The following is a 72,089-nucleotide window of genomic DNA, read 5'->3' as shown; positions in this document are numbered from 1 at the left end:
GTACTTTCACGGGGAGTCACACAAAGAGAAGCACCTGCCACATGGAAGATTTCTAATCTCGGCACTCACTCAAGGAGAAAAATTGCTTTCTTTCAATTCCCAATGGCATCTGATTTGGAAGCTGATCAGAAAGGAGCTCAAGCTCTGAGGATATATCACTGACCACCTTAGGGCAGGGGGAGAAACAGAGACCAACCTAAGCCCCTTTCTTGTTTTAAGCAAATGTTACATTAAAAACTAAGATACGGTGATTCTCTAACTTTAGACTTTCAGGATTTGGAAGGGCATTTGGGGAAATATTTTAGGACAGTGAAATGTAGGTCATAGCTTGTTGGCTTACCTACAGATGCACTTCCCTACTGCGTGGTTTTGCATTTCAATGTAAGCATTTACCAAAGGATTAAAGAATTTTATGAAACCATGAAAGAACTAGCAAAAGTATAAAGAAATACTTAAATAATCTTGGGGTGAAAAGATGTTTCTAAGCTTAACACTGAAAGTATACTAAAAGAAAAATTTTTTAACTCTTTCACTGAATAAAAATTTAAAATTTATATGACAGTAAAAAAATCATAAATTAAAATAGTTGCAGTACTTTGCTATGCATATGCTGTATATATGTTAACATATTATATATGTTTTATATGGAAGAACACTTAAACTAAAAAATAAAGACCTTAATAGAAAAAATCAAAGTGCAATATAAGGCAATTGATAATTTAAGTGACACTATAGATTTAATATATTAACTTGGAAAGATATGTTTCTAGCAGGTTTCTTGGGGTGGGTATATGTGTATGAATATATATGCATTTATAAATATATATGTAAATACATAAGAAATAAGTAGAGCCCATAAAAGTACAGACACATATTCATAGTGGGTATTGTTGGGGAGCAGAACTACATATACTTTTTATTTTGTTCTTTGTATTAAAGTTTCTTTTTGGTGAGTGGTGAATGCATGTTACTATAGCAATAAGAAAAAACTCACTTTTTTTAAAATTTTTATTTATTTATGATAGTCACACACACACAGAGAGAGAGAGAGGCAGAGACACAGGCAGAGGGAGAAGCAGGCTCCATGCACCGGGAGCCCGACGTGGGACTCGATCCTGGGTCTTCAGGACCGCGCCCTGGGCCAAAGGCTGGCGCCAAACCGCTGCGCCACCCAGGGATCCCGAAAAAACTCACTTTAAAGAGTTCAACTTACAAAATTAAACTTCAAAGGCAAACAGGATGTTCAGAAAACCCTGCGTCCTCTTAGCTGAGGCAGAGACAAAGTAATAATTCTTCTTCTGATAGGAATCTCATTTTCTGAATCTGTGAAAACTGAGACTTGGGAAAAAATATTTTATAAATTGTGAATTAATTTCTTCCTCTGTTAACTTTCTGGATTTAATTTGCTGGTATATGGTGAAGTTAAGAACACTAAACGTCTTAAAATTTCCCAACTTATAGCAAATAATATTAATGGATTAATATTTATATACTGTGTATAATGTATTTCCACTGTGGTAAGTTCCAAGGAAGTAAACAAAAGTATTTTTTATATGTTAAATATTCAATAATCCAAACTTTCTACCAAGTCAGTCTGGCATGACTCAAGAAACGATGATGATTTGGTAACTTCCCAAGTCAAGAATCTCAGCAACATAAACTCACTGTTTCATATTTTCATGTAACATGCCATCTTCAATAGATATAATACTATTGGCCCACCATCAACAAAGTGTGCACTTTTGCATAATGGTAAAAGATTCATTCTTCTCAGAAATTTGAAAACGCTGGTTACAATCAGAAATCACCAACAATGAGCTAACTTAAATCTATATAGGATTAAATCTGTTAATTGTCATTTAGTATTGATGACACTATATAACTAACATTTTTTCAGTGTTTAACACTTTCCAGGTAACAACCTAAGCACTTAATCATTATAATTATTTAACTTCTTGAAAAATTTAGGTTCGGAGATTATGCAACTTGCTCCAGGTCACATAGCTTGTATGGGGATTCCAACTCTGCTGTCTGGCTAGAAAGTGCCACATTGCATCTTCATTAAATATTTTATACATTTAGCTACTAAGCAATAATAGACTAATGAAAAAGAGCTAAGCACTAGTAAAATAGTTTAAAATCATATACTTATGAAAATATGTGAATACTTAAAAATCCACACTTGAAAACTATTCAGTGCAAAAATATACAGAAAATAGTCAACACATCAAGCCAAAGCATATGCAGATGGATAGGATGAAACCTAAAGGATCAAACTCATCTTTTTTCTGTTACTAGTTCTTCATATATGGCAAAACAAAAGTTCAACTGTTAGATCTAATAACTGATAAATTGTTAAACTTGTTAACTTTGGGGAACAAGAAAATAGTTACTTATTCTTAGGTACTTTTGTTAAGCTTGATCACTTAATCCATAACTAATCAGCAGTTTCAAGAGATAGGTATTCTTCCATTTAAAAAAAAGAAAGAAAGAGAATGGGGTTCAGAAAGTCTGAGCAACTCATATCTAACTGATAAACAACAAAGTTACTTGCTTCTAGGCCCAAATGACCCCAAAGTTGCACTAGGCATAGGCTAATGTCAATGTAGGAAAGCACAATTAGGAAAATAATGAACTGTACTTTATTTTTTTTTTAATTTTTATTTATTTATGATAGTCACACAGAGAGAGAGGGAGAGAGAGGCAGAGACACAGGCAGAGGGAGAAGCAGGCTCCATGCACCGGGAGCCCGACGTGGGATTCGATCCCGGGGCTCCAGGATCGCGCCCTGGGCCAAAGGCAGGCGCTAAACCGCTGCGCCACCCAGGGATCCCTGAACTGTACTTTAAAATAATGTTTATGTGTGCTAAAAAAATGTTTATGTGTGCTGACCACAGATTACTACACTTATCTAAGTTACAGAGGAAACTAGCTTTCTTGTATGAAATGCAAGATTTAGTCATGAAAACATTTGCAAAAGTGTAAAATCATTAACTTTAAAATCTCTATTTGGGGGATCCCTGGATGGCTCAGAGGTTTGGCGCCTGCCTTTGGCCCAGGGTGTGATCCTGGAGTCCTGGGATCGAGTCCCGCGTCAGGCTCCCGGCATGGAGCCTGCTTCTCCCTCTGCCTGTCTCTGCCTCTCTCTCTCTTTCTCTCTATCATGAATAAATACATAAATCTTTTTTAAAAAAATAAAATCTCTATTTGAAGATTTAAGAAAGAAATAACTCTTTGATCATAATATATGCACTAATTTTTCATGGCTAAAAATCTAGTAATAGAAGATAAATTCTGATTTTTCCAGAATTTTGGACTGAAAAGATTTTATAGGTTAAAAGGAAAAACATTACTTTTAAGATAAATATCTGAAAATAGACATTTTAGTTTCTACTTTTTTGCATCACAACATACAATACTCCAACAAAGCAACACTTCCAGGTTGTTAAAATCTTCTCTTGTAAATGTTTCTTTTAAAAAGTAGGAATTTAGAAAAGTATCACAGTGAACTATCATGGAAGATCCATAGCACCTAAAACCATTTCATATAAAATCAGAAGCAGAAGCATTTTTAATATACATTTGTGCTACTTTTCTGATACATACTACATTCTCATCATCCTTTAAAGTTCCTACTTCATAGAATCATATATTTTAAAGCTATTTAAAACCACCTAGTCCAATAACTTCATTTTTTAAAAGGAGGAAATTGAGATCCAGAGAAATCTGACTGATTTCTCCATGACTGTTTTCTGAATTAGTGCCTGGGCGGCAAATTAACCCCAGATTTTCTGATAAAGAGTCCAAAGCTTATTACCTTATACCACCATACTGCCTCTATTTCTATTTTGGATAGTCAAGTAGTAACTATAGCATGTTTAAATCCTTGAAGCAAACATTTCAGAAGTCCCTACTCTTCTGTTGAGGAAGTTAGACATATTTTTGGACTTAATATTTTAGTCTTAATATTTATCTTAAATATATACTGGTCAGAATGAGCAACCTCCTGATAAAAGGTGGCCCCACCTACAATGTAAAGTACCCTTAGGGAGTACTCAAAACAGTAATAACATAGTTGGATACTGATTTACATTTTACAATGTAATTTCACTTATTATATTAGCCAAAGACTCTCACCTAAGTTTGTTTTTAAAAATTTGCCTTATTGAAGTATAACTTAAATACCATAAACTAGAGCAAAACTCTTTTAAAATGCATGGTTTGAGGGTTTTTTTTCTGTGCTTTTTGGCTTAAGACAACAAGGATTTACTAGCAGTCTCTATGAATAGGAATTTGGGAGGGCTTAGTTGGATGCTTCTGGCTCCAACACTCTTGTAAAGTTGCAGTAAGCTGTGAACTATGGTATAGGGTAACCTGAATGTTTGAGTGGGGTTAGGGGATATGCTTCCAGGGCAGCTCACTCACTCGGCTCTTGGAAATAGGCCTTAGTTTCTCTAACCCTCAGACCTCTCCACTGGGCTGCTTGAATATCCTCACAAAATGTCAGGTGGATTCCCCAAGTTCAAGGAGTTCTGAAAAACATAATGCATCTGCACAATGTTACACTTACAATCAAGATACAGAACATTTCTTTCATCTAAACGGCTCTCAGGAACTCGTCGCCCTTCTGCCCCTAGAAGTATGTTTGGGTTTGTTTTGCATTACTTCATGAAATCCATTGCAGTCACAGACACAGCTACAAAAATATCCATATACTGGATTACTACATAAAATTATTTCTTGCTGTGCAATTCATATCTTTATTTATTTATTTGACAGAAAGAGAGAGAGAAAGAACAAGCAGGGGGAGTGGCTGGAGGAGGAGGAGAGGCTGGAGGAGGAGGAGAAGCGGGGTCCCTGGCAGCCTCCATCCTTAGACCCTGGAATCCTGACCTGAGCCAAAGGCAGACACTCAACCAACTGGGCCACCCAGGTGCCCTACGTAGTACATATTTGAATAACTGTACATCCAAGGCAGGAAAGAGGCTGGATGGAAGGTTAATCTTTCCAATAAACTTGATCTAATGTAACCTGCTTAGAAATGGTATCATTCTCCAGGTTTTTTTTAAGATTTTATTTATTTATTCATAGACACACACACACACACACACAGAGAGAGAGAGGCAGAGACAGAAGCAGGCTCCATGCAGGCAGCCCGACTTGGGACTCGATCCCGGGACTTCAGGATCACACCTCAGGCTGCAGGCGGCGCTAAACCGCTGCGCCACAGGGGCTGCCCTCATTCTCCAGTTTTAAAATTTTTCTTCATCACTTTGTTGACCTGGAGTTCCTGCTCCTGTTCAAGATGCTGCTATGGTTTGGCTTTCTTCTATTGCAAATGCATCAATTTTATGGAAAGCCCACTAGTGAGGAACTCTTCTTCCTTCTTGTGATCTACAACACGGTATCTTTCTCCTTCTGCAAAGGAGAAACCTGGCTTTCTATTACTGTGTATTGCTTTGTATTTTCTAGAACTTCATGTAAATGGAATCTCAGAGAATATAACTTTTGTGGAAGGCCTCTTTACTCAGCATGTTTTTGAGACTCAGTCCTGTTGTGTGTTTTGATAGATCATTCCTTTTTATCGCTGAATAGTGTTTTGTTATATGGAAATACCACAAAAAATAACTATTAGTATACTTGGAATTTCACTAATAAAACATTTTCATACATTTTTTGTCTTATGTAAACACCTATGTGATATCCTTATTGTACAAAGTCTAAAATATTTGCTACCAAGACCCTTAAAGAAAAAGTTTGCAGACTTCAAACTAGCTGAACCATTATGAGTGGAAAGCTTGCTAGAAATGCAGAATAACAAACAATACCCTATAACTATTGAATCAGAAATTGGATTTTACCAAAATCGCTAGATAATTCATATCAAAGCCTGAGAAACCCTGTTTTTTTCCTTTTCTTACAAAAAAAAGAGACATATCCATGCCTTTCAGAAAATTATTACTGGTATCTAAAACTCATAAAAACACAATATTGAGATATATGCAGGTTGAGAATTCTAAGTCTTATTTTAAAATTCTCTTTTAGATATAAAATGTTCATTATTTTACAATCTTAAGATATAAAATAATTTTAAAAAATTCCTTGTTAAAGCAATTTCCAAAAGAGCAAATGTAGCACAAATAAAAACCGTTCTGTCTTCTCTACAAGGATGTACCAGTGATTTTCTTCATGCATGTGATCAACAAGACCAAGAGGTCAACGGGGTTTTAGTTTACCGTACACTGCAAAATTCATGCTGCAAACCTACTTGGCATGTGCTTTCATTATACATACTTTTTAATCAACAAATTAGAAGTTAGAGAACAAATCATTCACTTACATTCCTATTAACATTTCTTCAATAAGTGCTAGAATATGAAGATTTTTCTCTTCTTTATACAAAATAGCATGGTAACGATATTTTCAAAACCAGAGAAAACTAATTTATATGTAATTGTTTTAAATTTGCTAGAAGCGGGATCCCTGGGTGGTGCAGTGGTTTAGCGCCTGCCTTTGGCCCAGGGCGCGATCCTGGAGACCCGGGATCGAATCCCACGTCGGGCTCCCGGTGCATGGAGCATGCTTCTCCCTCTGCCTATGTCTCTGCCCCCCCCTCTCTGTGTGTGTGACTATCATAAATAAATAAAAATTAAAAATAAATAAATAAATAAATTTGCTATAAGCCTTAACAAATGACATTTTATTACTAATCTCAGATGTTCAGTTTGTAATCATCTCATATAACAAACAGCTGTAACTTTTTGGGTTTCCTAGTCAATGAAACTATATATAACTACTTTTTCAGCTAAAGAGTTTCATACTTTCACTGATTTAATTCTATCAATTCTAAGTTACTATTTGAGACTCAATATAATTCTTCAAAATAAAGAAAACTTTTAAATTTCTTTATTTCATTAATGCTAACCAGGAAATAGCAATTTCTCCTTTTCAAACAATCTTTTCTAGAATTTCTTGATTCACTTTGTATCTTTTTGCCCACATGTTAGTTCTAAATATATATCTGAACTCTAAATGACTTCTGTTCATATTAATAGTCCATAACAAGCTATTAGATCTTCCTTACAACAAGCAACAATATGCCAAAACACTTGCTCTGTATTTTGGCACTTTCACAAAAGAACTTATGATTCCCCCCAAAAAGTAATTATAAAACCATTCCTTCATTAATATAGTGTTCTCTACCCATATAACAAAATTCAGCAATAGTCAGAAACTGTCAAAAGAATTATTCAAAGTCCAGGAGTTTGGGGGGTTTATTTAATCTCATTTGAAATTGTATGTGTATTATGTTTAAAACAAGATTTTTTGTCCCTTTAAGTCCTTTGGTTCTTTACTTTAATTAGTTCCACTTTGGAAAGTAAAAGCCCTTTCCATATTATTGTTAAAATCTTATCAGAAAACAAGTTAACATAAGAGTACACCTTTTTGTTTCTGTTTGGCATTCTGCTCATATTTATTTCTCATTCTTCAGATAAAGTTGAATTTGTGAAAAAAACATAAAATAGATAAATTATATACTATAATATCTAATTTAGATATAAGAACTTATCATTGATAAGAAGAATATAATAAAAAGGATTACATTTAAAACTGTGTGCTCCTCTGAGAAATAAAAAAATGAGAAAGATTATGAAAAGAGAAATATAAGCAAAAATATATAAAAGGATAACTAAGTTGAAATTCTAGGTTTAAATATAGGTGTTTGGAGAATACATAGGTTATAATGTAATAAGCCCTGATATTTAACAATCAAGTTTTTCATTCTGAAAGATACACTTTCATATTTGTAAGGTAATATATGGAGAAAAATAGAAATCATTAATGATGCATGAGTCAGAACATTAGAGTAAATGCCAATTACAATTATGGAATCTGCATCTGTTCATTATAACTTTGTCAATTTTCCAGAATATGAGGCTAGGCAGTTTTTATAAATGACATAAATGGAAATGTGTTTAGAAACGGCTAAAGAATTTGTGCAACATGCAAAAAATGTGATGTTACAGCTAAAAAGGAATTCACTTTTCTTCACATTACTATTTATATAGATGCCTCTTGGTTCTATATCTATGAAGTTTTTTCTTACTCTGTACAATTTTGCCGTTAAGAGACTGCCTCAACATGCCATGAATATTGAAAAATTTTACTACTTTTTCTACTAAAACACAAAACATCCCCAGCAAGGTGTATAGAATGGTTTACAAAGAATCTAAATGACTTTAAAATTATGCATTAAATTGTCTGATGAAAGTGTGACAAATGTTTAGATGAATAATCTTCCTAAAGTCATCTGTAATATGTGGGCTCAGCTTTTTGGAAAATCAGTGGACTTTGTAAGACATGTCATTTAGCTGAAAAGAGGCTGTCTGGATTAATAAGAAAGAAAAGTCACTTGGGGTGTATCAAGTAGACCAAAAATGATACTATGAAACAAACAAACAAAGAAAACAAAGGAATTAGCCTAAAGAAAGTTAAGCAGAACTTTAGAGATCAGATAAACATTTCCTGAAGTGTGTTCTATGACACTATCTATGGTCTCTAACAAACTGAGAAAATGGGTTTTATCATTAAATAAGCTTCAAAGATACTGAATATTCTCCTTCCTCTAAGAAATTTACAGTGTACAATAATAGTATATAAAAGTCTCTGTGAGCAAAGTGCTGGATAAAATATCAGCCTGACTTTTGTGCATGAAATTACCATCGCTTTTTGAAAATTGCAACACACATATTTTTCCACAGAGGACAATTTGAGAATGTTTTAATAGATAATTATAGATGTGTAGGCAGAAAATGTTAAAAGTAAAAGTGGCCCACATATGAAAAATTATTAAGTTAAATCATGATCTGAAGGAATTTAAGATAAAAAGACAAACAGTAGAGAGTTAAGTCCTTCTTTCAGTCATTATTCATTCATTCAACAAATATTTATTGATCACTAACTTAAGTGCCAAACATAATGCTTGGTACTGGGTATAGTTTTGGTTTTCTAAGAAATTGGTCTGACCTCACCTTCATATTTCCCCAAAAACACTAGGTATCTTTTTGAGAGATACCTGAATAAACTGCCAATTTCAACTCTAAAGTAATGATAACCCTGTTTCACAAGGACTTATATTAGTAAGGTGATAACCAAATCCTAGAAACAAATGCAAAAGTAAACAAGTGGGACTACTACAGACTAAAAAAGCTTCTGCACAACAAAAGAAACCATCAAAACAATGGGGGAAAACATTTTCTTTTTTTAAAAAAATTTATTTATTTATGATAGTCACACACACACACACAGAGAGAGAGAGAGAGAGAAAGAGGCAGAGACACAGGCAGAGGGAGAAGCAGGCTCCACGCAGGGAGCCCAACATGGGATTCGATCCCGAGTCTCCAGGATCGCGCCCTGGGCCAAAGGCAGTCGCTAAACCGCCGGGCCACCCAGGGATCCCCTGGGGGATAACATTTTCAAATCATATATCTGATAAAAGGTTAATATCCAAAATAAAGAACTTACATAACTCAGTGGCAAGAAACAATCCAATTAAAAAATGGACAGAGCATATGAATAGATATTTTTTCAAAGAAGACATGCAGATGCTCACATATACATGGAAAGATCCTCAACATCATTAGTCATCAGAGAAATGCAAATCAAAACCACAATGAGGTGTCACCTCACACCTGTTAGGACGGCTATTACCAAAAAGACAAGAAATAATGAGTATTGGAGACGATGTGGATAAAAGGGAACTTCTGTGCACTGTTGATGGGAATGTAAATTGGTACAATTTTTGAGTATGGAAAACAGTATGGAAACTCCTCAAAAAATTAAAATATAACTACCATGTGATCCAACAATTCTACTTCTGGGTATTTATCAAAGAAAATGAAAACACTAACTGGAAAAGATATGTTCACTACATCATTATTTACAATAGCCAAGGTATGGAAGCAACCTATGTATCTACTGATTCATGAATGGGTAAGGAAATCATTGTATGTATGTGTGCGTGTACATGTGTTTCTGTGTGTTTAGGTGTATGTGTACACACACACCAGAATATTATTCAGCCACGAAAGAGAATGAAATCTTGCCATTGGTGACAATACGGATGGACCTCAAGGGCATTATGCTAAGTGAAACAAGTCCAACAAAGACAAATACTAGATGACCTCTCCTGTATATGGCGTCCAATATACACAGAGAACAGACTGGTGGTGGTGGAGTCTGGGGGAGGGGTGGTGGGAGGAATGGGTGAATTGCCTTTTTTGCTTGAGTTTAAATAAATTGAATAATAATAATAAAAGTCCCAGGGCCAGGGCATTTCTTTTAAGCAAAATAATCTAAAGTTATATGACTTCTGCTCACATTCCATTGGTGAAATCTTTGTGTCACAGAACTATGACTTTGCTGCAAGGTCATAAGAACTATGACTTATCTCAGCTGTGGTTTTACTGTTATGGAAGAAGGGAGAATAAAATTTAGTGACTGTGCCTCCTCCAGGTCTATATATACCTACAAACAGACTGACAAATTATCTGTTCCCTCCCTACTCAATATCCAATGGTGACGTGCGAATAGGATAACTATAACTAAACTCCTATGTGGAAAAAAGAATTAGAAAACTAACAGTCACCAATCCATATTAGTTGTTAAGCCCACTTAGCAGGTAATCCCAAACCTCCTACCTCTGACAGTAGATTAAATTCCTTGAGTAGACTGACTGCCCAGATTTTGCCGATGAGGAGAATTCCCAAAACCACTATGCTCCAGCGGCGTGTCTTTGCTCTCTGGGAGTTTCTTCTATTGTTCCCCATGACCACAGATAAAGAGAAGTCAGGGAAATACTCTTCTTGGGAGCTATCCCAATTTCATAGCCTGGTTCTTGCTGCAGCAGGTTTTTCCAAACATTACTCTTTGTGTCACCTAGACAGTTTCTCATGCTGCTTTGGTTAATGCTCAACTATTGTTTCCGGGATTTCCCCAACCACTGACACCCACTATGCGAGTTCTGATGCTGGCACTTCTTAATCCTACCAGAGCTTAAACCTTCACTAATATCAAATTTATGTCTTGTTGCCCTGGACTTTTTGCAGATAATGGTGTGTATAACAGAATAATATCCAGTAATAAAAAAAGAGAAATCCTGCCATTTTTGATAACATGAGTGGAATTTGAGGGCATTATTTAAGGGAAATAAGTCAGAGAAAGACTAACACTGCATGATTTCACTTATGTAGAATCTAAACAAATAAAAGCCCCTCAAAACCCAAACTCAGGAGTTCAGATTTCTGGTTAGAAGGGTATGGAAGTAGGGGAATTAGATGCAGGTGGAAGTTAAAAGGTACAAACTTCCACTTATAAGATAAGTAAGTGGGATCCCTGGGTGGCGCAGTGGGTTGGCGCCTGCCTTTGGCCCAGGGCGCGATCCTGGAGACCCGGGATCGAATCCCACGTCGGGCTCCCGGTGCATGGAGCCTGCTTCTCCCTCTCCCTGTGTCTCTGCCTCTCTCTCTCTCTCTCTCTCTCTCTATCATAAAAATAAATAAAAATTAAAAAAAGATAAGTAAGTACTGGGGATGTACAACTTTAGTATAGTTACCACTGCTGCATGGCATATTTGAAAGGTGCTGAGAGTAGATTCCAAGAGTTCTCATTACAAGAAAATTTTTTTCTTTTCCTTTTTTTTGTATCTATATGAGATGATAGATGTTAACTAAACTTCTTGTGGTAATAATTTCACAATATGTAGAAGTCATTTTCCTGCACACCCTAAACAGTGCTGTATGTCAGTTCTATCTTAATAAAACTGAAAGAAAAAAAGAAATGTTAAAAAAGGAAATATATGAAAACTCTTCTCAAAACTGAAGAGTGAATAAATCAGTGAATATTTGCCCAAGTTAAACAGTAACAAAGGATCCTAGTGAAAACACCTTGCTCTCAATAATTAGTGTGAGATATAGGATAATCTAGATATGAGATACAGGCAACTATATGATGAATAATATTCGACTTTTAATAGTTTAATAAGTCAGATATTTTAAATAGGTTAAAGATATTCAGCAGATAAAGAATACCATAATCCATATGACTTTTATCAATGCTGCAAAACAATCCCCTTTTTATTAGGTGACATATTCAGTATAAATATAAACCAGGCTAAAGGGCTCTCTCTCACTTTTCAAACCCAGGATGATTTGAGCATCAAATAACTAATGATGGCAATGGAATTTTTTTTAAAATTTTTTTATTTATTTATGATAGTCACAGAGGGAGAGAGAGAGAGGCAGAGACACAGGCAGAGGGTGAAGCAGGCTCCATGCACCGGGAGCCCGACGTGGGACTCGATCCCGGGTCTCCAAGATCGCGCCCTGGGCCAAAGGCAGGCGCCAAACCGCTGCGCCACCCAGGGATCCCTGGCAATGGATTTTAACCACAGAATGAAAGAATCTATGAGTCCCTACCAGTAGAAATAAATAAGAAGAGAAAGTTCCTTCTTAAAATTGAATTGCAATTAATAAATGTGGTAGATATGTGTGCCACCTGGGTGGCTCAGTCTGTGAGTGTCTACCTTCAGCGTGGGTCATGACCCCAGGGTCCTAGGATCCAGCCCTGCATTGGGCTCCCTGCTCAGCAGGGTGCCTGCTTCTCCCTCTCCCTGCTTATGCTCTATCAATCTCTTCAATAAATAAATAAAATCTTTTTAAAAATGAGGTAATTTTATAGAATTAGAAAAAAAGTCACAACTTGTCATGAAATAGAGAAAGACTGAGGAATTATATCAGAGTGGAGGAGACTAACAGAGAAATAATAACTAAATGCAATAAGAAAGGGATCCTGGACCAAAGTAAGAACAATAGGATATTTAGCAAAATCTGGAAAAACTCCTTTTCTTTTGCTATAAAAGACATCAGTGGAACAAGTGGCACGATTAGGATCTCTAGACCATTACCTGTATAATAGAACTTCATGCAATGATGAAAATGATCTATAGCTATGCTTTCCAATATGGCAGCCACTAAACTGCTAACTGATTGAAATGTTAAGTAGTGTGACCAAAGAAACAAATTTCTAATTAATTTAAGTAGCCACGTGTAGCTAGTGGTTATTGTATTGGACAGCACAGCTATATAGATTAGATAACGATACTATATCAATGTTAATTTACCGATTTTGATAATTGTATTGAGTTCATCCAGCTGTCCTTGGTTTTAGGAAATATAGAGAGAAATTTTTAGAGGTTAAGGGGCATTATGTGTGCAGCTTAAGTACTTCAAAAACTCTCAGAGAAAGGTGAGAGGAACCTAAATCAAATGTGGTTAAATGTTAATATTTGGAATATTTGGGTAAAGGGCATAGCATTCATTGTACAATTTTGTAACTTTCTTGTAAGTCTAACATTACTTCAAAAGTTAAAAAAGAGAAAAGAATAAATAGCTGCATAAAACCAATGTTATTCTAATCAGAACTTATTTGTAAATATAAAATTATTAAGATCCCATTTATCTCTGTATTTACTTAATTTCACTTGGTTTTCTACTTAGTTTTTAAAGTTTAAGTATTCAGTTAATTTGATTTTCATAAAAAACTACTCTTAGAAGTCTCTAAAACAAAATATTCACTCTTGATCGAAAGTGTGTGTATTTCAAATCAAAACCACAATGAGATACCACCTCACACCAGTGAGAATGGGGACAATTAACAAGGCAGGAAACAAAAAATGTTGGAGAGGATGCGGAGAAAAGGGAACACTCCTGCACTGTTGGTGGGAATGTGAACTGGTGCAGCCACTCTGGAAAACTGTGTGGAGGTTCCTCAAAGAGTTAAAAATAGACCTGCCCTATGACCCAGCAATTGCACTGCTGGGGATTTACCCCAAAGATTCAGATGCAATGAAATGCCGGGACACCTGCACCCGGATGTTTCTAGCAGCCATGTCCACAATAGCCAAACTGTGGAAGGAGCCTCGGTGTCCATCGAAAGATGAATGGATAAAGAAGATGTGGTTTATGTATACAATGGAATATTACTCAGCCATTAGAAACGACAAATACCCACCATTTGCTTCAACGTGGATGGAACTGGAGGGTATTATGCTGAGTGAAGTAAGTCAATCGGAGAAGGACAAACAGTGTATGTTCTCATTCATTTGGGGAATATGAATAATAGTGAAGGGGAATATAAGGAAAGGGAGAAGAAATGTGTGGGAGATATCAGAAAGGGAGACAGAACATAAAGACTCCTAACTCTGGGAAACGAACTAGGGGTGGTGGAAGGGGAGGAGGGCGGGGGGTGGGGGTGAATGGGTGACGGGCACTAAGGGGGACACTTGATGGAATGAGCACTGGGTGTTATTCTGTATGTTGGTAAATTGAACACCAATAAAAATTAATTTATAAAAAAAAAGAAACAAAAAAAACCCAGACTATTAAATATAAAAAGACTGGTGGTTGCCAGAAAGGAGGTGGTGGTGGGATGTGTGAAATAGGTAAAGGGGATTAAGAGTACACTTATAATGATGGGTGCTGAGTAATGTATGGAATTTTTGAGGCATTATATTGTAACTAAGTAACACTGTATATTAACTATACTGGAATTTAATAAAATGAATTATCTTTAAAATAACTATATTTAATGTGCTTGAAAACTTAGTAAGCTAGATGGTGAATTATGAAGAGCACAGGAAATTATAAAAAGAATGACAGGAAAGTGAGACTAAATTTAACACAGACAATTTAGAGACAATGACTAATGTTTTTTCCCCAAAATCGAAGAAAAAGAAAAAAAAAGAAAGAAAGTGTGTGTATTTAGTTATTTCAAACTTTTGTAGTTAGCAGAGAAAGAAAGAAGATAAAGCTGAGATTTTGGCCCGAGGACTGAATGTTAAAAACAGCAAGGATATTTAAAAGTTGATGTCATTCAGGAGAGCACAAATAACGTTTTGAGCATCTTTCTGAGGATGTGGGATATATATAGTCCATCCCTACAGAGTAAAATGAAGAGGCCTGCAAAGTAAGATTTAGTGGGTTCATCCTTGAGAAGATAATCAAGAAAAAATATCTCTATGTTTCACCTCTATGTGATCAATTATATGTCAAGGACCAAAAATGCAAAAGTTGCTGGATACAAAATCTGGAAAATAAGGAAGAAAAGGAAAAAAAATAAGAAAAAAAAGGTGTCTACTTTAAATCAGATTTCTTCTTTAAGAATATGCAAATCCAGTATAATCAAGTCTTCATTATTTCTCTAAAACTAATCTCAGTAAGATCATTTCTGTACTTTTCACTAAATCCAATGAATAATTCTTGGTTCTAAATATCTGGATAATTTTTGATAATATAGACTGTCTTTTTTCTTGAAACATTTTCTCCTGATTTTAATGATGTATATTTTCCTGATGTTCTTATCTCTCTACATCCTGCTTCCAATATCCTTTGCTCATTTCTTAACTATTGACATATCTCCAGATTCTGTTCTAGACCATCATCTCTTCTCATTTATACACACTGTTTCTGAGTAATTTCATTCTATATTTCTGGCTTAGAAAACAATATACTGCACATATGGGAATGAATCCAAAGAGCGTATCATCCTAAGTCATTCCAGAGGTTCATGACCACAAATGGACTCATGAACATATCTAGTTTAATTTTTTAAAAAGTCACATACAACACTTATAAAAGTATCTTGACCCCTAAAGAAAATATTGGGCTCCCAAAAGTGCAACAGCAGAAAGTGGCTCTAAGTGGTTGCACATCCCACAAGAGAGCATATTCTTTAATGTATGCTTTAAATGTGGCTACAAACAAGAATCTTCTAATAGAAAAGCCGAGGATCACAGAAGATAATGGATAAAAAGATTCCTCCTAACAGAACTGGGGAGAGAGGAGGAGCTAGGTGATGTTATATATATGTGGGAAGTGGTTATGGCTATCTGGATTGCCTCTCAATGATCTTTTGTGGTGTAATAATCACCACAGATTTAGCAGCTCAAAACAATGCACATCTCATAGTTTCTGAGAACAAAGAGTCCAAACATTGCTTAGGTGTGTCCATTACAAGGCTACAATCAACATGTTGTTGGTTAGGGCTGGATTCTCATCTGAACACAGTATTCTATTCCTTAAGATTACAGGCCTGAGCTTTATATACCTGCCCTACTCCAGTCTAACATCACAGAAAAGCTGTGGCCATACCCTCACCCTAAAGCCTGACAGATTTCTACTCTGACATGTGTTTTTTTAAGATTTTATTTACTCTTGAGAGACATGGAGACACAGAGAGAGGCAAAGATATAGGCAGAGGGAGAAGCAGGCTCCATGCAGGGAGCCTAATGGAGGACTCTATCCGGGACCCCAGGACCACGCCCTGAGCCAAAGACAGGCGCTAACCACTGAACCACCCAGGGATCCCTCTACTATGACATGTTATAACAAGGCAACTCTCAACTCTGCAGACCTGGAGTCAAAGAAGACCAATAGGGAGCCAGGACGTTCATCCCCGCTGGCTGATAAAAGGCCCTACTCCTGGGATGTCAGTGGAGGACTTGTGTGGAGATGAAAATTGTATACCTACCCAGTTGTCATGGGAAGCTCCTTCCCACAATCGCCCTTGGGAATCAACAGAGGACAATTGGGAAACCTAACACTTCTAGTCCCACATGGCAGTAATGAGGCTCCTTCTCCTACTGGCAGGTGTTCGAGAAAACCAACTGAAGTAATAGGCTAAATAATATTTGGAGTCTCATACTCTAATTCTGGACAAAAAAAGTTTTGACAGAAAGTTTCTCATCATATGAAGAACCAGGAAGATCTTAAACCCAATGAAAAAGACATTCAACAGATACCAAAGCCCAGATAATAGAGATGTTAGAATTCTCTGACAAAGATTTTAAAGTGGCCATCTATGCTTCAGGGAGCAATTAAGAATACACTTTAAACAATAAAAATTAGAAAACTCTGCAAAGAAATAAGAGATACAAAGGAGAACAAAAAACCTAATACTCATGTCATCAGAATCCCAAAAGAAGAGGAGAAAGGGGCTAAAAAAGTACTCGAATAAAGGCAAAAAAATTTCCAATTTTGGAAAAACCTAAACTTACAGATTCAAAAAGGTGAATTAGCCCCCAAAACATAAACCCAAATAAATTTGTACCAATACATATTTTAGTTAAACTTCTGAAACCAATGTCAAAGAAAAAATCTTGAAAGCAGCAAAAAACAATCTAGATGACAGTAGATTTTTCATCAGAAACCATGAAGGCTAGAAGTGGGATAGTATTTTTCAAGACCTAAAAGAAAAGAGCTGTTAACCCAGAATCCTATATTCCTTAAAATATCCATCAGAAATGACAGATTAATCAAGACATTCTTGGATAAAGAAAAACTAACAGAATTTGTCTCCAGCAGATCTAGTGTATAAAAAATCTATAGGAGGGGATCCCTGGGTGGCTCAGTGGTATAGTGCCTGCCTCTGGCCCAGGACATGATCCTGGAGTCCTGGGATCGAGTCCCATATCAGGCTCCCTGCATGGAGCCTGCTTCTCTCTTTGCCTCTCTCTCTCTCTGTGTCTGTCATGAATACATAAATAAAATCTTAAAAAACAAACAAACAGAACAATGATAGGAAATACTCTAAACACAAAGGGAATAATAAAACAAGAAAACATATGGGTAAACACAGTACACTTTACTTCTCGAGTTTTATAAATTATATTTGATGGTCGAAGTACAAATTAAAATGTTAACTACTATGTCTCTAAGTGTATGTAGAGCAATACTTAACACAATTATGTTATAAACGGGAAAAGATAAAAGAATATTAATGGAAGTAAGGTTTCTATAGTTCAACTGGTAAAATGACAACAGCAATAGACAATAAAGTGTGTGTGTGTATGCACATATATAAATAGTAACACCTGTGCAAACTCTAAAAAAGCTATACAGAGATATTAAAAAACAATAATATTAAATCAAAATTCTAAAAAACGTTCAAGTAGCCCATAGAAAATTGGAAGACATAAAACAAAAATGAAAACCACATTAAACAGGAAAAAAGAGGGAGACTTTAGTCCAATCTATTCATAATTACATTAAAGGTAAAGGGCCTTACTACACTAATTAAAAGATGGAGATTGGCAGAGTGGATGAAAAAACATGATCCAAGTGTATGCTGCCTACATGAAATTCAACTTCAAAAAAATAACATAATCAGAGTGAAAATAAAAGGATAGAAAAAGATGTTTCATGCAAACACAAATCAATAAAAAAGCAGGTGTGACTCTAGTAGACTTCAGAAAATTACAAAATACAGTGACGTTATATGATGATAAAAAGTCAATTCATTAAGACAATACAGCAATCTGAAATGTGCACACAACAAACAGCAGAGCTGAAATATTTGAGGTAAAAACTGGTAGAACCAAAATATGAGGAAATAGACAACCCAAAATTACAGCTGGAGTACTTCAACACCCACTCTCTCAACAATTGACTGAACTAGACAGAGAATCAGGAAAGATATAAGATCTGAACAACACAATCAACAAACAGAATCTAATAAGTGTTAATAGAAAACTCCACTCCTAACAACAGAATACACAGTCCATTCAAATGCCCACAGAACATGTACCAAGATACGCGATATCTTGGGTTGTAAAATAAACCTTAAAAAATTTTAAAAGAATTGAAATATAATAGGGCATGTTCTCTGACCACCAAGGAGTCTAACTAGAAAACAAGTATCAGAATGATAATGGGAATATCTTCAAACACCTAGAAACTTTGTCAAAGACAAAAAAAGAAAAATTAGAGGGGACTTCTTCAACTTGACATTTTATCTACAAAACCTATAGCCAACATTATTTTTAATGGTAACTCTGAATGGAGAAACTTAGTGAGAAATCCCAAGATAGGGAACAAGTAAAGGGATATCCTCTCTAAACTACTCCTACTTAATATAGGGCTGGGAGTTATAGCCAGGGGAATGGTAGAAAAAAAAATAAATGTATAGAAACTGAAAAGAAAGCTGTCCATATTTGCAGATAACATGATTGTCTATGTAGGAAAACTCAAGGAATCCATTAAAAAATAGAAGTAATGAGTTCAGCAAGGTTGCACAGATACATGATAAACATAGATGTGTAATGACCATGTAGACATAAAATGTGAATATACAATTCCATTTACAAACATTCAAGAAAAATGAATTACTTAGGTATAAATCTAAGAAGACATACAGTACTTGGATGCTGAAAATACAAAATAGTGATAAAAGAGATAGAAATCCTAAATAAATGGAGAATATAATGTATTTATGGATCAGAAAACAATAGAGTTAAGATTTCAACAGTTTCCACATTGATATTTAAACTTCATTTAATTCCTATCAAAATCCCAGCAAGAATTTTTGTACATATAGGTGAGATTCTAAAATTTATATGAAGGTAAAAAAGCTAGAAAAGCTAAAACAATTTTGAAAAAAACAAAGCAAGAGGAATAGAATGCCCATTTTCAAGGCATGACATAGAATAGTAATCAAGACTTTGTATTAGTGGAGGAATACACATGGAGATCAATGGAACACAAATAAGAACCTAGAAACACACTTAGGCAAAAGTGGCCAACTGATTTTTTACTAAAGTGCAAAAGCGATTCAATGAAACAACTGTGTTTATTTCACCAAATGATACTGCTTCGTTTTGGTGTCCATTATCTCCCCCTGACTCCCACCAAAAAGAATCTGCCGAGAGACACCTGGGGGGCTCAGCGGTTGAGACTTTGACTCAGAGCATGACCCCGGGATCCCGGGATCGAGTCCCACATTGGGCTCCCCGCGTGGAGCCTGCTTCTCCCTCTGCCTGTGTCTCTGCCTCTCTCTCTCTCTCTCACACACACACACACACACACACACACACACAAACACACAGACACGAATAAATAAATGAAATAAATTTTTAAATAGAATCAAAGTTTCCCATCTTATACAAGAATTAATTCAGAATCAATCATGAACTTAAGTGTAAAATGTAAAACTTTAGTACCATTCTTCTCAAGGGCACATGGAACTTTTGCCAGAATAGACAACATATTGGGTCACAAATCAGGTCTTCACCGATACCAAAAGATTGGATTGTCCCCTGTATATTTTGAGACCATAAGCCTTTGAAATTAGAACTAAATCACGGAGGAGGGGCAAGACGGCGGAAGAGTAGGGCCCCCAAGTCACCTGTCCCCAACAAATTACCTAGATAACCTTCAAATCATCCTGAAAATCTACGAATTCGGCCTGAGATTTAAAGAGAGACCAGCTGGAAGGCTACAGTGAGAAGAGTTCGCGCTTCTATCAAGGGAGGAAGACGGGGAAAAAGAAATAAAGAAACCAAAGGCCTCCGAGGGGGAGGGGCCCCGCGAGGAGCCGGGCTGAGGCCGGGGTGAGGGTCCCCAGGACAGGAGAGCCCCGTCTCAGAGAAGCAGGAGCTGCACCAACCTTCCCGGGTGGCAAGGGGCTTGCAGGGAATTAGAGCAGGACCCAGGAGGGCGGGGATGTCCTCGGGCTCCCGGGGACACTAACAGACACCTGCGCCCCGGGAGAGTGCGCCGAACTCCCTAAGGGCTGCAGCGCGCACGGCGGGACCCGGAGCAGCTCGGAGGGGCTCGGGAGCGGCTCCACGGAGGGGGCTGCGGGCGGGAGCGCGAATCCAACAGCACAGGCCCCGGAGCACAGGGCGCCGGGACACAGCCCAGGATCCGGCCTCCCCCGGGACAGGCAGAGGCCGGGAGGGCCCAGGATAGCAAGGACGCTCCTGCCCCGAGCTGAGCAGATCAGCGACCCCGCCCCGGAGCCTCCAGGCCCTGCAGACGGAGAGCCCCATAGTTCCTGCGGAGGCTGAATCCAGGCTTCCAGAGTTGCCATAGCAACTGCGGCTGTTCCTCCTGGGGCCTCACAGGGTGAACAACCCCCGCTGAGCCCTGCACCAGGCAGGGGCAGAGCAGCTCCCCCAAGTGCTAACACCTGAAAATCAGCACAGCAGGCCCCTCCCCCAGAAGACCAGCTAGAGAGACCAGTTCCAGGGAAAGTCAAGGGACGTAAAGCCTACAGAAACAGAAGATACTCCCCCGTGTTTTTTTTTCTTTTTTCTTTTCTTTTTGATTTCTGATTGCTTCCCCCATCCCCCCTTTATTTTCACCTTTCTTTCTTTTTCTTTCTCTTTTTCTTCTCTTTTTTTCCTTTTTTTTTCTTTTTCTTTTTTCTTTTTCTCTTTTCTTTCCTTCTCTCCTTTTCCCAATACAACTTGTTTTTGGCCACTCTGCACTGAGCAAAATGACTAGAAGGAAAACCTCACCTCAAAAGAAAGAATCAGAAACAGCCCTCTCTCCCACAGACTTACAAAATCTGGATTACGATTCAATGTCAGAAAGCCAATTCAGAAGCACTATTATACAGCTACTGGTGGCTCTAGAAAAAAGCATTAAGGACTCACGAGACTTCATGACTGCAGAATTTAGATCCAATCAGGCAGAAATTAAAAATCAATTGAATGAGATGCAATCCAAACTAGAAGTCCTAACGACAAGGGTTAACGAGGTGGAAGAACGAGTGAGTGACATAGAAGACAAGTTAATGGCAAAGAGGGAAACTGAGGAAAAAAGAGACAGACAATTAAAAGACCATGAAGACAGATTAAGGGAAATAAATGACAGCCTAAGGAAGAAAAACCTACGTTTAATTGGGGTTCCCGAGGGCGCCGAAAGGGACAGAGGGCCAGAATATGTATTTGAACAAATCCTAGCTGAAAACTTTCCTAATCTGGGAAGGGAAACAGGCATTCAGATCCAGGAAATAGAGAGATCCCCCCCTAAAATCAATAAAAACCGTTCAACACCTCGACATCTAATAGTGAAGCTTGCAAATTCCAAAGATAAAGAGAAGATCCTTAAAGCAGCAAGAGACAAGAAGTCCCTGACTTTCATGGGGAGGAATATTAGGGTAACAGCAGACCTCTCCACAGAGACCTGGCAGGCCAGAAAGGGCTGGCAGGATATATTCAGGGTCCTAAATGAGAAGAACATGCAACCAAGAATACTTTATCCAGCAAGGCTCTCATTCAAAATGGAAGGAGAGATAAAGAGCTTCCAAGACAGGCAGGAACTGAAAGAATATGTGACCTCCAAACCAGCTCTGCAAGAAATTTTAAGGGGGACTCTTAAAATTCCCCTTTAAGAAGAAGTTCAGTGGAACAATCCACAAAAACAAGGACTAAATAGATATCATGATGACACTAAACTCATATCTGTCAATAGTAACTCTGAACGTGAACGGGCTTAATGACCCCATCAAAAGGCGCAGGGTTTCAGACTGGATAAAAAAGCAGGACCCAACTATTTGCTGTCTACAAGAGACTCATTTTAGACAGAAGGACACCTACAACCTGAAAATAAAAGGTTGGAGAACCATTTACCATTCAAATGGTTCTCAAAAGAAAGCAGGGGTAGCCATCCTTATATCAGATAAACTAAAATTTACCCCAAAGACTGTAGTGAAAGACGAAGAGGGACACTATCTCATACTTAAAGGATCTATCCAGCAAGAGGACTTAACAATCCTCAATATATATGCCCCGAATGTGGGAGCTGCCAAATACTTAAATTATTAACCAAAGTGAAGAAATACTTAGATAATAATACACTTATACTTGGTGACTTCAATCTAGCTCTTTCTACCCTCGATAGGTCTTCTAAGCACAACATCTCCAAAGAAGCGAGAGCTTTAAATGACACTCTGGACCAGATGGATTTCACAGATATCTACAGAACTTTACATCCAAACTCAACTGAATACACATTCTTCTCAAGTGCACATGGAACTTTCTCCAGAATAGACCACATACTGGGTCACAAATCGGGTCTGAACCGATACCAAAAGACTGGGATCGTTCCCTGCATATTATCAGACCATAACGCCTTGAAATTAGAACTCACTGGAAGAAAGACAGTCTCTTCAATAAATGGTGCTGGGAAAATTGGACATCCACATGCAGAAGAATGAAACTAGACCACTCTCTTACACCATACACAAAGATAAACTCAAAATGGATGAAAGATCTAAAAGTGAGACAAGATTCCATCAAAATCCTAGAGGAGAACACAGGCAACACCGTTTTTGAAATTGGCCACAGTACCTTCTTGCAAGATACATCCACGAAAGCAAAAGAAACAAAAGCAAAAATGAACTATTGGGACTTCATCAAGATAAGAAGCTTTTGCACAGCAAAGGATACAGTCAACAAAACTCAAAGACAACCTACAGAATGGGAGAAGATATTTGCAAATAACATATCAGATAAAGGGCTAGTTTCCAAAATCTATAAAGAACTTATTAAACTCAACACCAAAGAAACAAACAATCCAATCATGAAATGGGCAAAAGACATGAAGAGAAATCTCACAGAGGAAGACATAGACATGGCCAACATGCACATGAGAAAATGCTCTGCATCACTTGCCATCAGGGAAATACAAATCAAAACCACAATGAGATCCCACCTCACACCAGTGAGAATGGGGAAAATTAACAAGGCAGGAAACAACAAATGTTGGAGAGGATGCGGAGAAAAGGGAACCCTCTTACACTGTTGGTGGGAATGTGAACTGGTGCAGCCACTCTGGAAAACTGTGTGGAGGTTCCTCAAAGAGTTAAAAATAGACCTGCCCTACGACCCAGCAATTGCACTGTTAGGGATTTACCCCAAAGATTCAGATGCAATGAAACGCCGGGACACCTGCACCCGATGTTTCTAGCAGCCATGTCCACAATAGCCAAACTGTGGAAGGAGCCTCGGTGCCCATCGAAAGATGAATGGATAAAGAAGATGTGGTTTATGTATACAATGGAATATTACTCAGCCATTAGAAACGACAAATACCCACCATTTGCTTCAACGTGGATGGAACTGGAGGGTATTATGCTGAGTGAAGTAAGTCAATCGGAGAAGGACAAACAGTGTATGTTCTCATTCATTTGGGGAATATGAATAATAGTGAAAGGGAATATAAGGGAAGGGAGAAGAAATGTGTGGGAGATATCAGAAAGGGACACAGAACATAAAGACTTCTAACTCTGGGAAACGAACTAGGGGTGGTGGAAGGGGAGGAGGGCGGGGGGTGGGGGTGAATGGGTGACGGGCACGGAGGGGGACACTTGACGGGATGAGCACTGGGTGTTATTCTGTATGTTGATAAATTGAACACCAATAAAAATTAATTTATTTTAAAAAAAAGAACTAAATCACAAGAAGTTTGGAAGGATTTCAAACACATGGACGGTAAGGACCATCCTGCTCAAAGATATAAGGGTCAACCAGAAAATTAGAGAAGTATTTAAAAAGATGCAAGGAAACTAATGAGAATGAAGATAGAACCGTTCAAAATCTTTAAGATACAGAAAAAGCAGTTCTCAGGGGGAATACATCGCAATACAAGCATCCATCCAAAAACTGGAAAGAACTCAAATACAAAGTTAACCTTGCACCTAAAGGAGCAGGAGACAAAACAGCAAATAGATCCCCAGCAGAAGAAGAGAGTTAATAAACATTCGAGCAGAACTCAATGATATAGAGAACAGAACTGTGGAACAGATCAACAAAACCAGGATTTGGTTCTTTGAAAGGATTAATAAGATAGATAAACCATTAGCCAGCCATATTAAAAAGAAGAGAGAAGAAGACTCAAATTAATAAAATCATGAATGAGAAAGGAGAGATCACTACCAAAACCAAGGAATTACAGACGATTTTAAAAACATATTATGAACAGCTCTACGCCAATAAATTAGGCAATCTAGAAGAAATGGACGCATTTCTGGAAAACCACAAAGTACCAAAACTGGAACAGAAAGAAATAGAAAACCTGAACAGGCCAATAACCAGGGAGGAAATTGAAGCAGTCATCAAAAACATCCCAAGACACAAAAGTCCAGGGCCAGATGTCTTCCCAGGGGAATTCTATCAAACGTTTAAAGAAGAAATCATACCTATTCTACTAAAGCTGTTTGGAAAGATAGAAAGAGATGGAGTACTTCCAAACTCGTTCTATGAGGCCAGCATCACCTTAATTCCAAAACCAGACAAAGACCCCACCAAAAAGGAGAATTACAGACCAATATCCCTGATGAAATGGATGCCAAAATTCTCAACAAGATACTAGCCAATAGGATCCAACAACACATTAAGAAAATTATTCACCATGACCAAGTAGGATTTATCCCCGGGACACAAGGCTGGTTCAACACTCGTAAAACAATCAGTGTGATTCATCATATCAGCAAGAGAAAAAACAAGAACCATATGATCCTCTCAATAGATGCAGAGAAAGCATTTGACAAAATACAGCATCCATTCCTGATCAAAACTCTTCAGAGTGTAGGGATAGAGGGAACATTCCTCAGCATCTTAAAAGCCATCTACGAAAAGCCCACAGCAAATATCATCTCAATGGGGATGCACTGGGAGCCTTTCCCCTAAGATCAGGAACACGACAGGGATGTCCACTCTCACCACTGCTATTCAACATAGTACTGGAAGTCCTAGCCTCAGCAATCAGACAACAAAAAGACATTAAAGGCATTCAAATTGGCAAAGAAGAAGTCAAACTCTCCCTCTTCACCAATGACATGATACTCTACATAGAAAACCCAAAAGACTCCACCCAAGATTGCTAGAACTCATACAGCAATTTGGCAGTGTGGCAGGATACAAAATCAATGCCCAGAAGTCAGTGGCATTCTCTATACACTAACAATGAGACTGAAGAAAGAGAAATTAAGGAGTCAATCCCATTTACAATTGCACCCAATAGCATAAGATACCTAGGAATAAACCTAACCACAGAGGTAAAGGATCTATACCCTAAAAACTACAGAACACTTCTGAAAGAAATTGAGGAAGACACAAAGAGATGGAAAAATATTCCATGCTCATGGATTGGCAGAATTAATATTGTGAAAATGTCAATGCTACCCAGGGCAATTTACACGTTTAATGCAATCCCTATCAAAATACCATGGACTTTCTTCAGAGAGTTGGAACAAATTATTTTAAGATTTGTGTGGAATCAGAAAAGGACCCCGAATAGCCAGGGGAATTTTAAAAAGAAAACCATAGCTGGGGGCATCACAATGCCAGATTTCAGGTTGTACTACAAAGCTGTGGTCATCAAGACAGTGTGGTACTGGCACAAAAACAGACACATAGGTCAATGGAACAGAATAGAGAACCCAGAAGTGGACCCTCAACTTTATGGTCAACTAATATTCGAAAAAGGAGGAAAGACTATCCACTGGAAGAAAGACAGTCTCTTCAATAAATGGTGCTGGGAAAATTGGACATCCACATGCAGAAGAATGAAACGAGACCACTCCCTTGCACCATACACAAAGATAAACTCAAAGCGGATGAAAGATCTATATTACTCAGCCATTAGAAATGATAAATACCCACCATTCGCTTCAACGTGGATGGAACTGGAGGGTATTATGCTGAGTGAAGTAAGTCAATTGGAGAAGGACAAACAGTGTATGTTCTCATTCGTTTGGGGAATATGAATAATAGTGAAAGGGAATATAAGGGAAGGGAGAGGAAATGTGTGGGAAATATCAGAAAGGGAGACAGAACATAAAGACTGCTAACTCTGGGAAACGAACTAGGGGTGGTGGAAGGGGAGGAGGGTGGGGGGTGGGGGTGAATGTGTGACGGACACTGAGGGGACACTTGACGGGATGAGCACTGGGTGTTATTCTGTATGTTGGTAAATTGAACACCAATAAAAATTAATTTATTAAAAAAAAATAAGAGTGGGTCATCTTGGGCAGCCCGGGTGGCTCAGCGGTTTAGCGCTGCCTTCAGCCCAGGTTGTGATCCTGGAGACCTGGGATCGAGTCCCACGTCGGGATCCCTGCATGGAGCCTGCTTCTCCCTCTGCCTGTGTCTCTGCCTCTCTCTGTGTGTCTCTCATGAATAAATAAATAAAATATTTTTTAAAAGTGAAAAAAAATAAATGTGAGACAAGATTCCATCAAAATCCTAGAGGAGAACACAGGCAACACCCTTTTTGAACTCGGCCACAGTAACTTCTTGCAAGATACATCCATGAAGACAAGAGAAACAAAAGCAAAACATGAACTATTGGGACTTCATCAAGATAAGAAGCTTTGGCACAGCAAAGGATACAGTCAACAAAACCAAAATACAACCTGCAGAATGGGAGAAGATATTTGCAAATGACGTATCAGAAAAAGGGCTAGTATCCAAGATTTGTGAAGAATTTATTAAACTCAACAGCAAAGAAACAAACAATCCAATCATGAAATGGGCAAACGACATGAACAGAAATCTCACAGAGGAAGACATAGACATGGCCAACAAGCACATGAGAAAATGCTCTGCATCACTTGCCATCAGGGAAATACAAATCCAAACCACATTGAGATACCACCTCACACCAGTGAGAATGGGGACAATTAACAAGGCAGGAAACAAAAAATGTTGGAGAGGATGCCGAGAAAAGGGAACACTCTTACACTGTTGGGAATGTGATCTGGTGCAGCCACTCTGGAAAACTGTGTGGAGATTCCTCAAAGAGTTAAAAATAGACCTGCCCTACAACCCAGCAATTGCACTGCTGGGGATTTACCCCAACCATATGGATGCAATGAAACGCCGGGACACCTGCACCACGATATTTATAGCAGCAATGTCCACAATAGCTAAACAGTGGAAGGAGCCTCAGTGTCCATTGAAAGATGAATGGATAAAGGAGATGTGGTCTATGTATACGATGGAATATTCCTCAGCCATTAGAAACGACAAATACCCACCATTTGCTTCGACGTGGATGGAACAGGAGGTTATTATGCTGAGTGAAATAAGTCAATTGGAGAAGGACACACATTATATGGTCTCATTCATTTGGGCAATATAAAAATAGTGAATGGGAATAAAGGCGAAAGGAGAAAAAATGAGTGGGATATATCAGAAAGGGAGACAGAACGTGAGAGACTCCTAACTCTGGGAAACGAACTAGGGGTGGTGGAAGGGGAGGAGGGCGGGGGGTGGGGGTGAATGGGTGACGGGCACTGAGGGGGGCAATTGATTGGATGAGCACTGGGTGTTATTCATTATCTTGGCAAATTGACCACCAATTACATATAAATTTAAATATTAAAAAATAAATAAAATATATTAAAAAAGAATCTAAGTTTCCCATCTTATACAAAAATTAATTCAGAATCAATCATGAACTTAAGTGTAAAATATAAAACTTTAGTACCATTTATAAACCTGAATTTATACTGTTTTGAAACAACCCAGATGTTCTTCAGTAAGTGAATGGATAAACAAACACAGTGGCACATCCATACTATGGAAAAATTGTACATATTATACTCAGCAATAAAAAATAATATTAGTCAGTAATATAACTACGGAAATATGCAGCAGCTCTCTGGATGAATCTCTAAAAAGTGTCATGCTGAGTGGAGAAAAAAAAGCCACTCCCAAAAGTTTACATACTCTAGGATTCCATTTATACAACATTCTTTTAAATGACAAAATTATAGAAATGGAGAAGAGATGAGTTGTCAGTTAAGAGAAAGCAGTGGGAAAGGAAGCAGATGTGGCTGTGTAAGGTTGACAGGAGGGATCCCTGTAGTGATGGAAATGTTTTGTACCTTGATTGTTTTAACATCAATGTCCTAGCTGGGATATTGTACTGTGTAGTTTTGTAATATTCCATCACTGAGGGGACTTGCATAAAGGGCACACTGCCTGTAGTAGTACCATTACTTAAAATTGCATGTAAATCTACAATTATCTCAAAATATATATAATTTTGATGGAGACACAAATAAAATAATTTGAATAAAATAGCAACGCTGAATATGGCATTGCTGATTAAATTTAGCCAAATATGTAATATCTTTATTCATTTAAAACTGATAACATGAAAAATTACATTTATACTCTTCTATGTAAAAAGATGTATGTTTGTCTTCTGATATTTCAGACAACTTTCATGCAAAAACATTTTGCCCCTAAAACATCACCTTATAATGGACTTCTGCTATATTGTTTCTGCTAGCAATACCTCATGACATTACCAATGTCACTTAATCCTATAAGCATTCTCATCAGTGTCAAGGGAAACTACATTGAAGTATCCATGTTAGAAATGGAAATCTTAAAGCTCCCTACAAAAATAATTAGCTGGACATTTTTAAGTTTCATTTTTTTTTAATCAAATGCATACAAATATCATTTGCTAGCTGTGATCTTGACCAATTTACTTAATATTTTGGATACTCACTGTTTCTTCTTATAGAAAATGGCATACTTCCTACAGCAAATGACAAAATAAACTACAAGTATAGAAGTAGTAATGATATATGGCAGTGAACATTAATAAACTTCAATTATAATTGATACTTGTAGGTTAAGGCATAAATAATATAACAGGTATAAACTACATCACGTCGCTCTTTAAAAATCTCTTGAACCAAAGAAACTTTCCTTTTTGGGAAGAGGAACAGATTATTGGAGTTGTCTCCATAAAGCAGCACAATTAGAGTAAAATAAGGAGGATTTCAAAATCTTCTCTCATGTAGACTATGTACAATACTTGTGATACCTCTGATGATGTTGCAGAGCACTGACACAGTTACCATGTGGTGAAATAACAAGAACTGGAGTTCTTCATCTTTCCATGCATGTTTTAGTTGTGTTTTTTATTTAGGCAAAATGACTAAATGAAAGAACTGTCACTTGGAATGCACAGAGTGCCTTCAAAAAAAGGACACAAAGTTCATTTTCTGCATAATCTCCCTTCTATATCATGTCAGTATTAGATGCTAAAGGCAGGCAAAATGCAATGTTGTTAAGAACAAGGAGCTTGGGGCTGCCAGTTAAGTGTCTGCCTTGGGCTCTGGCCATGACCTCAGGGTCTTGGGATCAAGCCCCAGGGTCTTCTCCCTTTTCCTCTGCCCCTCCCCCTGCTCATGCCCCATCCCTCAAATAAATAGATGAAATTTAAAAAAAAAGGAACAAGAGACTTGAGGGTCAAAATGTCTGTGTTGAAACTCAGTCTTCAACAATTCCCAGGTATAAGGCCTTGGTCCATTTACATCGTATTTCTAAGGTTGAACTTCCTCATATACAAAAAGGGGTATGAATATTATAATACATGTAGAGTTCTTTGCATAAATCCTTTCAGATACAGCACAATAGATGTCAGCTAATAATAATTTTAACTAATACAACTGCTTAAGTATAAAAGTGATAATTATTGAAGTGGCATCTAAAATATCTTCTCTGACAAGGTGAGATGTAAGGATTAAAACATAATTAAATTGCAAAATCCCTCAATAATTTGCAGGAGCTTATCAAATCTCGATAAATATTTGATAAAACGACCATAATTCCCTTTTTAGTTCATTGATGCATAATTAAATTGCAAAATCCCTCAATAATTTGCAGGAGCTTATCAAATCTCGATAAATATTTGATAAAACGACCATAATTCCCTTTTTAGTTCATTGATGGCAGTTTTCAAGCGTTAAATTATTACATTTAATAATCTTCATATTCAGGAACAAATTTATTTTTTAAAATACTTTTAAACATTATTTATGCCACTTAGAATATTAGTCAATTCAGAAACAATAGCTTTATAAACATATGAATCTGTCTCCTTAAGAGTCAAATATAATATCTTTAGAAATCAAATTATAATAAACTACATAATGAACACTTTAAGATTAGAAATTAGATCTCATTTGGGCCTGGGAAGGAGAAATTAACTAAGAAATTCTATAATTGTAAGCAACAGCTGGATAGTCAATATTTTATCACTATATTATGAGACAGTTCAGTAGTGGAAGACAGGATTAACATATTGCTTTAAAACATTCCATTACTTTCTGCATCTGTTTACTGATAATAAAAGACACAGCTGTTCTAAACAAAACACACTAACAGGTGTAAAGTGCCAATTTGGCATTTTACATAAAAGTTACTCCTCATTTCCTTTTGGAACACTCTAAGCACAGCTACCAATAACTTGAAGAATTTTTTATACTAACTTGGATTATTCTACTCATTGAAGAAAAAAAATACACTTCTTTATCAATGAATTCAAGATTATTTTTAACAGTACACATCCTGAACTAATTTTAATTACCCCAGATGTTTTCCATAAAAATGGTCACACATTTGAACATGGTTTCTTTAGCAACTGTTCCATATCAAATTTACTGCAAAGAGCATCAGAATTATGAAGTAACACTGTATCAGAAAAATCCATTTTACTGTGGAATCTAATAAAGCTTAACCCTGCCTATAATGTGGTAAAACTATGTTATGTAGAAACATAACCATGGGATTTTCTGGTTTGTAACCTAAGTCAAAGTATGTAGCCAATAAACCAAATCATATGGTAATGAAACTGTGAATTGTTTACATAGATTTCATAAGACTATCAGTCTTTGTAAACTTAATTACTGTATGTAATGGTTTATTCAAGCTATCTTAATCTTTATCATATTTAATAATCAAGGAAGGAGTTTATTACTTGGAATTGCATAGAATTACATGCTGTGATATATCAACTACAAAAGTACAATGCACACCTTAGAAAGGGATTTTTAAATTCCTTTCCCATACAAGATTATATTTAATTGCTTAAGTTTTATTATAACCAGATATAGATATTTATTTTGCATTCTTTTGTGTTCATAAGGAAAGCTGGACCAACCAATTTGTATTATTAAAAGAAACAGGTGAAGTAGATACAAAAGAAAAACTGGGAGTAGAAAGAAAAATAGAAACTTCCTTAGAAAACTGAAATTTGAAAACTCGCTAGAGCAGTTAAGTCCAGTAATTCAGGGAAATATAAGACAAAAGGGCAATTTACAGACAAAATGACTTGCAATTCATTAAACATAGTAGCAACAACAGTTTAATGCCTTAAAAAGCATCAGCTGTTAAAGGAATTACAGGATGAGTGTTTCTAACAACGAAAAGCTACTAAATTTTAAAAGCTGATATTGTATAAATTTAGTCAAATTTGCGTTACATTCTTCATTCTTTTTCTAGTATATATTAGTATGGTTAGAATCATGAGACACTGGCATAGGGTCTTACATTACACATCACTTGAGTAGCTCTGCACTTCATCTAACAATCAAGTGATGAGTTACAGCTGTGGTCTGAAACATTTCAGGATGGTAAGAAATCAATAAATTCTCTAAATCTCTTTCATAACTCAATAATCTTACTGCATGTATCTCCTCGTTCAATCTTAAAAACCGATATATTTCTTCCAAAACTAGTAGCAAATACGTAATCAGAATCGTATGTTCAAATGGATTTGAATAAAGTGGTAAGTTAAGACTAGCAAAGCTCCACTTCTTTGTTCTATAAAATTTCACCTAAAAATCTGTAAGTATTGATTCTAATTCCTACGACCATGATGTGGCTACCCATCTGGTAAACTGAGGGCATTAATTATTAAGCCCAACTAGTCTGCTATCCTTCCATATTCTACTATGCAATATTTCTCAGATGAAGTAAAATTATTCTCATTCATTCTGTTTTTCAAAATTTCAAATAAAAGTTTGCATCAATCTGTAAATCCTTGTGGAGTAACACCTAGGAGATTTTATTTAGGAAGGATATATCAGATGCTTAACTTAAAGCCATGGAATGAACTCTCTCCTTCCTTGGCTTGAATGTGAACAGTGCTTAGAAAGGAAACAGAGTGAGGTATGCACAGTGTATGTCAGATAACTTCCAATCTCTAGTGAAAAAATTAGTCATAAAACAGTGCTTATAAATATCTTTTTAAAAGTTACACGTTACATATCACCTTGTTTTACACCCTAAAACAAAAGCTGTGTCTTTGTTCTCACTGCAAACTTAAATAGCTGTACTGCTACCATATTAGCAATTCAGTTTCTGATTTCAAGACTGATTAACTTAAATACTGAATAAAGTAAAGGAAATTTGATTATGCTTTAATCATTACAGTTGAATAAAACAAGACACTCATAAATATTTATAATCATAGACTACTGATGCATATTAATCCATACTACTAATGCATATTAATTCAGCATAGTAAACTATTTAAGTAGTAAGTGAATTTTAAAGAACTGGAATCTCATTCTTAAGCACATGGTATCAGAAGAGGTCCAAATATTACCTATTAAAAATTAAAAGAGATTTTCAAATTGGCTATGACTGAGTGGTTTGAATTTTTCCAGATTTTAAAAAATCCTTTAAAAATACAAACTCAGATCCTATATATGACATGTTTACACAAAATGGAAGATCTTCAATGTATTAGTTTGGATGTCAATGGAGAAAGATTAAGAGAGAGATAGAGATGGGGAGGGACAACAGACACAGACTTAGAAGTAAACTTTTTTTGTTTGATCATTTCTGCATACATTCCAGATTCTTATGATAGTACAATTTAGGAAAGTATAGTTCGGTTTGGTACTGTTGGCTTAAATTCAGACTGGCCTGCCCAAGTCCACTTTCAGTAGAGTACTCAGATGAGTGTAACAATACTGTGAATCGGGACTTTTGTGATATGATGAAGCCAAAACAAAGAACAATAAAGAACACAATTCTAAAACCAAAATTTGTGTAACTATCACTATTGAAATCAGTGGTTAAAAAAATGAAATCGGTTATTCATAAAGAGTTTGAGATACATAGAAAACATAGCAATAATCATTAATATCTATAATTTTTGGTACATTAATATTATAGCTTACCGTGTCGGTATTGACCTCTTTGCCTATAAATAAAAGATAATTCAGATATCAAAGAATACTAAATATCGTCAGATAGTAGTTTCAATATTAAAAACTGAAAGAAAAACATCAATATTTACACAAGCAATCTAAGCTGTTCCTTATGGTAGCTACCATTATTGAACATTTACCACATGTGCTAAGTATTATGTATATAACTCTTTACATGGATCATTTGCAAACTTTAAATCATCTCTATAAGACTGGCATTTTCCAAATGTTATAAATGAGATGACCAAGTGATTTACTGACAAAATTGGTACATTACTGAGAATAAAGGCAGAAGATATTAATAATTATGATAGGTGTAAATCATGACAGCTCTAGGAAAACTACAATACATTGGTTACTATAACAAAGAGGAAACTGCCTCAGACAGACTCATTCAAAATGTATTCAATGAACATCTATTCAACAAATTTTGCACAGTATGTTAGTTAATGGGGATGGCACTCTGATTCTGCAGAGCAGATAACTGTCATACTTGCTTTCAAATCTTTATCTCTGACCACTCTACATTACCTACAATCTGTAAATAATTTGTATCTCTAAGGTTTTATTTTTTTATTTTTATTTTTTTTTATAAATTAATTTTTATTGGTGTTCAATTTACCAACATACAGAATAACACTCTCTAAGGTTTTATGTTTTTCAAAACATTTTCACATTCATATGCCCTTTGTTTTTGTTTTTTTTTACTCTTTGATTTTAAAGGTACACTTATATTATTACCTATTTATTTCAACCAATAATTCTGATACTTAAAGAATCCTCTTAAAAGTTTGATATATATTTTTATTTTCTACTAGTTTTGCTCTAGGTTGACATTATATATATAAAATTTAATACACCTTTAACTTACTTTGAAACATAGTATGAGATAGAATTCTAAGCTTTTGGGGGGCAAATTAATAATGTAATGTCTGAATATGGTTCTGAATAATCCATTACCTGACCAATGATTCATAGCACTTGCTTTTTCATTCCCACAGGTTAAAATTGAGAATCACCAATTCCATTCCATTGATATCTGCTTAATCCCATGTTATTAATACACTCTCTTATTTACTCAAACTATGTAATTATTACTAGGCCCTACCACTCCTTCTATACTATTATTGCCTATCTATCTTTGCAGATTCAAGTTTGAATCAAGATAATCAAATTCTAGGGCTCCTGGGTGGCTCAGTTAGTTAAGCATCTGCCTTCAGCTTAGGTGTTGATCTCAGGGTCCGGAGGTAGAGCCCATATCAAGCTCCCTGCTTGGCAGAGGGCCTGCTTCTCCCTCTCTCTCTGCCTGCCACTCCCTCTGTTTGTGCTCTCTTCTCTATCAAATAAATAAATAAAATCTTAAAAAACCCTAAATTCTAAGAAAAAAACAAACCTGACAGAATTCAGAGAGAAAAAGATAGTTATGAGAATCAATGGTAAACACAGAAACTGATATGAATTTGGTTATTTAGCTAACATAACACTACTATGTTTTGTGTTAAAATTATTGAAACAAATTCTAGATACTTTTAATAAGAAATTGCCTTAGGACCTCTACGGGTAAAGTTAAATTTGTCTTTTTTCAGAGGGAAGAGAGATGCTGACTAATTTTGGCAAAACGATTCACAGACAAGAATATATTTTAGAAGGACTCTCCAAGATGGTTGCGGAGTAGGAGACCTTAGTTTTGTACGATCCCAGGAATTCAGTGAGATGGCTAGCCAATAATTCTGAACACTTGTGAACTCAGCCGGAGCTCTAAGAGAAGAACTGCTGCAAGGCAGGAGGTGCAGAGAAGCGAATCCAAGGTGATCCTTTGGCGCATAAGCTGCAGGGGGTGCTCCCTAACCCGGCTGGCAGACAGTGAGGCCTCAGCGGAGCACAAGAGCAGAGTTTTACGTGTGCTGCGGAGAGGGAGGCCCCAGCCTGAGCGGTGCTTAGGTGGCCCTGAGGGGCGAAATCCCGGGGGGACAGTGTGGTGTCAGGATCCGCAGGGTCACAGAGAGGAGGGTAGGGCCCCAGGGGGCAGACCTCCTGGGCATGCACACAGGGACGCCGGCTGCAGTCAGGAGTCCAGGAGTGGGCTTGCAGCTCGGGGTGCCACAAACCAGGGGCCCAGGCACGGTATGGGGACCGCTGGCTCTCCAGGCGCGGGCCCAGCAGGGGGCAGCACTGCAGGGAGAGCCCCCGACCTACCCAGGCATGAAGGGTGCAGGTACACACTGCAGGAGGCGGCAGGCGGCAGGGCACGGGGACTCCACTGGGACCCTGGGCCGCAGGTGGGCGAGCGCGGGCCGCAGACAGGCCAGGGAGACAGGATGATGGCCCGGCTCCCTGGGGGCGCTGAGCGGTGGCCTGAGCTCCCAGCTCCAGGCCTGGGCCTGGGAGGCCACCGCTGTCCCTCCCAGCCTCCAGAGTGGTGCAGGAGGCCGCCCGCGGACAGCAGCCACAGGGAGCAACCGGGACCCCCTGGGCAAGGGCGGTGAGGTGCCCCCCCCCCACCGGGCAAAGACTACAGGACCCGCACGACAGGCAGCTCCCACAGAAGACCAGCAGGACGTGCAGCTAAGGCCAAGGTGATGGCTGACAGGTGCACAACTCCAGCGCTAGGGGAACGCAGCATACAGCCTTCGGGGTTTCCCCACGATTCTTCAGTCTTTCCATTTTAATTTTTCTTTTCTCTTTCCCTTTCAAAATAATTTATTTTATCAACTCTTTTTTAAGTCCTTAAAATTTTTTTGTTACATCCTATCCTTTCAATTTATTTTTACAATTTACAACGATGTGGATGAAACTAGAGAATATCATGCTAAACACAATGTCAGTCAGAGAAAGATAATTATCATATGATCTCACTCATCTATGGAATTTAAGAAACAAAACAGGATAATAGGGGGAGGGAAAAATAGAACAAGACAAAATCAAAGAGGGAGACAAACTAAAAGAGACTCTTAATCATAGGAAACAAACTGAGGATTGCTGAAGAGGAGGGGGTGAGGGGATGGGGTAGCTGGGTGATGGGCCTTAAGGAGGGCATGTGATGTAATGAGCACTGAGTGTCATATAAGACTGATGAATCACTGAACTCTTACCTCTGAAACAAATACACTGTATATTAATTAATTGAATTCAAATAAAAAAGAAACTATAAATTTAAAATGACATTCTGCGTATTTAAAAAGAATATACTTTAAACATTGAAGAGTAACCATTAAAAATAAAAAACGAAGAAGAAGAAGAAGAACAACAACAACAACAACAACAACAAACAGAAATAAAACCCACTGCTTCCAAACCAAGGGAGATTGAAAAAAAGAAAATAAATTTTATTCTTTCAAACAGAAAGAATTAATTCAGGGAAACAAACATATGCATTAGCAAAAACAAAAAGCACAAAATAAGACGATGGTAATTATGTCCAAATAGATCATTAATCTCAATAAATGTAATGGTTTAAATTCACCCATTAGCTAGCAATACCATATTGTCAAGGTGACAAACAAAACTATTTCCCCAATACTGTTAAAGGACTGGAGGTAGAGAGAAGCCATGCTTCCATATGGTTTTAATCTTCTATACAGAACAGGATGAAAATTTAAGGCTAAGGTGGTACAGACTCTTCTAATATATTATTCTCCTTTTTCTTCCCACCAAAACACTTATCACCCATACTTAATAAAAAGATCTCCCAGCTTCACTGGGTTTCCAAAATTCTGGTGGCCAGGCTTACCCTTCAAGAAGGAAATAGAAATACTCTTCTCTTGGGAATAGGACCAGCCCAAAGAAAAGACCTAAAATCTGGCCTGGTTCCCCAAAGAAACAGTCACAGATAATCATTTAAGGAAGAGTTCCATAAACAAGCCCTATCCAAAAAGCTATTTAATGTCTACTATTCTTAGTATAAAAAGGCAGCCAAGGATCAGAAGACATTTGAGAAAAGCCACTAACATAAAAGACTGAACTGAAAACTGAAAGAGCATCTTGGAAAGAACAAAGGGATATGGAACCTTCAAAAGAACTTACATTGCCTACTGTGAAAGAAGCATACTCATATATTAATGGAAGTGCAAAATGGTGCAATCCCTATTGATAGAGTTTGGCTATATGTAACAAAACTTTAAATACATTTACCCTTTAACCTAGAATTCCTATTTCAAGGATCCATCCTGATTTATATATTATAATATATCCAGCAATAAGAAACAACATATGCATAAAGTTATTCATTGAGGCATTAACCATATTAGGATACTAGCTGAATAAACTGTAAGGTATCCATATACTACTACATAGCCATAAAAAAGAGTAAGCTCTCTATGTACTGACTTGGAATGATCTCCAAAATATGTTAATCGAAAATAAAACCAGGAGGCAATAAAAGATATCTCAAAAAAAAAAAACCTCAAACAATTTAATCTTATACCTAAAGGAGCTAGAACAAACAAAGCCCAAAGCTAGTAGAAGGAAGGAAATAATATTAGAACAGAAATAAATGAAACTGGGGCACCTGAGTGGCTCAGTAGGTTAAGCATCGACTTGTGATTCTGGCTCAGGTCATGATCTCATGGTTGTGGGATCAAGCCCCATGGTAGCCGACTTCACACTTAGCAAAGAGTCTGCTGGAGAGTCTCTCCCTTTGTATCCCTACTCATGTATGCACTCTCTCTCAAATAAATAAATAAATGCTTAAAAATATGCTACCTTTTATCTCAGAAAGTAAGAATAAATTACTTTTATGTATGTATATACGTACATATTAGGGTATATTTTGCAAAGAGAAACAATGGAAATACACAAACTAATATAGGTGACTATAATAATATCTATATGAATGGGATGGCAGAGGAGAGGGGAGGGGAAGCACATAAATATACTTTTTAAGTTTTGATCATGAACATTAAAAAAAGTTTTAAATAGCTTAAAATACAACAAAATATAAGTAATCCCTGAGAATGAAAACACCCTGAAGCAAAAAAACAAAGCAAAACAAAAAAACCCCAAACTGTTACAAAACCATCAGTAAAACTCGAGAAAAGGCTTATCAAATATTGTTAGAATACTAACTTTTTAGATATAAAGATAAACAAAACATGTGAAAAAGAATCTTAAATTTCCATCACTATTTTCACAAATGGCAATAACTTTGGTATTGACTTTTATAAGCTGTTTTACATATATTGTAAAAAAAATAACATTTTATGTCATAACGCAGATTTTTTTTATTAAAATTTTTTAAGCATGAAAACAGTAAAGGAAAAATGTGAAATATTTTAGTTGAGTTAGAAATATATATCTGAAGTCAGGTTTATAAAAAGATATGGGTTGTATGTGCATATATGTATGTATTTCCACTCATCCTTGTTGCAGCCATTGAGAACGCCCAGAATTATTAATACCATCCCAGTAAACAATGAGTACACCTAAAATACCTGCCACTGGTTTCTATATGTTATTCTAACAAAAAGGAACCGGGAAAGATGGCTGTTTTTGAGGGGCAAGGAAAATACAAGATAAGCCTGGGGCAAAGCCACATCTTTCCCATGATTGGACCATGCGGATACCAGGAGCAGATTTGTGCTCTGCTCCTCAGAGCTCTTGTCCAGCAGGTAAGAGAGAAATGTCCTCGTAGCAAGAAATTTGGTCACAAGAACTCTCTCACTCGGCCTGCTATCGATCGGTATGATGTCCTCCAGTGGCCTGTGAGAAAGGCAGTTTGCCAAGAATTCTTCCCTTCATCCTTTAAGCATCATATTGGCCATTAACTTTGGGGCTGGTTTTACATTTCTTAATGGTTGTGTCACCAATGTCCGGTACCATCACTGCCTCTTTGCCTTTAGGGATAAAACTAATGAGCTTCATACTTAGCAGTATTTTGCTTTTCTTCCAGAAAACTCTACATGGATGCTAGAAAGGTCTCTGGCTTATTTGAAAATGATACAAAAGATTTGATGGCTTCATGTCATGGGGGAGACAAAATTTCAATGCAGAAAGCGCGCTAGGGACAAAGACCGAGTGGATTACCAGTAGAATGAAAATTCAATTTTCAGATACCATAATCCTGTTTTATTTGCACTTTTCTTTTTTTCAAAGTTTGTGTGAAATCATCACCTTCACAGATTCACCTGTCCCACCATGCACAAATCGTCACATTTACACTCACAACTGGAATCTTGCGCACTCCATATGGGAACAATGCTCTTCTGAGTTGTACACAGTTTCTATGTTATTATTTCATTATGATTTTATCCTTCAACAAACCACTCGGGTCACTGATCCCCTTTTGTGAAATGGAGCTACCATTCAAGATGTGGATGAAAAAATAAAAAGACATGTTTGATTAAACAAGAGGTACCACGGAAATGATTTGGAAGCACATAAGCGGGAATGTAGTAGATCCTCTTTGCTGGATAGTGCTTCCTCCAAAAGGATCAACACGGTTTGTGGGTTATGTGCAACCCCATAATATTTTTAGGACTTTATTGGCATTTCTGTGAAAATCATAGTTTGTCTTACATTTAAAATTTATGACGTGTATATGAACAAAATCGGTGTGTAGCTTTTCCTCTGCCGACGCCTGCAGGCTGCTTGACCACCTGTGGTCTGTGAGCCACACAGCTCTGTGGGTTTTGCCTTTTCCATCCCAGAGATGATATCAGTATCGACTTACATTTTTTAAAAGATTTATTTATTTATTCATGAGAGACACAGAGAGACAGAGGCAGAGACCCAGGCAGAGGAAGAAGCAGGATCCATGCAGGGAGCCCAGCGTGGGACTCGATCCTCGGACTCCAGGATCACACCCTGGGCCAAAGGCAGTCGCTAAACCATTGAGCCACCCAGGCGTCCCTACTTACATTTTTAAGAGATTGTTTTCATAGTTGCATAGTTTACATATAATTCTTGATTCCTGGACTTTATTTTGGGGTATGAATAGATATAAAGATATGTTACCTTATTATCTTAGTATTATTGGCTAAATACTTTTGATTTTCTCCACTTATTTCAAACGTCGCATGTATCCTACACACTTCCTTAAGTATCTTAGGCACAATTTCATGGGTTCCATTCATGTGATCTTTCTTAACTTTCTGTTCTGTTCATTGAGCATTCTATTCTCGCTCCTGTATGATACAGCCTTACAGAAGTTTAGTATGTTTTGATATTCGGTAATGCATCCACCTAACTTCTCTCCTACTTTAAAAATTGTATTGGCAAATTTCATTCTCTCCCAAGGGGATATATGCATTGCTTCATGGTTTTTTGTTATGTTTTGTTTTGTTTGGTTGGTTTTGGTTTTGGTTTTTTGTTTGTTTTTTTTTTTGGTTTGGGTTTTTATTTGAAAGGCTTTGGAACATGTGGGGAGCACTCTACAAATATATTTTTATTCTTGTAGTCTTACTATTCACAGGTATTTTATGAAATGAAATAAAAAGCATTATCTGATTTCTGACATCTCAGGTGCTGACAGTCCTGCCAATATGAAAGATTTTTTTAATTTTTTTAATAAATTAATTTTTATTGGTGTTCAATTTACCAACATACAGAATAACACCCAGTGCTCATCCCGTCAAGTGTCCCCCTCCGTGCCCGTCACCCATTCACCCCCACCCCCCGCCCTCCTCCCCTTCCACCACCCCTAGTTCATTTCCCAGAGTTAGAAGTCTTTATGTTCTGTGTCCCTTTCTGATATCTCCCACACATTTCTTCTCCCTTCCCTTATATTCCCCTTCACTATTATTCATATTCCCCAAATGAATGAGAACATACACTGTTTGTCCTTCTCCGATTGACTTACTTCACTCAGCATAATACCCTCCAGTTCCATCCACGTTGAAGCAAATGGTGGGTATTTGTCGTTTCTAATGGCTGAGTAATATTCCATTGTATACATAAACCACATCTTCTTTATCCATTCATCTTTCGATGGGCACCGAGGCTCCTTCCACAGTTTGGCTATTGTGGACATGGCTGCTAGAAACATCGGGGTGCAGGTGCCCCGGCGTTTCATTGCATCTGAATCTTCGGGGTAAATCCCTAACAGTGCAATTGCTGGGTCGTAGGGCAGGTCTATTTTTAATTCTTTGAGGAACCTCCACACAGTTTTCCAGAGTGGCTGCACCAGTTCACATTCCCACCAACAGTGTAAGAGGGTTCCCTTTTCTCCGCATCCTCTCCAACATTTGTTGTTTCCTGCCTTGTTAATTTTCCCCATTCTCACTGGTGTGAGGTGGTATCTCATTGTGGTTTTGATTTGTATTTCCCTGATGGCAAGTGATGCAGAGCATTTTCTCATGTGCATGTTGGCCATGTCTATGTCTTCCTCTGTGAGATTTCTCTTCATGTCTTTTGCCCATTTCATGATTGGATTGTTTGTTTCTTTGGTGTTGAGTTTAAGAAGTTCTTTATAGATTTTGGAAACTAGCCCTTTATCTGATATGTTATTTGCAAATATCTTCTCCCATTCTGTAGGTTGTCTTTGAGTTTTGTTGACTGTATCCTTTGCTGTGCAAAAGCTTCTTATCTTGATGAAGTCCCAATAGTTCATTTTTGCTTTTGTTTCTTTTGCTTTCGTGGATGTATCTTGCAAGAAGTTACTGTGGCCAAGTTCAGGAACCAGACAGGGATGTCCACTCTCACCACTGCTATTCAACATAGTATTGGAAGTCCTCGCCTCAGCAATCAGACAACAAAAAGACATTAAAGGCATTCAAATTGGCAAAGAAGAAGTCAAACTCTCCCTCTTCGCCGATGACATGATACTCTACTTAGAAAACCCAAAAGCCTCCACCCCAAGATTGCTAGAACTCATACAGCAATTTGGTAGCGTGGCAGGATACAAAATCAATGCCCAGAAATCAATGGCATTCCTATACACTAACAATGAGACTGAAGAAAGAGAAATTAAGGGGTCAATCCCATTTACAATTGCACCCAAAAGCATAAGATACCTAGGAATAAACCTAACCAAAGAGGTAAAGGATCTATACCCTAAAAACTATAGAACACTTCTGAAAGAAATTGAGGAAGACACAAAGAGATGGAAAAATATTCCATGCTCATGGATTGGCAGAATTAATATTGTGAAAATGTCAATGTTACCCAGAGCAATTTACACGTTCAATGCAATCCCTATCAAAATACCATGGACTTTCTTCAGAGACTTAGAACAAATTATTTTAAGATTTGTGTGGAATCAGAAAAGACCCCGAATAGCCAGGGGAATTTTAAAAAAGAAAACCATATCTGGGGGCATCACAATGCCAGATTTCAGGTTGTACTACAAAGCTGTGGTCATCAAGACAGTGTGGTACTGGCACAAAAACAGACACATAGACCAATGGAACAGAATAGAGAACCCAGAAATGGACCCTGAACTTTATGGTCAACTAATATTCGATAAAGGAGGAAAGACGATCCACTGGAAGAAAGACAGTCTCTTCAGTAAATGGTGCTGGAAAAATTGGACATCCACATGCAGAAGAATGAAACTGGACCACTCTCTTGCACCATACACAAAGATAAACTCAAAATGGATGAAAGATCTAAATGTGAGACAAGACTCCATCAAAATCCTAGAGGAGAACACAGGCAACACCCTTTTTGAACTTGACCACAATATGAAAGATTTAATTAGAACCCCTTCATATTGAGGCTCTATATATTTTCCTAGTCTGAGATGCTGAACATAATGGACTCATGGGGATAGCACCAATCATTGTAATAGGCCAATGCTTTTCCCCCGGTGGACTGTGAAAATACTGCCACAATATGCAAATTAAAGCAATTATGGTTCAGACTACATTTCTGGGCTGCTAAAACTGCCAATCGGAAGGTAAAAATTCACTCAGCCAATCAGTCTCTTTGTCTCTGTGACCCTAATTAATTGTCCCCATCCTCTTCTCCTCACCTCAGCTAAATGAATGGATCTGCAAGTTCAGCTCGGGCACAGCTTCCAAGTAGCACCTTATTAAAATCACACATCCTAAAATGATCTGGAGAGCTTGGTAAGCGTTTGCACACTTTATGCTAGCGTGTCAGAGCAAATGTCTTCTGGATCCAGATGGCTCACGAAGCACCTCATGATTAAGTGATCTGAAGCAAAGGACCCATTGGTGGCTTTATATTGTTAGTAGTTCAACATGATTTGGCTTCCGTAATCAGAATTCATAAAACAAAAACAGAGCGGGTACGATGGTTTCTACCTGTGCCAAGTTAGGTTTCTCTGCGGACTTCAAGAGATTTTTTTAATGTAGTTTTATTATATTTGTAATTAGCCCTTGTGAAGAAAGACTTTTAGATTCTGCAGTGATGCATTGCAGATTTCATTATAACAAATATCCATGACCCCTGGTGCCTAACTGTAAACAATGATAGTTACTAGCCTCATTAGGAGACTAGCAGATGGCTTATAAAGTCCTCATTGGAGTTTAAATCCATTGGTGGCTTGCGGTTCACAAATGTTTATCTTTAAACAGTATAACATATGTCAGAAGAGGTCTGGTTCTGTTCTCATTAGTATTAATGTATTCTGACCCTAGCAAGAAAAAATTCTGATTACATTTTCTGTTTGTTTGCTTGCTTACTCTACATGAAACGATTCTCAGGATTTTTTTTTCTGATTTTTTTTTTTTACCTTTTTGGAAGAACAAAAGTTTTTTTCAACTTCTTACTTTTATAAATCTTTCTTGCATTCCCACCATAAGCCGAGCTAAAACATTAGCGATGCAATGATGAATACAACATAATAGATGCTCAATGAACACCTGCTGGAAGAAACTCAAGTTAGAAGGTAGTTTTATTTGGGGGCTCCTGGGTGGCTAAGTCGGTTAAACGTCTGCCTTTGGCTCAGGCCATGATCTCAGGGTCCTGGGATCGAGCCCCACGTCATGGTCCAGGATCCTTGCTCAGCGGGGAGCCTGCTTCTCCCTCTTCCTCCACCACTCCCCCCTGCTTGTGCTTTCTCACTTTCCATCTCTGCTAATATACAAATACAATCTTTTTTAAAAAGACGTTAGTTTTATTATATATAATGATGTTTTCCAGCTAAATAATACTTCAACACTATTTATTAGGCATGGAGCATATGATTTTGTCTATAAACATTTCTTTTAAACTGCAAAATGTTAGAAATTGGAGAAGGTGCTGCAGGCTGAAGACTTTTCTTAGACTAACACAAATGAACTTCTCAGTGATAAGAGCGACCCCAGATAAAATAATAATATTTTATTATTGGGTTGGGTTCCAGATAAAATAATAATAATGGAGTATTAATTAAGCACTTACTATGTGTCAGCACTTACCTGTGGTAAGAACTTTAATACTTCAATTCTGTAAAGTATAATCAATCCATGGGGATGGTACTATTTTCCTATCTTACAGACAAAACTAGAGCTTAAAGATGTTAATCAAGTTACCCAAGTTCTCCCAGTGGCAGAGCCCAGATTCAAATGGAGGCAGTCTGACTCTAGACTCCATACAAATTTTAATCATTATGCATTAGTTGCAACAACTTTCATGTCTAGACATCCATATGCCTACAACAGTCCATTCCTGGCCAGAATCTTCTAGAAAACTATATTTTTTAGGACTTAACTGTTCAAACTTTGGAGCCTGACTTCTTGGTTCACATCTTACCTCTGTGACTTAAAGCTGTGTGACTTTGGGCAAGTTACTTGACCTCTCTTTGCCTTGTCTTCTTCATTTAGAAATTAGAGAGAATTATAGCACACACCGCATCATGTTGATGTTTGGATTAAAGGATAATATAGGCAAAGCACTTAGGATAGTGTGTGGTGCACAATACATGCTGTTATGATACAATTAGCTATCGTCACTGTTACCATTACCAGTGTTATTAAAGAGTCAGTTGTGCTCACTGTGGCCGTATAATGTTGCCCAGTATTGCAATTTCTGATTTTTAAGAAGATAGAAATCTAGATATTTTAAAAATGTAAGGTCTCCCTGTTTTAAAAATAGGGAGCATCTGATGCAAATTTTCAATCCTTCGAGTGAGCCAAAGAAATTTATGTCTGTGGGCCATCGTCAGCCCACCAAAGCTGAGTTGTGATCTTTGTTGGAAGAACAGTAGTGAAGACTCACAGAATGAAGGCCAGGAATGTAGACATCGGGGTGGGGAGGGCCACTTGGAAGAGCCCAGCAGCTCAGGGTCTTTGGGAGACTAAGTCACTCAGTATATAGTTGTACGGGCTCGACCAGGTCGGACTGGTTTGATCCACTCTACTGTGTCTCTAGCTGGTAAGACTTCTACAAGGTACCATTTTCACTTCTCCTTCTCTTCAAGGTGATCAATTTGAACCAATTACTTAAAACCAGGGAAAAATGAATTGAATCATGAAAGCTGTAAGATTTTTTTTCCAAAAACGAAATTCCTTAAAGTGTCCAGAGAGAAGGTGCCCCTTAGAGTGAATAAGCCAGCGTTCTAAATTTCCTTGGAAGTAAAATGACTATATTCTGGTTTCTGTTCTGATGGCTGGCTATCTCGGAGCACTAGGCTCTGTCATAATCTACTGTCATCCATAGGACCTCACTTAACTATTTTTATAAAGATTTTATTTATTTATTCATGACACACACACACACACAGAGACAGAGACACAGGCAGAGGGAGAAGCAGGCTCCATGCAGGGAGCCCGACAAGGGACTCGATCCCAGGTCCCCAGGGTTATCACACCCTGGACCGAAGGCAGGGCTAAACTACTGAGCCATCCGGGCTGCCCTTACTTAACTATTTTAACAAGTTTGAATTGAATTTCATTTACCTGCCAGGTATACCAGCACCCGAGTCCTTCACAACTTTGTCAGCAGTCACTGCACAAGACTCTCTGGCCCGAATTCCTGCCCCCAGAGCTGCTCCCTACACTTACTCCAACTGTTCCAGCAGCTTCCCAGGGATGCACTCCCGGCCATGCAAATATCCAGAGATGGATGTGTGGTTCGAATAACTCAGTCATGGTTAATGACTCTTCAAGTTAACTTAAAGAATGAATAAGTAAAGGGATTCAGAGGATTAAGTTAAAAAAAAAAACACTGTGTGGTCAGAAATGTCGTGAAAGGAAGTAGAATGAGCCAACCACACCCTTCCTCTGCGGTGACATGTCCAGGAGGACTGCATACCCTTACTGCTCAACAGGGACAAACCTTCCACGTTGGGTTCCAGTCTCGGTCTTCTCCGTTGAAGAATATCCCGCCCAGCATTGCATTTTTATGTGAAATAACGTGTACTTTTCATTCATTTGGTAACTGACTTACTGGTTTATTTCCTACCATGTCCCAGGCACCATGGGGGGTACACAGTGAGGGTGGGGTGGGGAGGGAGGGCACTTGAGAATATGACAGTGAGCAAGATACAGTCCCCGGTGGAGGGTTTGCAGACAGGTGCAAACACAAGGCGGCGGGATGAGGGCTAAGAGAGGGAGAAATCAGGGGAGGCTTCACAGAGGAAGAGGCATCCCTCCTCTTTATCTTGCAGTGAAATCAGTATCTTCAGAGGCAGCACACTCGGTGTGTCTGATGAGAAGGCAGGATGGCTGGGCCCCGGGTCTCCTGCAGTTGGGAGGGAGGCACCTGAGCAGCACCCTCTGGCTTCCGGGGCCAGGTACTAACCAGCAAGGCCCTGAGGCCCCGGTGGGTCCTGGGTGCACAGGGAGCATGGTCCCATTGCTGGCTCTGGCCCTCACCTGTCTCTCTTCTTCCCCCCTTTGCTTTCCTGTCCATTTGGCACACACTGTCCTTCCTTTTGGATCAGGGCCCGGAGGTTTGCAGAGCCCCAGGTCGCAGGCCACTGCACCCAGGCTTGCACCCTGCCAACTTTTCAGGAGAGGGCCGGCTGCAAGTGGAGGCAACCTTCTCTCTGCCTGCAGGGGGATGAGAAACCACAGCGGCTCCAGAAGGGATCCGATTATTAAATTTCCACCAATTATTAAAACTTGCATCATTGTGGGACGTTTGCAGAAATTCTGTGCCAGGGGATAAGGATATAGGGCAGCTGTTTATATTACTTGTTCAATTATTCTGACTTATTCTAAATAATAAAGTCAATTCATTAAAAAGGAAAACAGAAGGGAGCCCAGCTGCTGGGCAAACGACTCACTTGGATGAGGAAAATGCTTGTCTCAGCTTCTCCCTGTGCTGGACGTGGACGGCGATGGGCAGAAATAGCAAGTGCATCCAAGCAGCGGGCCGGCGAGCAATTTCACTCTTGCAAAGGGGACAGGCTCATGGGGGGTCCTCCTGGGATCACGATTGTGCTGACTGGCACTCGGAGAAATGAGTGGCTATTTTGGACTAAGCCTCTTAACCTAGGATGGCCCGCTTGCTGGGATTTGCAGGAAGACGACAGGTTCACGAGAAGGTAGGGCCATTTGAGGTGGCCAACAACATGCGGTGTGAGGGTGAGGACGGAGGGGATGCAGGCGGTGCTTGGGCACTAATGACTCGAGCTGGAGTGGAAAGAAGAATAAAAGACTTTGTATTCAATTTTCATTCCCTTGAAACACACTGCCCGGTGGGAGCCATGCATAATTAATGACATTACCATGCAACGGTAGGACTGTACGCTAATATTGATGAGCCTTCTTTCGTTTATGATTGCACTTTCCCAGGATGCCAAAAAAAACATTAAAAGTTCATAAAAGGAAATAACTTGGCTTAATCGTGACTGATCTCATACCTGAAAATGGCCCATGGTACCACAGGCTTACCAGCCATCCGTGCTAATTGGGATAGTCCCATTTTTCACTGTCTGATATCCCAGATGTCTGGACGTTCCAGATAAACCCTTGGGTTCGTGTATTGGCTTTTACTAGAAGCAGTGCAGTCTTGGGAGACAAAATCCGATTTGATACCAGAAATACCCTGAGCAAGGAAATGGACAGTGGTAAATAAGGTGCTGAATTTGTCAGCTCGTGAGTATTTGTTCTATCCAGCAATACCCACTGTTCCCTTACACTTAAGATTTCTCAAATTGTAAAAAAAAAAAAAAAGATTTCTCAAATTGTGGCTTGCATAGAGCAGACTACACAATAGCCCAACTCACAGCTCCTACTATTCAAGCCAACTGTGTGGGGTTTTGCTACTCCAAAGCAGTCAGGCTGCAAATATCTCCGGGCTTACACATTTGAAAGGGAGAGGGATTTCTACTCCTTTAAGAAATAATTCTAGTAAAAAAAAAAAAAAAAAAAAAAAGAAAGGAAGAATTCTAGTTAGCCTCACTCCCCACAAAAAAAAAAAAAAAAAAGTCAGTAGAAAGCATAATGAGGAGGAAGCCATCACCTGACAAGGGTGAAAACTAGATTTGATGAAGCCTACCTGTGTGTGGCAGGGACAGCAGTGCCCATCAACACACCCACCCCCTGTGATCCCCTGCACACTCGGCCCCTGTATTTAGGTTGGGACCAGTCCTAGGCAGAAGTGTGAACTGGGGGACGCCTGGGTGGCTCAGCAGTTGAGTGCCTGCCTTTGGCTCAGGGCTTAATCCCGGATTCCAGAGGATCGAGTCCCACATGGGGCTCCTTGCATGGAGCCTGCTTCTCCCTCTGCCTGAGTCTCTGCCTCTCTTTCTGTGTCTCTCACGAATGAATAAAGAAAATCTTATAAAAAAAGAAAAGAAGAAAAAAGAAGTATGAGCTAGAAATGAGCCTTAATTGGACCCTAAGTCACAGAGATGTCAGGACTTATTTGTTACCTCAGCGTATCATCACCTATATATGCTGTAGACTGCTTATCTTTCCAAACTAAAATCAAACCCACAAATCAGTAAGTATTTGTTGTGCCCCTAATACGTGCAGAGGGACATAATAGTGAATTCTCTCCCTGGGCAGTGTTTTCTTCTTGGGAAATGGACTCACCAGTCACTGTTTCCAGGGATGCCCACACTCTGATGGCAGGTAATAATCCAAATCAGGAATATTTGTCACTCATCGCCCACTCTTGTAGGGGAAGCATTGGCTCTGATGCCAGGAACTCAAATTAGCTTCTGATATTTCACAATATTTAACTTTATCTATTTTCTTGTTTAAAACAACTGTGACTTTCTTCATTTTAAGGACGCATTAAGGTACATTATGTACTTGCTGGCAGACTGGTGTCTCTTGAAACACACCATTGGAAGCCATTCTAGATACTTCATCGTCTTCCCAAATTAGGCTGCCATTTATCACTACCACTGCCATCACGAAACATCCAAAGAACCCCCATTCTTGGCATAACCCCATCAACAGGCTCAATTTAAAAACTCTGACTTTTGGGTGGGTAGTGTGGGGTGATGGGGGCAGACTGGAGAAAACCAGCCATCTTTGAAACTTTCATCTGAGAGACTTGCTTGTCCTAAAATTCTTGAGTGGTGTCCCCAGTGGAGCCCACCCTCAGAAAGAAGGAACTCTATTTTATTGACATCCTCGCCAAGAAGTCCTCAGTAAAGACTTGTGAAACTTGACAGGGAAAGGAAAGTAGGGAGAAGTGAGAGATTAATGAGCTCAATTTCTCAAGTGCAAAGAAATTTCAGGGAGCTATAAAGTGTGGGTATGTATATAACTTTTTATTTTCCCTTGATGTATGATTTGGGGTTACTAGCGCCAAGTAGTTAACATTTCCACACCATTTCCACACCAGCAGCAACACATTGTTCATTTGCAGATTAGTTTCCAATCTAGCGTATCCCCAGGAAAGAGAATAAAAGCTTACTAAATTAAACACAAAATAGAGACGCCTGGTTGGCTCAGTTGTTGTGGGTCTGCCTCTGGCTCAGATGGTGATCCTGGGGTCCTGAGATCCCATGAGGAGCCTGCCACTCCCTCTGCCCATGTTTCTGCCTCTCTCTTTGTGTCTCTCATGAATAAATAAATAAAATCTTAAAAAAGAGAAGAACACAAAATAGACCCCATAAACCAAAAACATATTTTTGACAGAAACTAAAAAGAAGAGGGCGCTTGTTGCTATAATACACATTTCACCATTTATTTCTTCCTACACCCCTGAAGGTGTAAATTATCCCTGCTTTATAGATGAGGATACTGAGTGTTGAGAGATTATGAGGATTTCCTAAATTCCATCAGCTGGTCCCTCTAGGAAAGAATAGAGCTGGGGGCGGGGGGCAGGTCCTGATGTGTCTCACTCCAGCATCAGCCATCCTGCCAGGTGGGCCGCGGCATGATGCCTCATGATATATTTTTTCTTCAAACCACATCTACTGCAACTGGCTCTCTAAAGGAGTGAGGGCAAGCATTTCAACATGGGTGATATTACCCCCAAGGGGGCAAAATCTGGTTCTTGGGAAGGGATAGAAGCCTTATTCTCATGAGAAACCACAAGTCTATGCATAGGAGTGAAATAGAGATATCCAGTATAGCTGTACTTTTAAAACTTCATGGAGGGAGGCACTTAGGAAAAAAGTGTCTTAAAAGGCATGATCTGTGCACAATAATAATTTAAAAAAAGAAGTTGGGAACACCGAGCAAGGGGAGGAGGCCTGAGAAACATAGGTGACTGTGGAATCCACCATTGTTGCCTTTGGTGATCTGGGGCCATCCTCTGGGAATGATCTAGAGCCCTGGCTCCTCCTGCTTTTTTTCTCACCCTTTCTGAACACGAAGTCCAGAAAAGGCACAGGCCACAGCCAGTAACAAGAGGCAGTGGCTAGATCCCCACCCCGACCTTTCCCTCTTCAACTCCTTCTTGGGAACTTCGCTGGTGGATTTATCTCCTGAGTAGTGGGAGCAGAGGGCTTCAAGGGGCTTAACGATCATACCTCTTTCCCTTGAGCTGTGTGGGGCCACCTGAAGTGGGAACACTCCCCAAGGCAACGATTCCAGCCTTCACATGGTTCAATTCACGGAACCTCCAGGTGGGAGTCCTGTGTAGAGCCCTCTGACCCCTCTGGGGGGACTGGTGCCAAGGGTTAGGTAGTTGGATGACTTCTCACAAGATGCAGCTAATCTTCAGGTCTACCTTGAGACCACCCCCTGAGGGCTCAGGGCCTACCCTCTCACTCTTCCAGGAGACCTTGGAAATGGTTTCAATGACTGAATTCCCCTGTGTCACTTCCTTGGCCACAGAACTTAAGGCAGGCCTGCTCTGGATTGGGGTCCTGCTCAGCTGGCATTCAAGAAATTGCATCAGCCATCGTCCTAGGAACAATTAAAAAAAAGAGGCAAGAAAATGATATCTAAAGATCAGCCGCCAACGTCTCCATCTTCTCTGCCTCGTGACAGGGCATCATTGTCTTATACTAACTTTTTTCTTTATCTTGAAGAAGGCAAAGGACTATTTAAGATTTTTCAACGCGAGATAAAGGAAGAGATCTGCTAACGGTGGGAGGAAAACTATACGTTTAGGTCATTCACTAACACGCTTAACAGAAAATGTCTCCAGTGACCATAAATAATTGGATTTCTTACAGGGGGCACACAATGCTTCAGACAACTTCTTTCCTCTTTATCTGGGATTTTGATACCTGGTAGGAGGGAGTGGGGGAGAGACACTTCACAGTGGATGGAGGTAGATAAAAGGGAAAGATCTGGCAGGTGCTTTTATGACCGAGCTGTATCATTTACCTCAGCCAGGAGTCACTGACATGCCAGGTCACCCCCGAAGTCGAGGGCAAGATGAGAAGTTTACACAGCCACACGGGGAGTTTGCTGGCTGGAGGAACACATCAAAGTGTGATAACAAACATGAGATTTGTTTAGGTACAGAGATCAATGTAAAATACAGCAAAGTATATAAGACGCGTATGTGTGATTTAAGGACTAATGTTCCAAGGAATCCATCACCCAAATGAAAACGTGGAACATTTCTAGTACCTTGGAAGCCCCATGTGCCCTTCCTCCAGCCCATGCTCTTCTATCCTAGAATAATGGTTTGTAACTCGGGTTACTTACACAGTGGAATCACCTGATGTCGTTACACATTACATGTTAGAATGGGGAGATTATAATATAATATAATATAATATAATATAATATATATATAAATATAATATCAGGTTAGATTCTAATATATATATATAGCAGACATCTGAGTGTAAAACCCATTGTACTATAGAGTTCTTAAACTTTAATTTTTAACCTAAATATCTTTTAAAATTTAGCCTCTAGGGAGGTGAGCATGGGAATGGGGGGACTGGGTGACAGGCACTGAGGGGGGCACTTGACGGGATGAGCACTGGGTGTTATACTATATGTTGGTTAATCGAACTCCAATAAAAAATATACAAAAAAAAGTAGTCTCTAGAGGCCTTGCATATCTTTTGTTATATTTCTCCCTAGGTATTTATATTTTTGATATTATTGTGAAAGGTATCTTAACTGCTTGTCATCAGTGTATATTGGATTTTGTGGATCAGTATTATCCAGCAAGCATGCCATATATATATATATATATATATTCGTTAATTTTTAAAAGTATTTTATTTTATTTTATTTATTATTTTTTAAAGATTTTTATTTATTCATGAGAGTCACACACAGAGAGAGGCACAGACACAGGCAGAAGGAGAAGCAGGCTCCACACAGGGAGCCGGACGTGGGAATCAATCCCGGGTCTCCAGGATCACATCCTGGGCTGAAGGCGGCACTAACCACAGACCACCTGGGCTGCCCTATATTCTGGTTAATTATGATGATTTACCTTCAGCTCTTTTTACGTTTTCTATGTAGATAGTTGTATCATCTCGCAAATAATGACAATTTTATTTATTTCTTTTTCTATATTTTTTATAAATTTATTTTTTTGGCGTTCAATTTGCCAACATATAGAATAACACCCAGTGCTCATCCTGTCAAGCGCCCACCTCAGTGCCCATCACCCAGTCATCCCCACCTCCCCTTCCACCACCCCTAGCACTGTTGGTGGGAATGTGAACTGGTACAGCCACTCTGGAAAACTGTTTGGAGGTTCCTCAAAGAGTTAAAAATAGACCTGCCCTACGACCCAGCAATTGCACTGTTGGGGATTTACCTCAAAGATACAGATGCAGTGAAACGCCAGGACACCTGCACCCCGAAGTTTCTAGCAGCAATGTCCACAATAGCCAAACTGTGGAAGGAGCCTCGGTGCCCATCGAAAGATGAATGGATAAAGAAGATGTGGTTTATGTATATATGGAATATTACTCAGCCATTAGAAACGACAAATACCCACCATTTGCTTCAACGTGGATGGAACTGGAGGGTATTATGCTGAGTGAAGTAAGTCAATTGGAGAAGGACAATTTTATTTCCTTCTGACTAGTTCTTCTATATTTTCCTGTTGTTTGCTTTTCTTACTGCTTGGCTAGGCCTTTGAAATAATCGTTAAGTAGGAAGAATGATGTTTCTGATCTTATATTTTCAGCATTTCATGATTACGTATGATGTTTTCTTAGGATTTTTTTTGGGGGGGATGTCCTTTATAGAGATTAAGAATGTTGTTCTTCATTTTCAGCTTCCTGAATTTTTATTATGAATAGATGCTGACTGTCATCATATGATTTTTCTGGATTACCTTAATTTTCTCCTTTGATGATTTGTTATTGTGAATGAATTACATTAATTGGCCTTGAATTCTTAAAAATCAACCCAATGAGGGTTTAATACATGGCTGCATTTGGTTTGCTTATATTTTGTTCAAATCTTTTACTTCTCTGCAGGCTAGATTCACTATCTCTTTTTCCATTCTCTGGAAGAAATGGAAATTATCTATTCCTTGACTCTTTGGTAGAACTGGAACTAGTTAGTCATTTGCGCCTGCTCTTTATTATGAGGAGACTTTTAAATTACAGATGTATTAATGGGTAAGAATTTTTTAAGGAGTATTTATTAGTTGGCTAGAACTGCCATAGCAAAGTACTATATAGACTGAGTGGTTTAAATAACAGAAGTGTATGTTCTCCACGTTCTGGAGGCCTGAAGGCTAAGACCCCGGTGTCAGCTGGGTTGGTTCTGCCCAAGGCCTCTCTCCTTGGCTTGTAGACCACAATCTCTTCCCTGCATACTCATACCATCTTTCCTGTGTGTCTGAATCCTGATCTCTTCTTCTTTCTTTAGAATTACAGGTTTTTTCCAGTTCCTGTTTGATTATTTATTTATTTATTTATTTATTGGATTGTAAAGTGAATTTTCCACAATCCCATAGTAAAGGAAATTTAGGCAATTTCTAATTTTTTATAATACATTTCATAGTAATTAACATATTTGGGGGCACACGTGTGGAGTTTTTTTTAAGTTTTTACTATTAAAGTATAGTTGACTAAGCCCCTTTTGTTATAAAAACACCAGTCATGTGGCAGCTGGGGTCTCAGTTGGTTAAGTGTCTGACACTTGGCTTTTGGCTTAGGTCATGATCTCCTGGATTGTGGGATGGAGCCCCGGGTCAGGCTCTGTACTGAGTGAGGAGTCCGCTTGAGGATTCTCTCCCACTGTGCCCCCGCCCCCAACTAGTGCATGTGCTCACGCTCTTAAATAAATAAATAAATAAATAAATAAATAAATAAATAAATAAATAAATCTTTAAAAAAATCCCACCAGTCATATTGAAATATGACCATTCTTAATGATATTTCACTTATACTTCATAATCTCTTTAAAGATCTTTTCTATATTTGAAAAGTATTGAGGGTTAAGACTTTAGCACATGAATTTGGTGGTGGTAGGGGGACAGGGAGTACAATTCAGCCCACAAGAGGAATTTTTATGTGTGGTATGAGGTAAAGGTTGGGTTTATTTTGTTTTCCATATAGATAATTAGTTGTCCCAACCCCATTTGTTGAGAGATAATCCTTTCCATCACTGAATTACCTTGGCACCTCTGTCAAAAATTTGTTGATCATAAATACATGTGGCTCTAATTTTGAACTCTCTATCTGTAACATTGATCTAAGTGTCTGTATTAAAACTACATTGCATAAATAAATAAATAAATAAATAAATAAATAAATAAATAAATCTACATTGCTGAATAACATCAGCTCTGCAGGAAACCTTGAGAGCAGGTAGGTAAGTCTTCCAAATTTGCTCTTTTTCAAAATAGTTTTGGCTCTTCTAGGTCTCCTCATTTCCATGTACATTTGAGAATCAATTTTTCAGTTTCTACTAAAGAAGGTTCTGAACTAGAGATCACTTTGGGGGGAATTAACACCGTAACAGTATCCAATCAGGAGCAAGTTTATCTCTCCATTTATTAAAATCTCTAATTTTTATCAGTAGTGTTTTATAGATTTTTAATATGTATAAAGTATGTCTTGGGTATATCTTATTAAATTTATCCCTAAGTCTTTTGTGTCTTTATGCTATTATCTTAACATTTCATTTCCAGTTTTTATTGTGATATAGAGATATAATTGCTTTTGATGTATGGATATGTCTTGTGGCCCTGATACATTAACCAGTTAGGTTGCAGTAGCCTTCTTGTAAATTTCTTAGTACGCACTTATATTACCTGCAAATAAAGACGGTTCTACTTTCGTCTTTCGATCTATGGGTTTCTTTTTTAAATTCTTGCCTTATTGCACTGGTTAGGACATCCAGAAGAATGTTGAATAGAAATGGTGAGAAACGAGATCCGAGCAAGGACATCTCTACGTGGTTCCTGATCAGGGGAAAAGACTTCAGCCGTTCACCGTTCAGTATATTGGCGGAAATGCTTTTGTAGATACTGGGACAAATAAATAGAAAACTTATTCCACCTTTTTCAGCGTGGAGGATTTTACTGAGCCTTCTTTTTTAAAAGATTTTATTATTTATTCATGAGGGACACACAGAGAGAGGCAGAGACATCAGCAAAGGGATAAGCAGGGTCCCTGTGAGGAGCCCAATGTGGGACTTGATTCCAGGACCCCAGGATCATGGCCTGAGCCAAAGGCAGATGTTTAATCACTGAGCCACCCAGGTTTCCCTTTATTGAGCTTTCTTTATGGTTGTACATAAAGATGCTCAAATTAATAGGAAGTGTACAAAATTCTCACTCAGAGTGAAGTCATGACAGTCTTTTTTGGTTTTGATATTTAATTTTATTTTTTAAAGTAAGTTCTACACCCAACATGGGGCTTGAAATCATAACCCTGAGGTTAAGAGTTGCATCCTCCACTGACTATGCCAGCCAGATACCTCAAGACTATGACATTCTTATAAAATATCTTCATAAACCTCATTGGGTCTTATGTTATAGAATAGAAGTACACCAATATCCTGTTATATAAAGACTTTTGGGCTGAGAGGATCCTGGCTGAACATCATGAGAAAACTATTTTCAGAGTGAGCAAAGGTGGTGAATAGTACCAGTACAAAATTATTCAGCTCCAGTCTGTCATACTTGGTTCTATATATTTACTTAATTCTATTTTTCTCCTCTCAGGGTTAATATTAATTTAATAATGGGTTTCCAGGGTGACTACCAGTTAAAGAGAACTTTCTTTGTAGTTCATGAATTTTCATGGGCCTGCCTTTCACATTATTACATTTCAGACCAGATCCAAGTTTTAAAAGACAAGTTTTAGTGTTGATTGAACCTTATAAAATTTCTTATACATATTTTCCTTTAATCCTGAAAAGAAAAAGCAAATAAGGCTTTAAGATGCATTACTTTTCTAATTATTCTTCATTTATTGTGGAAATTAGATTGGGTTTGGTCTTCAGCCAGAATATATGTAAAATGCGTCCAGTGGATGCAGTATCATTTACTTCAAGGTATGTATAGATCTTGGTTAGAGAAAATAACTGGACTTACTGAATGTTACACAGAAGAGAAAATTATTAAATTATTGTTTGACAGGGTCCTTCTTTCATACTTTTTCCGGAGGAAAATTGTCAATTCAGAATTTCTCTTATGAGTCTCAGAGGCTAGTAACTTATTGAGTGCAGAAAATGTCTTGTTTTAAACTTATATGCATGTGAAGGATCACCTCTTCAAAAGTCTCTGGTGTGATATAATGTATACCTTATGCAATCGCTATAGGTAGACTTAACTATATTTATAGAGATGCACAGGCATACATTCTTGGGCTTCTCCACACGTCTTCAGAAATTTTCTTCTGAAGCCTGTGCCTAGGGCCTTCTGTTTAGATGAAAAAAAGGATGACTATGTGCTCTTCACTGACAGCCCGCATTATTTGAGTTTCAAACTATAATCCGTCTAAAGAGCAAAATGTGTCTTCTTCTCACCTAAGCATTAGAAAAGACTCGATGGCATTGAGTAGGTATAAGTTTTGGAGAACTGAGGAACTGTACTTGTAGATCATTGCCTGAAGCGGGGAAATTGAGATTTTGGTTTTACCTTGATAATTTGGATATAGTTGGTGCTCTAGATATTTGATGGGATTCCAGTGTCTCTGATAGTGAGGAAACCATGATTCGAGGTTACTTTTTATTTATTTATTTTATTACTTTTTATGGTATTATATTCTTTTTTTAAGAGATTCTATTTTTAAGTAGTCTCTACACCCAATGTGGGGCTGGAACTCACAAGCCCAAGATCGAGAGTTTCACGTGCTACCGACTGAGCCAGCCAGGTGCCTTAAGGTTCCTGTTTGTTCAGGACATACAGGAAAAGGAGGCAAGATGAATCTTTGCTGTGGTTTTGATTTGCCAATTAAAGCTCTGCAGTGAAACTGTACATTCAGGCATTAATTTATGTAAAAACGTGCATCTAGCAGAAATGAATCCCTCTCTAATGTCACCCTTTTCCCCCACAGAATATTAATATTAGGAAATATCGTTGCATGTGGCTTTATATTGGATTCTATCTCAGCCTTTTCTGGTCCATAAAGAAATAAAAAGAATTTGGGGACTGTAATTTTAGAATTCTGGAAACTTTCTAGTAATAAAAACATGCATTTGAAAGCACTCATCCTTCCTTCTTGTCTATGCTCAGATATTTTTAAAATAGTCCTCCCTGAAAATCTCAGATGGTTTCAAAATGCCGCTGGGCATATGCCAAATGCTAGTGGGAAAGCAAGAGGTTCCTTCACTTATATATGATAGAAAAAAAAAAAACCTAAAACCCAAAACCCAAACATGAGGACTTCTTGTCAAGGGAAATTTGCCAAGTGTGCAGGTGTCATAGGAATTAGCTCAGTCAGCCTTGTGCACATAGATCAAAGCTGCTCATGGACACACAGAATTACATAAACAGTAAAAGAAGAAATATTGAGAACTAGGATCAATATTTACTTAACAAAGTAGATATGCTCAGAAAAATTAACTCTGGCCTTGTCACAGGAGAAGTGACAGCTGCTGGCTTGGGGTACTGCAGGAGAACAGCTGATAGGGCTGCAAATGTGAAGACGTGTTCCTCCTTGGTAAGCGGATGCACGCTAGGGTAGAGGATTGAAAGGGAATGGAGAGTGGCTGGGTGCCAGTCAGCCAGGTCCTTTTCCTTGTCAAGCAGCTGCTTCAAATCCTCCTGGCTTCCAAAGTGAATTTTCCCAATGATTCATGAATATTGGAAGTGTGGCCTGTGTCTTCCAGCTACACATACGATGAGAGAATGTCATAAGAAGGCAGTAGAACAGCTCTCTTCCTCTTGTGATTCCAGAAACTATGACATCAGTTAGGGTACCATTGCCATGGCAGCAGAGGGCACAGAACACGTAGTGACTCAAACAAGACAGCAATTCAAGTTGCAGCCCAGGGCATGTGCTGTGGGGTGGTGGTGACTCCCTTCCATGCGCACGTCGCTCAAGAGCCCAGGCTGACAGCAGCGCTACCATCTTCCTTGAGTGACTTCCAAGGTCAGGGTGGACTCCGCCAGCTTAGCCACTGGCACTGTGGCATGTCAAGTCCACGGCTAGAGATCTGCTCTTGAACAAGTGAGAAGAAAATTGTACTCAATATTTCTGCTCTCTTTGCTTTAGCAGAAGCTGAGTTCACTTGGGCTCACCAAATTGAAGAGGGCTAGAAAAGGCCTCGAGAAAGTCTCTACACTACATCTGACATCTGCTTATGGAAGGTTTTCAATGGAATGTGGCCTCTAAAACTGTGGGTGTCTCACCCACTTGCCACAGTTACACACACGCACACAGTCTAATGGAAACACTGGCTCTCTGGATCACAGAAAAATGCTGTTTACTTATAGAACATCTTAGCTCCAATTCTTAGGAGATGCATTCTATTTTTTTTCTAAGATTTTGTTTATTTATTTGAGAGAGAGAGAGAGTGAGAGAGAAAGAGATCATGAGCAGGGGGAAGGGCAGAGGAAGAAGCAGACTCCCCGCTGAGCTGGGAGCCAGATGTGGGGCTCGATCCCAGGACCCCGGGATCATGAGCTGAGCCAAAGGCAGACACTTCACCGACTGAGCCACCCAGGTGCCCAGGGGATGCATTCTAAAGTATTTAAGGAAGAAAAGGTCAAGAGGTCTGCAATAATTTTTTTGGTGACAGTTTTATAAGAAACAATTAAAAGGCGCAATTCAGGGACACCTGGCTGGCTCAATTGGTAGAGCATGCAACTTTCAATCTCAGGGTCATGGGTTCACATCCCACATTGGGCTGGAGCCTACTTAAAATCAAAAAAGATGAAAGAAAATAAAATTCATAATTCAGTGGTTTTTGCATATTAACCAAGGTGTGTGGCCATCAAGGCAACCTGTTTTAGGACATTTTCATCACTCCCAAATGAAAGCCATTAGCTGTCACAGCCCAACCTCCACATTCATCTCTAGCCCTAGGCTATCACTAATTTATATTTTGTCAGGTGTACTTTGATAGATGTCAGATAGATAGATAAATAGATACAACCACCACAGCAAAATGTTAATAATTGGTAAATGTAAGTGAAAGATCTATAGGTGTTCATCGAATTGTTCTTTTAAATGTTTTCTAAGTTTGAAATTTTTCAAAATAAAAATCAAGGAGTTGTAATTCATCAAGTTCAAAGAATAAAAAAGAAAATTCATAAAATCAATTAAGAGATGCAGAAAAGCACTTGATAAATGTCAAGATCCATTTTATGACTTAAAAGATTTAGCAGTAAGTCATAGGACTGATAAATCACACCACTAACAATAAGAATTTCTGTTTATCAAAATATCTTATTAAAAGAATTTAAAAAGCTGTAGAGATATGGAGAAAAGCTATGGAATATATATGTAATACATATAACAAACTAAGGAATTGATTCTGGAATTTATACAAGAACCCTGTAAATCAATCAGAAAAAGGTAGATGATACACTGGAAAAGTGAACAATAGTTTTGACCAGGTGTAAGCAATCAATAGTTTTGAATATTAGTTTTTTTTTAATTTTTTTTTAATTTTTATTTATTTATGATAGTCAGAGAGAGAGAGAGAGAGAGAGGCAGAGACACAGGCAGAGGGAGAAGCAGGCTCCACGCACCGGGAGCCCCATGTGGGGACTCGATCCCGGGACTCCAGGATCGCGCCCTGGGCCAAAGGCAGGCGCCAAACCGCTGCGCCACCCAGGGATCCCCTTGAATATTAGTTTTATTCAGGGGCACCTGGATGGCTCCCTGCTCAGGAGGGGGTGTGCTTCTCCCTCTGTCTCTCCCCCTGCTAAGTGTGCTCTCTTGCTCTCTCTCAACTAAATAAATAAAATATTAAAAAAAGAAAAGGGGACATTTAAGGGGCCAATAAACATGAGAAGATACTCAACCTCGTTAGTTGTCAGGGAAATGCAAGTTGAAACCATGGTGTGACACAATTATAACCAAATGGTCAAATTACCCAAATGGTCAAATTAGAAAGGCCGATGCCAGCATGGGATGGGGAGGGATGTCTGGTGGTAGTGTGAATTGGTATAACCACTTTGGAAGACTGGCATTCAACATAGAGTTGAATATATCTATACATACTGTATGACGGAACAATTTCACTCTGAGTTACGTTCGATAACAAAAGTTCAACAGGAAATTTAAAAGACCTAACTGGATTTATTTAACCGACTCATGACTCGGGCAACATCCTGTCTAGCAAGTGGAGGGGAGCTCTAAAGGATACAGAAAAGGAAAGGTTTTTAAAGGTAGAGAAGCGGGACCCCTAGGCAGCTCAGTGGTTGAGCATCTGCCTTTGGCTCAGGACATGAATCCGGGGTCTGGGAATCGAGTCCTGCATTGAGATCCCTGCAGGGAGCCTGCTTCTCCCTCTGCTTGTGTCTCTGCCTCTCTCTGTGTCTCTCATGAATAAATAAATAAAATCTTTTAAAAATAAAGATTGAGAAAAAAGAAAAAAAAGAAATTATTAGCAAAGAATCCGTTGTTTTAGGCAAAATTGTCTTCCTGAGGGGAACAGAAGGGGTCTATGAGTAAATTTCCTAGTGCTGACCAGGCAGGTCCTCTGGCAACTGGTTTTAAGGTTGCATTTCTTGAGGGGAGGAGGTGTGATATTGTAGTTAGGTTAGGTAGTAAGTCTCGGTTTATGGACTTGGGGCTTTAACCCAAGGGATGCTGTATTGGGCCTATGGTTCACTTTTTAGCAGGTATGAACCCAACAGAAAAAGCAGACCCCTGTGTATCAAAATACATTAACAATAATATTATAGCATTAGCCCAAACTAGAAACAATAAAAATACTCATCAACAAGAGTGTAGATAAATAAATTGTGGCCTACTCATATGATGGAATGCTACCAGTCATGAAAATGTACACACTATTGTTCTACATAATAGTGTGGATTTGTCTCAGACCTATTGCTGAGGAATAGAAGCCAAACACAAAAGAATGTATTGGTCAACTTATGCGTCCATTGTATGCAAACATACACGTGAGTCCATTTATTTTTTTTTATTGTTTTTGTTTTTGTTTTGTGAGTCCATTTATAAGTTCAAATGAAGACAAAACAAATCTAGCATGCTAGAGGTTGGTGCATTTGGTGACTCGGGGGTAGGGAGAAGGAATAGTGATTGAATGAAGTCAAGGTAAGGGGGTTCTAGGGAGCTAGTCACCCATTAATGGGTGGAAGTTATGTAGTTGTCTTCACTTCGTTTTCCTTCATCAAGATGAGCACATCTGCTTTGTACTCTTTTCTATTTAATGCACATTGTTATCCTTCCCCTTTGCTTCCTATGATCTACATCAATAGAAAGTGGAAAGTGTTGTTTCTTTAAACCCAGGACTAAGGAACTGAGCTCAGTTTCAGCTGAAAGATGCAAATCACTGTCACTTCCAGTGACCAAGGCCTCTACAAAATCCACCTCACAGCTGCTTAATATTTTTTAAGGTTTTATTTTTTTAATTCCTTGGGAGTGAACAAACTTTTAAAGGTTGAATCTGCATACCTAAAGCTCTGAGATAATGACAAATGTCACAGGTCCTCACTTCTGCTTTCACATGCAGACACAGTGATAATTGAGAAATATCTCAGATGAGGTTTCTTTATCTTCCTCACTCATTTGTTTTTAACTCCGGGTTACCTTTCAAATTTACAAATGGCTGCTAAGCACATGCTCGCATTAAGTATGTTAACATTCCTCAGAACAAATGTCAGAGTGAATACAAAACCTGTCCTCTTACCTAGAACATATGGTTTTAACAACAACAGTGGTAATTTTTTATGTACCAGAGATGAACAGTTTGGCTTCTGCCTTTTTTTAATGAATCATATCTGTTCCTGGTCCCAAGCCTGTAGTATGCCTCTTTCGTTCTGAATGGCTCTCAAAAACAAGATGACAATCTGTAGATATTTCCCTTTACCACTGAGATAAACTAATATTTTGGAAGACTTGGGAAAAGATGAAAGTATGTGTTTCATGGAATGGAAATTACCAATGAGTGGAATTCCGTTTCTACTTTCCTTTGAACAATTAGCTTTTGTCCAAGTGGGAAGGCTTCCTGCCATGTCCTGAGGGGAATAAGGCAATGGGAGCTTTTGTGTACCTCAAAAAATTAATTTCTTATAATTATCATTACCAACTATATATGTGTACGTGTTATTGATGTTTCCTGAATTGGTTGCTGTTTCTTATCCAACATTTATTATTTATTTAGTGGATAAAAAACTACTGGGGCACCTGGGTGGCTCAGTCAGTTAAGCATCTGACTCTTGATTTTGGCTCAGGTCATGATCTCGATCTCACAGTTGTGAGATGGAGCCCCGCCCTCAGGTTCCATGCTGAACATGGAATCTGCTTAGGTTCTCTCTCTCTCTCTCCCCCTTGGCACCTTCCCTTCTTAAAAAATACTTAGAGAGTTCTGAGCATTGTTTTATTTTTTCGAGCATAAAAAAATCATAATTTCACAAATGTGAGTTCAATATTGCTCCACAATCTTGAATTTCCCAGTAAGGTTTTGTGCTATTAACTACGTATGTCCTACTATAAGGATTTCCAGAAAAAAAATACCATAGATTCCACATTATTTATGTGGACCCTTTTGCCAGCAGCGATTACACTGTGTTTTGAGTCCCATACCTGCTTACTCTTGTTTTTTGTTCCTAGCCAGCCTAGCTTGAAATTTCCACATATTCATTGACACGTTTTTTTCACTTCTAACATCTAAGATTCTGCTTTTACAACATCTTTTGCAATGGTACCTGTTTCCCCAATGCTGCCAGCCTAGTTGATATTTAGATTCTTGAAATAAATCCTAATTAATTATTCTAAATTCAACGTATATTTTTTCTAATACCTAAATTTTGTATTGTTCTTAGGTTATTCTTCCTAAAATTCACCTTTCATCATGCCTTTACTGTGACCAAACTTTTCAGTGGTGCCCGTCATCTCTAGAAACAATCTCAAAACTCATTTGACTATGTATATATCAGTAAAAATATTTTGAGCATCCATGCTTTATATATATAAATATTTAAAGTTATACACATGTGCTCCTGTCTATCCATATATTTAATACTTAATACTAATAAAACTTCACTTTTACATTTTTAGTTCTAATATTTTTCTTCTGGCATCCCCCAAAAATCATGTAATGTGTTTCATTTTGGGTGATGGTGTGTAGGGAGAACTGAAAACAATCAAAGATGGGTGGTGGAGTGCTGTCCCACTGTCTGGTGCTGAACTCTTGTTGCACACTACCACATGATTGTGTCTCCTGAACTTTGGATCCTGGAGATTCCTGTCTATCCTTACATTGACGAAACAAAGGGGAGAGCACTGGTGTTATATGTAAATGATGAATCACTAAATTCTACACCTGAAACCAATTTTACCATATGTGTTAACTAACTAGAATTTAAAGAAACACTTGAAATTTTTAAAAATGGGTGCAGGGTATGTTTTAGACTATAATCTCAACAAGAGTCTGGCTCCTAAGATGGAGTTCTAGAAGAATTAGGATTCTCTGTCCTTTATGCTGAAGGAATGACTTATCTCTTTCCCTTGGAAAGAAGCAGACTGACAATGAAAAGAAATGGAGTGTTTAAGTAAGTCTCCATGTTAGCTGAATAATTTCATTTTTCCATTAAAGAACATAGTCAAGGAAAATGTTAAAAGAATATTCTAATCCTCATGTTTTCATAATTTTATAGCTTCATAACAAAAAAAGTTGGAAATAAGAAATAATTGATGTTGAAGGCTGTACAGTAAAATGAAGTTGTATAGTGATGTTCAGGAATATGAATGTTAGCAAGTACGTGAATATTTTGTGATTGTTGGCTATTAGAAGCAAGACTAAATTCTGCCTCAAGGAAGATTCTGATGATCTCTAAAATGTCAACTCATCTTTCACAAATTAGTGGTTCATATGAGCCTCCTAAAGATTATAGAAGCTGCATCACTTGTATAAATGATGAAAGAGTATTACCTCTCAAAATCTCCAGCTAGCTACATTTCAGCTGGATGCAAGTTAGAAACCGTAAGTGAGACAAACCGTAAGTGCTTGAAAATAGTTAGGTTTCTCATGTAAGTAAAAATGCATTGAGAATTCGGAACAATATCTGTTATTAATGGTGCTACCATAATGCCATTAGAGGATTTACAATCTTTAGGACACTTTCCGCAGACCATGTTAAAATCTACTTTTTCCTTTCCATGGCAACAAATCTATGGTCACTTGATGCTGAGAAAAATGGATGTTTAATTGTGGGTATCACCACCAATGCTCAATTTCAATATCAACTATAATACTTGAATGACCCAATGCACAGATATTCTTCAATAGGAGTTGTTAAGACAGATTTCTATTTAATGTTTGTAAGTATTACTTGCTAGGCCATGTGGATATAGAGATTAAAAAGACAGAGCTTTATGCTGAGGAATTTCACAATCCAGTGAAGGACACAGAAGAAGATAAATGAGTATTGCTGTATTATATTGCCTGGTAGCTGTATGAACAGAAGAGTGTGTTAGCACATAGGGAGATATCTAATCAGACTGGGACAGTCTTCCTAGGCGAGATGTTGCTTGAGCTCACTCTCACAGGGATAGGTGGGAGTAAGTTGGGCAGCAAATGGAAGAGAGTCACCCCAGGGAAAGACAGCAAACAGTGTGTTCAAAGGCAGAGAGGCGAGGCAGCAGAGCAATATTTGCAAATCAAATGCAGTTTATTTAATTTTTTATTGGAGTTCAATTTGACAACGTATAGCATAACACCCAGTGCTCACCCCATTAAGTGCCCCCCTCAGTGCCCGTTACCCAGTAACCCCCACCCCCTGTCCACCTCCCTTTGTACCACCTCTTGTTCATTTCCCAGAGTTAGGAGTCTCTCATGTTCTGTCTCCCTTTTCAAATGCAGTTTATGATCAATCCTGGTGCAATGGGTATGAATGGGAGAAAGATAATATCAAAAACACCTTGTAGATTGAGTATGAATGTTCTCCTGAGAGCAAAGAGGAGGTATTCATATGACTCACTCACTCATATGTGGAGTTTAAGAAACAAAATAAGTAAAGAAAGAAAAAAGAGACAAGCCAAGAAACAGACCCTAAATTAGAGGGAACTAATGATTACCAGAGAGGAAGTGGGTGAGAGGATGGGTGAAAGAAGTGGTGGGTTTTAAGGAGTATGCTTGTCGTGATGAACCCTGGGTGTTGTATATAAGTGTTGAATCTATACTGTACACCTGAAACTAATATATAACATTGTATGTTAACTAGAATTAAAAATTTTAAAAAGCCTTTAAAAATAAAGAAGAGACATTAAAGGATTTTGAGCATTGAAGGGACATGACATTATGTACATATTAAGAAAATCCTTCTGACAAAATGTAAGGAACATATTCACAAATCGTCTCTAAACAAGGGAGAAAATTATGGAATATTACGGAAATATTGATTCATCAATCAAGTCATCAAAAGTGAAGATGGAGATGATAGAGAAACTTAAAAGATATTTAGGCTATAGTTTCAATAGGAGATACTGAACAATTAATTTTAAGGCAAGGGAGAGAAAGAAGTCTCAGATAAGCCCCAATGTTTCACGTTGGGAAAAGGTTGTTATCTTCTGAACAAGGGAACACAGAAGGAGCAACATATTTGGGAAAAGGGTTATATGAGTTTGGGGCATGTGATGCTTGAAGTGCCCATGGATCACACAAGTAGTTTCCCAGCAGGAAGATACATCCTTGATTTTAAAGTTCTAAAGAGCAATGTGGCCCTCAAAGAAGACATGTGGAAGTCATCTGCAGTTGGTGAAAAGGCATGAGTGAGATCCCCAGAGAGAGAATAAAGTGAGAAGCAGGGATTGGAGGAACAGAGACCATCAAAGGAGAATAAACTCCTTAGTAGACAAAGAGGTCAGAAGAAAAGGAGATGTATATCATGGAAGACAGTGGAGGAGGAGTCTTCCAAAGGCGAGATAACCAAGAGTGAAGAGGAAGCCCAAAGAAATCTACCATACTTCAATTGTCATTTTTTGACAGATTTAAATTTGCCTATTTATATATATGAACAAAAATGCTCGCTTATTTGTATTTTATTTATATTAGCTACTAAATATAAAAATTCATATGTTTAAACAAATTCCACAAAAAAATAGTCATATTTTGTCAATACTGCAGCTAAGAATTATGACCAACAATATCAAGATCCACCTTCCCTCTTGTATTCTTCTGGAAATGCCAGAAGCATTTTTTTCCCTGTTGTGCTTGAATCAAAGCCTAGAATCATATAAAGCAACTATTCCTGAGATTCCCTAGTGTGAAATTTTATTTTATAGAAATGAACTCTAATATATATGACTGAATGGGTTCTTTTGAGAGCTATTTTATAATGCCATAATATAACTACTTGCATTCACAGGTTCAGTCATTCAGGTTTTTATATTTATCATAATGTCAGAAATTACCCCGAGGTGTCCAGAGAGTAGAAATACTTTGATGGAAACATATTCAGAGTTCTCAACACTGTCACATAAACATTGAACCTAAATAATTGAATGAGAAAAAAAATCCATTTAAAAAGGTTTATTCCATAAGTTAAGGTTACCACAGCTTATAACAACCTCAGAAAGGATGCTGAATCTAAATCTGGGACACAGGTTTTTAAGGGTGAAAAGACAAGTTAGTTGAAACTCAGAAAATTACTTGTTAGATGTTGGGTTCACATATATGTGCATGTGAGTGTGTTGATTTTATGGGATGTCTACCCAATAACATAACTAGAGCCTTAACTCTTGGCCTTGCCTAGCATGTGCTGAAATGCTAAAAGATGGAAGACCCTGTGTTAGTATGACATAGGAAATGAGTTAAGGAAAAATAGTTATTGCAGGAAAAAGAAGAGATTACTAAGAAGCAAATTACTTGAGAAGGGATGGGAGCCAGAAAACACGTGGAAGGATTAGACTTTGATAAGAAAGGAAGCATTCCCTCAGTTGTTGAGGAAAGGGAAAGATAAACAACAGAATGGATGCAAGTAAGTTTGTAAATCTGATGGTGGAAAGTAAGGAAGCAAGCATCTGATAGTTCCTGCTTTCTCAACCAAGTATAAGCTAAGGTGATGAAAGATTGGAGCGACCACCTGGGAAGAGTAGAAGGTATAAGAGGAGAAAAAAAAATGTTTCTCCTGAAAACAGGGACAGTAATCTTACCAGCAATAAAAACACTGGGGTGGTAGGTTACAAAGAGGGGTCATCTGGGCTGTGGGATCATGAATTGTAAAGCCGATTTGCCCTGTTGTGCATATCTGGCAAAGTTCAACATTTGGGTGCAGACTTGGGACTGTGGGCATCCAGGTTCCGACAAGTGTGGTGGAGAGAGAGAGAGGTGTTAGGTCATTACAGTGATGGGCCATGGAGCCTAATGAGGAGAAGAAATGTGAAGAAAGGAAAAGGCAGATTGAGATGGAGAAGTCAACAGATTTTATGTCGTGATAAATGTGAAATATGGTGGAAGTGTCATAGAAGATGAGTTGGGGTTACTGTGTGTAATATTTTGAAGGTGATACAAGTTTTGGTGATGTGTATACAAAATGGGAGAGGATGACAGTACTGGCGTGGAAGTAAAGGTCATTATTTGGCCATGGGAACCCGAGGAAGCGAGGAGCCAGGGCATTCGGCGGGTCATCCATGTAGATATTGAAGCTGTCAAGAAAGATGATGAGGACCGAGGATAGGGGGGAGACACACGAGGGAAAGAGACCAGCTTTGCTAATGACAGCCAACAGTGGAGGAGAGAGTAATGCCAACAGCTGCCATGAGTCTCAGGGAGGGGACAGTGATGGTCTGGAGTGGCCTTAGTCCTCTTGTATGTAGGAGCTCAAGGTCAGCTCAAGGTTCCAGTGACAGGCAGAAAATGGAGTGAGCCTGCAAGAGGCTTAAGATGGAGGGAGAGTTTTGCTTATACAGGATGGGGGTTCCAGAGAGCTCAGTGCCTCATCCACAAGTAATACATTAGTTTCATATCATTAATAATGTATTCACTAATTAAAATGAAATAAATTCTCATTAAAGAAAAAAATTTAAATATACAAAAATATGAAAAACATAGTAAAAATCATGGAGAGATAGGAGAGTGCGTGTGGAAGAGGACACGCACGGGGCACTGCACAAGAGAAACATTCTCCAAAGCCATCGAGGGGAGAAAGCGAAAGGGGCTGATTATAGAAAGTTCTTGGAAGCAGTGGAGCTCAGAGTCTGGAGTCTCAGAACTCCATCCCGTCCCCATGAGTGGAGCCTGGCCAGCTCTGAAGTGCTCCTGGTGGAGAGGGGGCAGAGGTCCAGCAGCAGACAGCATGTCTGAGGATCCCCTGGGGCCCACTGCAGTGCATCTGGGAGAGGTGGCACTGCCGCTCAGGGACAAAACAGGCAGCAGACAGCACTGAATTACCACGCATTACCATAGGAGCAGAGGCAGCTGCTGAGGGCAGCTAACCTGGACACTGGTTTTTTCGCTGTGCTTCACCATAAACTGCAAGCCCCAGTGTGTTCACATGACTGTCCTTCAGGGGCATAGTGGCACTGGCCACAATGGGCCAGACCCTACCCCAGAGGATTAATGTGGCTCCATCCCACACTGGGTCCCTAAAATTTGGAGTTTTGAAACCCAGCCTGCATGCATGAGATAAAACAGGAGCACTGAGCCACTGGGGGTCAGACAGCTCAGACACAGACAGGGGGAAGGCAGGAATCTGAGGGAAGCCTGGGGCCAATGAGGGGACATGGTTCCCTCTTCTATGATGGCTTCCTGAATAGCTGTGGGTGTGAACACTGAATGCATGATGCCATTTTTTTCCCCTCCTAGTCAACACTGAGTACTTCAGGCAGCAATATAGAGAACAAAGTGGGAGCTTGAGAAACTTACACCAATCCCCATCCCCTTATGCTCTGCAGGTGCTTTCTTATGAAGGCAAGTGTACCTGAGACCCGGAACAGCAGCTGGGCCTCTCCCCTCCAGACAACCAGCACCCACTCCCCACACCTAAGTCTACAGACCATGGAGTGATAGAGCACCAGCTCTAGATGATACTGGATCTAGCCTTTCTACCCAGATGACCAGAGCACACCTAGGTAAAACTCACCACACACTGGACAAGGGCCTCACTGCAGGCAGGCGGAAATGCTGCAAGGTGACCTGAGGGAAAGAGCTCAGGTCAAAACACAGCATCAGAGTACACAGCATACTCCAGACACTTCTTGAAGCCCAGGACCTGCCTGGTTAGCATACAACCTCTTCTTAATACAATTACCCCCATGACAAGAAAACATAAAGATTTCCTAACACCTAGAAGACAGAGTCTTGGGCAAAATGCCAAGAGGGAAGACTTCATCCCAAAAGAAAGAACAAAACAAGGTCATAGCCAGAGATCTATTCCAACAGATATAAGTGATATGCCTCACCCAGAATTTAAAACAGTATCTAAGGATATGCTCTGGGCATAAGAAAAGGATAGAGACACCAGAGAGTCCCTTAGCACAGAGATAAAAGATTTAAACACTTGTCAGTCTGAAAAAAAAATCCTGTAATCGAGATGCAAAATCCACCAGAAACAATGAGCACAATGATAGAAGAAGCAGAAGAATGAATAAATGATTTAAAAAATTACATTATGGGGAGTAATGAAGCTGAAATGTCAAAGGAAAGAAAAAAATCACAAATATAGACTTAAAGAACTGGTGACCTCATAAAGCATAATAACAGGAAGAGCATAGGTGTCCCAGAGAAATGGGGCAGACAGCTTACCCTAGGAAGTTATACTGAAGACCTCCCTAATCTGCTGAAGGAAAGTGACATCCAAATCCAGGGGACACAGAGAACTCAGGCCAGAATCAACAAAAGCAGACCAACATCAAGACATATTAGAGTAGAATTTGCAAAATGTAGAGATGAGGAAAACATCCTGAGAGCAGCAATGGAAAAGAAATCCCTAAATTAAATTACTGGGTCACAAATCAGGTCCCAACCAATACCAAAAGATTGGGATTTTCCCCTGCATAATTATAGTGGAAGAGAAATAAGATTAGCAGCAGATCTCTCCACAGAAACCTAATAGATCAGAAGGGAGAAGCACAATATACTCAACGTGCTGAATGGGAGTAATATGCAGCCAAAGATCCTTTTCCAGCAAGGCTGTCATTCAGAATAGAAGGGGAGAAAAAGAGTTTCCCAGACAGACAAAAACAATAGGAGTTCATGACCACTACATTACCCCTGCAAGAAATATTAAAGGGAACTTTTCAAGAGGGAAAGAAGGATAGATCACAAGCCATAAAGACTACAAAGGAGGAGAGAAAATCTACAGGAACAGCAACCTCACAAGTAACACAATGGCACTAAATTCATATCTATCAACACTCACTGTGAAGAGAAACAGACTAACTGCTCCCACCAACAGACATAGGATATCAGAGTGGATAAAAAACAAGACCCATCTCTATGCTGCCTACAAGA

The sequence above is a fragment of the Nyctereutes procyonoides genome, unplaced genomic scaffold (assembly GCF_905146905.1).
Source record: "Nyctereutes procyonoides isolate TBG_1078 unplaced genomic scaffold, NYPRO_anot_genome, whole genome shotgun sequence".
NCBI classification, from domain to species: domain Eukaryota; kingdom Metazoa; phylum Chordata; class Mammalia; order Carnivora; family Canidae; genus Nyctereutes; species Nyctereutes procyonoides.
This window is presented reverse-complemented; position numbering follows the sequence as displayed.